The sequence below is a fragment of the Chionomys nivalis genome, chromosome 18 (genome assembly GCF_950005125.1).
Source record: "Chionomys nivalis chromosome 18, mChiNiv1.1, whole genome shotgun sequence".
In the NCBI taxonomy this organism is placed as follows: domain Eukaryota; kingdom Metazoa; phylum Chordata; class Mammalia; order Rodentia; family Cricetidae; genus Chionomys; species Chionomys nivalis.
The window spans coordinates 4,003,027-4,063,974 of NC_080103.1; the positions used below are offsets into that span (position 1 = coordinate 4,003,027).

Sequence of the window (60,948 nt, forward strand, 5' to 3'; positions counted from 1 at the left end):
GAGAACAGGTGGAGAAGTGACTCAAGGGAGCTAGCACCATCTAACCCAGCTGGGGAACCAAGCTCCAGGGCACTAGCATCATCTAACCCAGCTGGGGAGCCAAGCTCAAAGGGTCTACAATCGTCTAACCCAGCTGGGGAGCCAAGCTCAAAGGGTCTACAATCATCTAACCCAGCTGGGGAGCCAAGTTCAAGGGGGCTAGCATCATCTAATCCAGCTGGGGAGCCAAGCTCCAGGGGGCTAGCACCATCTAACCCAGCTGGGGAGCCAAGCTCCAGGGGGCTAGCACCATCTAACCCAGCTGGGGAGCCAAGTTCCAGGGGGCTAGTTCCTAACCCAACCGGGGAGCCAAGCTTGAAAGTGTCCCCCACATGGTTCTTACTTTGGAGTCATGAAAGATACACCAGTTAAAAAAAAAAAAAATACATAGTCAATGGTAATCTTCCTCCATTGTTAAAGAGATGTGCTGAGGTAGGACATGTGGCAGGAGAGGCCCGGCATGGTGACCCCGAGTGGCCATTGCAGGAATCAAAAGTGAAGCCAAGATTGTATTGGAGACTCTGAGGTGTTGGAGATGTCAGAGCCATGGATATCTGTCAAGGAGAGTGAGAGAACTAATGTTCTAAGTTTAAATTACTATGCTTAAGAAATCTATCAAACAAAAATGCCTTTAATCTGTAAGCCTCACATGCCCACGGACAAATAACTTCACAGAACGCTGGGGGCTGTTGTTCCTGTAAGACTTGTGTAAATAAGGCTGCTGCCCACCTGCACAGGGTGTATGCCATACACATAGGCAGGTGTGTAGACAGGAAGTACGTCAGGATGTGTGCTTGCCCCCAGCTAATGCCTTTCTGAGCACCTGACTAACGTAATCTGTAGTAGCCCCGAAGAGCTCCACAACAGCCTGGAATGGAGGATAACAAAGTTCATTTATTTGGGGATAAACTCACAGTAAGGGCAGCAAACTGTAGTCCTCTGTGTGCACTGGGACCTGGAACCGAATCCAGCAGAAAAGAGACCACGCATGCTTTTCATCTGCACATATAGTACCTGAGACCATGCCCAAGCGTCATTGGCTGAAGGAATTTCCACAACACCTCCCCCTTTTGTCTAAATAGGAGAGTTCTAATCCTAATATAAAGCTATATACATTAAGAACAAATATCAAGTATTTTACAGGGAAAAAAGACAAAAACATACATAAAAATTAGAATTATGGGGCTGGAGAGATGGCTCAGCAGTTAAGAGCATTGCCTGCTCTTCCAGAGGTCCTGAGTTCAATTCCCAGCAACTGCATGGTGGCTCACAACCATCTGTAATGAGATCTGGTGCCCTCTTCTGGCCTGCAGGCATAGATGCAGACAGAATACTGAGAATACTATATACATAATAAATAAATAAATCTTTTTTAAAAAAATAGAATTACAACCAGCATGAACAACATCAAATAAGAAATATATGCTAAGTGTTTCCGTGGTTATCCTGTCCTAAGGAGTCTAAGTCTTATATTAGAAATGGCTTGGCTAAGTCATGAGAGGAAAGTAACTATGACTATCTAGTCTTCAACCCCATCAAAGACTGAGAAGGGAAATAATATTACTTGAGTAAACAAGAAATGCAATCAGGCAACTTCCAAAAGGTGCAATAAATGACAGAGACAGGCAGCTGCCTGAGCAGTGACCCAGTCTCATTTGTAACACTGGGGCCACCAACTTTGGCTGAGGCCGAGAGTAACTGACAGACCATTTTCAGCGACAGGAATTTTGAAAAACTGTCTTACCCTGTCTTGGATGGTTTGGAAAGGCTTTTTGCTTGTATCCTGCTTATCCAGTCTGGACACTGTGCATTTTGTCAGTGGTCAAGGCATGAGCAGTTCCTTGCCCAAAGGAGTTCTGCCAAGAAGAAAAGAAGCTCCAAGTGGAGTGTCTTCAGTGAGCAACCTTCTCTCGGGAATAGACGGTGCTGTCAGGAACAATCGTGTCTCAGGTCAACAGAACCCTAAGTTATTTAAATGTTATATTATACAGCTCTTTGAAGTATCTGAAGATTATCTATCTATGTGGAAAACCATCTCTATGCATCTAAAGAACTTGACTAGTCTAACTATGACAAATATGGATGACTATTGATCTGTAATTCTTAATGCCTATACACCTTAAAGACTAAGGCTTCTTATTAATAAATTAAACAGTTTAAACAACTGTGCAGCAAATAAGGACAATGACCTCAAAATATAAACAATATATGTGTGTATGTATCTTGGTCAGAGGTAGAAATGTATATTGTAATATGACAAATATATCCTAAAATTGCATCAATATATAAAATATCTTAAGCAGAGGTAGGAACATACATGCATGCAATATGCACAAATATTGTAAACAGAAGTAGGAGCATATTCAATATAAGAAATATAATTTGAGCTGGGCGGTGGTGGCACATGCCTTTAATCCCAGCACTTTGGAGGCAGAGGCAGGCGGATCTCTGTGAGTTCGAGACCAGCCTGGTCTACAAGAGCTAGTTCCAGGACAGGCTCCAAAGCCACAGAGAAACCCTGTCTCGAAAAACCAAAAAAAAAAAAAAAAAAAAAGAAATATAATTTGAGTTTGTATCAATATACAAGAATCTACAGCAATGAAAATTGTCTAAAAATAATATTTCACAAATAATAATCTACCTGTTATCTCATCCCATCCATTCCTTTCTATTTTTTCAAGAGATCCCTCAGCCTACCTCATTTCCACTCCCAACCCTATACCACTTATAACCAACCCCTATATAGATGTCCCTAACCCTGAGGAAAAACTTTGTTGGGAGAGGGGACATTGCCTTCTAGAATTTCTTTCAGCTGTCATGGGGGCAATGATATTTCTATGGCATTCTGTAAAAACTAAAATAATGGTTAAATTTCAAGATTATTGTCTGGCACAATTGCAAATAGTCTCCGAGTAGTCGGTAGGGTTTTTTCTGAAGTTCTGATTTGAGGTTCTGGGCAGAATATTGTAAGAAGGTGCACCATCTCAGCTAGCCAAGTTGGAATCATTTTGAGCAGTTTGTAACCCAAAACCAATTTTAAGTGGTGCTATCACCTCAATGGCAACCAGGTGGAATCGTTGTTGTGGAGCCCCATCTTCTTTCTGGAGACTTCAAAGATAGCTGCATGAAAAATTATTGTTCACTGTAAAAAGCTTAAACATTATTGGCATAGACATATATTCAATGAAAAGTACCATAGAGACAAAAACAGGTTTGGGGAGAAGTAAAACTTTGTGAAAGCATAGTGTTTTATAATAGCACTCCCTAGATTTTATCTTCCTTCTGTCCCACACCAGGTGGCTCCTGATATGAGACAGAAACTCTGAATTTTCCTTTTAACAACATGCTTGGATTTAGAGAAGGACAGCCACCATCCAACTCCAAAGCCAGCTGTGATTTTTAATAACTGACGACTACCATTATATGTCTGTCAGTAAGATCTTATTCTGCAGAGGATATGGTATACCATTATATGTCTGTCAGTAAGATCTTACTCTGCAGAGGATATTGGTACCTTTATATGTCTGTCAATAAGACCTTACTCTGCAGAGGATATTGGTACCATTTTATGTCTGTCAATAAGACCTTACCCTGCAGAGGATATTGGTACCTTTATATGTCTGTCAGTAAGATCTTACTCTGCAGAGGATATTGGTACCATTATATGTCTGTCAATAAGACCTTACCCTGCAGAGGATATTGGTACCTTTATATGTCTGTCAATAAGACCTTACCCTGCAGAGGATATTGGTACCTTTATATGTCTGTCAGTAAGATCTTACCCTGCAGAGAATATTGCTACCATAAGTCAGACTTCTCTTTACTTGGTGATTCTTTCTGGATAGCTATCTTTTCTTCTTTAAGCATCTAGATGTCTCTTGACTTTTCAAAGATGGTATTTTCCTGTAAAGACAAGAAGAGAACCCTGCCGCAACACTTATGAAGTTTCCTTACAATCTATGGACCTCTGTGGATGAGCTGTCATTTCTCTTTATCATCAAGGGATTCTCCTTTCCAAACCGAATCTTTATTAATTTTTATAGTATCCATAAATTTTCTTCTCCTGTAGAAACAAGAGTGAACCCCCTTCACCACTGTAGCACATCTGCTGGTTTCCATTGTGAGGTCAACACATCCTTCAAATAAACCAGCTGATTTAATTCTATTATCCAATGTCTCTCTGCAGCCACTGTTCCTTTCTCATTAGCGTTAAGAAAATTCAAGGCTAATAAAGCATTATGCAATCTAGTTCTGGGGGTCTTTTTCATCCCATTCTATTTGTTTAACATATCCTTTATAGTTCAGTTTGATCTTTCTATAACTGCTTGACCTGTAGGATTGTGTGGTATACCTGTAATATGGTTTATATTATAATAATCAAAAAACTGTTTCGTTTTCTTAGAGATTATGCTGAGGCATTGTCCATCTTTATTTGTGCAGGTATACCCATGATGGCCATAACTTCTAGTAAATGTGTGATTATCAAATCAACCTTTTCTAAACTCAAAGCAGTTGCCTACTATTCATGAAAACCCGAATAGGTATCAATGGTGTGGTGTACATGTTTTAATTTTCCAAATTCTACAAAGTGGAACACATTCATCTGCCAGATTTTATTCCTTTGAGTACCCTTTGGGTTACCCTCTGCAGGTAGTGGTGTCTGGTTATATAAAGAGTAAGTAGTACATCTCCTTATCATCTCCTTGGCTTATTGCCATGTAATAGAAAAGTCCTTTTTAAAACCTTTGCTATTGTCTTTTATGAAGTTCTGAGGTCTTCAGCACATTTCCAATCAATAATGTATCAATTTCTGCATTACCTTGTACTAGAGGACCTGGCATACCAGTATGGGACTGGATATGGGACAAAGCCTATTCCTGATTATGTCTTGAACCTGAATGAATAATGAAGTCAATTCTGTATCATCTGGTATAAATTCGGCGGTTTCGATATGCAAGACAACTCCTTCTGTGTATTGAGAATCAGTAGCTATGTTGAGAGGGCCTTTAAAGTCTAAGTACCATGATAATAGCACAGAATTCTGACTTCTGGATGGAATCATGAGGACTCTGCTCCGTCTTACTCAAATTTTCTGATTTGTAACCTGCCTTTCCTAATTTATTTGCATCAGTATAGGATGTAGGGCTCCAGTTATCATTGTGCTCCGTACAGCGTGAGGAAGGATCCAGCTAGTTCTCTTTACATGCTGAATTCTCTCGCTTTGGGGGTAGTTGTTAAACGCTCCCAAAAATTTACTACAAGCTCTTTGCCAGGGTTTATTTTCTTCCCGTAATTTTTTAATTTCATCAGTAGGCACTATAATCTCTGCTGGGTCTATTCCTACTAGTTGACAAAATCTCAATTTACCTTTTATAATTAATTCAGAGACTTCTTCCACATAAGTTTTTAATTTTTTTACTCGGATCATGTGGTAAAAAGATCCAATCTAGAAAATTCCGGAAGGTTCTCAAGTTCAATTAGGACAGTGGCTTCGGAATTCCTGGTCTCTGGCCTGAAGTTCCCCACTGGCTGAGCAGAGGCATCGTGGGCGCTGCCATGTTTGGCTGCCTGGTGGCGGGGAAGCTGGCGAAGGAAGCCAGTACCCATTTGGAGCCATGAATATTGTGCAGACCCCATCTGTGGCTCAGAGTGGCATTTCGGAGGAGGTGTTGGACAGTCTGGCTCAGCAGACTCCTGTGTGCAGTGCTGCTGTCCTCAGCTGACTCCTTCACACGGTTCACACGGAAGACGCTGGACAACTTCTACAATTGTGCTTCATCATTTTCTCTCTCAGGCCCAGATGACACCAAATCCATCTGAAATGTCCATCCCAGCACCTGTGGTCCTGAAACGGTATGAAAGTTCTCAGAGACAACTGGCACAGAACCCTCTCTTTTGGAAAACATAATTTGAATAAAATAATTTGTCGTGTCATTTAAAAGCATGAAGTCAAAGGGGTCATGAAGCCTACCTTTCAAAACTGCTCAGTGACTATGAAATGCATCCCAAACTCCTATACACATTAGAAGCACCAAACGAGGAAAATGTTCAATATTGCTTACCTTTCCCTTAGAAGTGTGAAATACTTCTTGGAGCAAACGTTTTGTATCAACTGTTGTTCATTTCTTAAAATAAAACCTACTCACAGTAGTAGTATTGAAAAAAATCCATTCTAAGATAATATCTTCCCTCTGCATTAAATTTCTTGTAGGAGACTATGGGTGGTAATGTGACCAGAATGTAGTTCAAATTCAGACCCACACGATCCACATGTGCCTACTGTAGTTTTTCTTCAATCAAAGTCAATTATTTCTCAGTTTCAGCTGATAATTCCCTGCGACTGTATAAGTCTTTGTCACCATCTAAGGTTTTGTTTAAATGAATTATTTGATCAGGTTTTATCCTAGAAGTGGGCCATAGACTGGAAATGTCTCTTAGCAATCTTTGGAAGTCATTAAGAGTCTGCAACTGGTCTCCTTTTTGTGTTCTAATTTTCTGTAAACCTATTTTATAACCTAGGAAATTGACAGAATCTTCTCTTTGTATTTTTTTCATGAGCAATTTATAATTCCCAATGAGGTAAAAATTTCTTTACTTCTTCAAGCATTCTTTCTAGAGTATCTAAATTTGAATCAGATAGCAAAATGTCATTTATATAATGGTAAACTTATAGATTTAGGAAATTCTTACATATTATTACCAATGACTGACTTACAAAATATTGACACAGGGTGGGGCTATTGAGCATTCCCTTTGGGAGGGTCCTCCATTGATATCTTTCAGTAGGCTGAGACTTATTTTAAGTAGGCACTGTGAAGGCAAATTTTTCTCTGTCTTTTTCTTGCAAAGATAAGTGAAGAAACAATCTTTTTAAGTCAATAACTATAAGAGTCCATCCTTCAGGCAGTAGGGAAGGCAAAGGAATTCCAGATTTTGGAAGGCCCATAGGTTGAATTACCTTGTTGACAGCTCTTACATCTATCACCATTCTCCATTTTCTAGATTTTGTTTTAACAACAAATACAGGAGAATTCAACAAGTACTGGTAGATTCTTCAATATGTTCAGCATCTAGTTGCTCCTATACCAGCTGCTCTAAAGCTTTGAGTTTCTCTATTGTTAAAGGCCATTGTTTAACCCATATAGGTTTCTTAGTTAATCATTTTATTTTATTTTTTTTTGTTAAAGATTTATTTATTAAGCATACAATGTACTGCTGGCAAGGAAGGCACCAGATCTCATTACAGATGGTTGTGAGCCACCATGTGGTTGCTGGGAATCGAACTCGGGACCTCTGGAAGAGCAACCAGTGCTCTTACCCTCTGAGCCATCTCTCCAGCCCCCAGTTAATCATTTTAAAAGTAGGGCCATTGGTACCTCTGAAGATTTTCTAGTTGTTCTATGTACATCCTGACTGGTCAGTGTCTGTTTTTTATAGTACCTTTTAATATTCTTCCTAGAAACATGAGTTTCTGGGACTGCAGGAATATTAATCTGGGTATTCCATTGCTGCAATGAATCACAGTCCCATAGATTCACTGCTATATTTGCCACATATGACCTCAGCCTTCCAATCTCATGCTTTGTTTTACTTGAGATAGGGTTCCAATTCCTAAGAATTGAACGCCTGCCTCTTGAAGAGGTCAATTCAGATGCCAAGATTCTGGAGTAATGATACTCACACCTGCACCTGTGTCTAATAATCCTTCCATTATAATGTTATTTATTTGCCCTCTCAGCTTTAGTCTTTGTTCATTTATAGAAGTCAGCAAAATATATGTCTCCTATTTTCTATTGGAATTTATTTATTTATTATGTATACAATATTCTGTTTATGTGTATGCCTGCAGACCAGAAGAGGGCACCAGACCTCATTACAGATGGTTGTGAGCCACCATGTGGTTGTTGGGAATTGAACTCGGGACCTTTGGAAGAGCAGGCAATGCTCTTAACCACTGAACCATCTCTTCAGACCATCTATTGGAATTTTTGATTCATTATTCATGATTATTCCATCAGCCAGAGCAGTATGGTTTTTTTACAACAGACACTGGATTTTCTAATTTTCCTAGGGAGGTGTGTCCTCCAAAGTGACTGGGAGTGACTGGATCACCTTTGACTTGGGAGCCTGTGAGAGGCCCCCCAAGGAGTTTTTTCATGGTAATGGGTTGCCTTGTTTGTCTCTTGTTGATCTACATTCATTGGTCCAATGTCAGCCTTTGCAGCATCTTTTACATAATCCAGAAGATTGAGACCTCCTATTTTTTTCATTCCCAGAAGAAATATTATTTCTAGAAATTCCTTGTCTTCAATCTCTTCTCAGATGGTCTATTCTATCACAATTAAAACATTTGCTATTTTGATGTCTCTTCATTCCTTTGGAAATTGCTTCTCCTACCCAAGCTACAGTATTATGGTCAAATGACTCAACATTGGCTGTGTGCAGAATCCATTCACCCATTGGTGTTGATCTGACCTTTAAAGGCCCAAGTATGTTTTCACATTCTAAATTGGCATTTTCAAAGCCAGAGATTCAATAAGTACTCATCTAGCTTCTGGGTCTGTTATCCCTAGTTGTACAACTTTTTTTTTTTTTTTGAATTTTCGAGATAGGGTTTCTCCGTTACTTTTGGTTCCTGTCCTGGAACTAGCTCTTGTAGACCAGGCTGGCCTCGAACTCACAGAGATCCGCCTGCCTCTGCCTCCCGAGTGCCTAGTTGTACAACTTTAGTTAATCTTTGTAAAAAGTCACTAAAGTGTTCTCTTTGGCCTTGTATGACCTTAGTATATTATTCAATTCTTCTTCCTAGTTCTTGAATCTTGTCCCAAGCATTCAAGGCTGCTGTATGACATAGGGACAAGATGTATTCACTGTATGTAGCTTGACTATCTAGGTCAGCATAATGGCCCTCACCAAGAATTTGATCTTTTTTTTTTTTTTTTTTTTTTTTTTTTCTTTTTTTTTTTCTAGAGACGGGGTCTCGCTATGTTGCCCAGGCTGGAGTGCAGTGGCTATTCACAGGCGCGATCCCACTACTGATCAGCACGGGAGTTTTGACCTGCTCCGTTTCCGACCTGGGCCGGTTCACCCCTCCTTAGGCAACCTGGTGGTCCCCCGCTCCCGGGAGGTCACCATATTGATGCCGAACTTAGTGCGGACACCCGATCGGCATAGCGTACTACAGCCCAGAACTCCTGGACTCAAGCGATCCTCCTGTCTCAGCCTCCCGAGTAGCTGGGACTACAGGCGTGCGCCACCGCGCCCGGCAAGAATTTGATCTTGAGAGGCCCCAAATCCTCTGGTTCTGCCTTGATGTTCCAGGACTTTAGCCTCCTCTCTCCAATAGCATTTCCTCTGTAACTGTGGCCCATCTTCTAGCACAGTAGAGACTAACTGAAGCCAATCATGTGGAGTATTTATTTTTTTAAGATGTATTTGTTTGTTTGTTTGTTTATTATGTATTCAGTGTTCGGCCTGCATGTATGCCTACAGACCAGAAGAGGGCACCAGATTTCATTACAGATGGTTGTGAGTCACCATGTGGTTGCTGGGAATTGAACTCAGGACCTCTAGAAGAATAGTCAGTGCTCTTAACCTCTGAGCCACCTCTCCAGCTCATAACCTTATTTCTTGAAGTCCATGTCTTTACTAACTCCCTAACATATAGTGAACGTATGTCAGAAGATTCTATTGCTTGCTTAATATCTTTTAGATCTTTCATACTTGTAGGCTCCCATTTACATTCTGTATGTCCTTTTGGGTGTTATTTGCTGGCTTTACAAAGGTAGTGACAGGATAAGTAACCTAAACTCTTGGTAAGTCATCTCTGACTCTGAGAGGTACTGGTGATGTTAGATCCCTTGCCTGTACCTCCTCGCCTTGCTTATCAGTTCTGATAAGTTCCTCAATCAATTCAAATCTTTTTTATCACTGTCTTGTGTGAAGCCTGAATCTCTTGACCTGTGAATATATCTAATCATTTCATCCAATCAATTAATTTCTTGTTCTCATTCTGCACATGTAATTCCAAGGTTTTAAATTTTCCCATTAATGATATCTTCTCATCCCTAGAGATTATTTGGATGGCTTGTAGATTGCCTTCCTGGAGGGATGTTCTATCTGCTAGCTTCTCATAACTTTTTAACAGATTTTGATTGTCAATTTCAACAGTATGAATCCTTTCAGTCTGTAAAGTCTGTATCATTTCTAAGAGTTTCTCATTCTTGACTCTGTTAGCAAACCAGTTCTTTAAGGATATAATATGAATAACAAAACTAATAGCCACTATGGCCACAAAAACATATGTACCAGATAGGTCATATAGCTCTTGCAGAAATCCATCCATAGTAGAAACAAAAAGGTTGTTAAATTCCTGGATGGTGCTGGGCAGTGGTGGCGCATGCCTTTAATCCTAGCACTTGGGAGGCAGAGGCAGGTGGATCTCTGTGAGTTCAAGGCCTATAAGAACTAGTTCCAGGCCGGGCGATGGTGGCGCACGCCTTTAATCCCAGCACTCGGGAGGCAGAGGCAGGCGGATATCTGTGAGTTCGAGACCAGCCTGGTCTATAGCGCTAGTTCCAAGACAGGCTCCAAAGCCACAGAGAAACCCTGTCTCAAAAAACCAAAAAAAAAAAAAAAAAAAAAAAAAAAAGGAGGGGCGGGAGAGATGGCTCAGCGGTTAAGAGCACTGACTGTTCTTCCAGAGGACCTGAGTTCAATTCCCAGCAACCACATGGTGGCCATGGTGGCTCATAACCATCTGTAATGAGATCTGGCGACCTCTTCTGGCCTGCAGGCATACATAGAGGCTGACTGTTGGATACATAATAAATAAATAAATCATTTTTAAAAAAAGAAAAACCAAAAAAAAAAAAAATCCTAGATGGTAATATTATCTAAAATTATCTTAGGGTTGGGTTACAATTTTCAAATTTATTTATTTATTAATCAAATTAACTTACCTCTGTTATAATTTTCAGAAAATTGTTGTAGGCCAATTTTGATTGGCCAGCAAGTGTCGCAGTTGCGGCTGTAGGCGGGTCCTAGTGAAACACCCTACAGACCCCTCCTCAGAAGCCGAAGATAAGAGCAGGATGTCTGCTGCCAGACATCCATGCTGGGAGAGGAAAACCATTCATGCCCCCCCATTCCGATAACCACGCTTCTGCTTCTGTAAAACTTGCTTTTGCTGCCCTCTTTCCTATAAAAAGACCTCCTCCCAGTCTACAGGCGTGCAAGTCCTCCGAAAGATTTTGCCGCCCGCAGGTACCTGTGTCTACCTAATAAACCTCTTGCAGTTTGCATCCTACCCGAGGTCCTGGCCTGGTCTTTGGGTCTGGGTTTCTCCACCTGAGGGAAGGTCCCTACCGCGGTCTTTCACTAGATCAGTACTTGAATTACCTGAGACTTGGCAGAATTACTAACAAATTTAGCAGCACGCCGGCATAGGGAAGGTCAAGAAACTCAGAGCTTGCAAGCCGCAAGGTTACTGGCCAAAGATTAGGCCAGAGAAGCCACGGTGGAGTTGCGGCAGAAAGTCACAAGTAGGGCTGTGCAGTTAAACCGGTGGTGGGGGCGACGGGGGAGGGGGGCTAGAGCGACTGCTAAATTGCACAATGGGCCAACCTAGCCAAGCCATTCGCAGATGTGCCAGAGGGGTAGCTCAGCTGCGTGGGGTGGGAGGAGGCCGCAGCAGGTCTGCCCAGACCCGGGCAATGGCGTGGGCTCAGGCCGCATGGGCGCCAATTTGTAGTAGTACCAAAGAGATCCACAATAGCCTAGAATGGAGTATGACAAAGGTTTATTTATTTGGAGATAAACTCACATCACAGTAAGGGTAGTGAGCCCTAGTCCTCTGCGTGTGCTGGGAACTAGAAACGAATCCAGCGGAAAAGAAGCCACGCAGGCTTTTCGGCTGCAATTGTAGTACCTGAGACCACGCCCAAAGAGGGCCGGTATCAAAAAGGCTATTGGCTGAAGGAGTGCCCAGAACAGTAATCTGTAGCCATTCTCTGGGAATCTCAGGTATATCCTGGCAAGCATTTAATAAAGCTTGCCTCAAATTAGGCTCAAAACTGTGGTAGTGGTCTTACTCTTAGCTGGTGAAATTAACCGAGAACCAAATACAGGAGCAGACGCAGCCTGTAGCTATGGCTACCACTGCTGTGATAAAACATTCCACCAAAGGCAAACTGGGAAGAAAAGGATTTATTTGGCTTACACTTCTCCACCACTGTTGTCATCCGAGGAGGTCAGGACAGGAACTCAAGCAGGGCCGGAACCTGGAGACAGCGGACGGAGCTGCTTTTTGGCTTGCGGCACAGGCCTTGCTCAGCCTGATTTCTTCGGGAACCCAGGACCACCGGCCCACAATGGTCTGCATCCTCCCCATCAGTCACTAAGGAAGAAAATGCCCTACAGACTTGCCAATTTTATGCAGGTATTTTCTCAGTTGAGGTTCCCTCCTTTCCAATAACTTTATCCTGTGTCAAGCTGGCATAAAACTAGTTAGCACACAGGCCCAGAGAAGTGTGTTGCAGTCCAAAAAAAATTTGGAAGGTTGGGGCTGGAGAGATGGCTCAGTGATTAAGAGCATTGCCTGCTCTCCCAAAGGTCCTGAGTTCAATTCCCAGCAACCACATGGTGGCTCACAACCATCTGTAATGAGATCTGATGCCCTCTTCTGGCCTGCAGGCATACACAGAGACAGAACATTGTATCCATAATAAATAAATAAATATTTTTTTTAAAAAAAATTGGAAGGTTGTAGCCATTTAAGCCCGTTGATATCAGGCATGTAACTCCTGGATTTAGAGTTCTCCCTTCTGGGTTTCAGTCTTTGGTCCAATCCCTCCCTTTGGAATAGTAATGAATATTCTGTGCTCTTGTGTGTTAGAAGTACATAGTTTGCTTTTTGATTTTACAGGGGGTTACAGGTAAGAGATTGCTTTGAGTCTCAGAAAAGATTTTGAACTTTGGGATTTTAAACCAGTGTTGAGACTCTGAAAGACTATGGGAATTTTTTTTTTAAATATTTATTTATTTATTGTGTATGCGATATTCTGTCTGTGTGTATGCCTGCAGGCCAGAAGAGGGCACCAGACCTCATTACAGATGGTTGTGAGCCACCATGTGGTTGCTGGGAATTGAACTCAGGACCTTTGGAAGAGCAGGCAATGCTCTTAACCTCTGAGCCATCTCTCCAGCCCCTGGGAATTTTTTGTTTTGTTTTGTTTTTCAAGACAAGGTTTCTCTGTGTAGCCCTGGCTGTCCTGGAACTCACTGAGATCAGCCTCCAAAGTGCTGGGATTAAAGGTGCTTACTACCACCACACTGTTAACTATGGGGATTTTTGAAGTTGGACTAAATTCATTTTTTCTTAAAATTTATCTTATGTATATGAGTGTTCGGTTTGCATATACGCCTTTTTGGCAAAGAAGACATCAGATCCCGCTATAGATGGTTTTGAACCACCATGTGGTTGCTGGGAATTGAACTTAGGACCTCTAGAAGAACAGCCAGTGCTCTTAACCACTGAGCCATCTCTCCAGCCCCCAGACTAAATTCATTTTGTTTTGATATGGTTACAGGCCTATGGGGGCCAGGGAGTGGAATGTGGTTTGGATGAGAATGGCCCCTGTAGGTTCATATGCTTGAACACCTTGTCCCCAGGAGAACAGCCCCTATGGGTTCATATGCTTGAACACCTTGTCCCCAGGAGAACAGCCCCTGTAGGTTCATATGCTTGAACACCTTGTCCCCAGGTTGTGGAAACTTTGGGAAGGATGGGAGATGTAGCCTTGCTGGATGGGTTTTAAGGTCTCAACATACTCCTGCCATCCCTAGTTATCTCTCTGTCTCCTGCTTGTGGTTTGAGATTTGAGTGCTCAGTGTTTCCTGCCACAATGCCTTTACTCTGTGTCCTGATCTCTGACCCTCTGGAACCACAATCCCAATTAAACACTTTTTAAAAATAAGTTGCCTTGGTTATTTGTGTCGTTTTTATTTTGTTTTTATAGGAGGTTTATGCAATATATTTTGATTGTTTCTTTCAACCTCTTTTCCCTTTGGCCCCCTCTTCCCTTTTGTTAGCACGGTTTTGTCCCGTAGCCTTTTTGTTTTTTGGGTTTTTTTTTTTTTTTTTTTTTTGGTTTTTCGAGACAGGGTTTCTCTGTAGCTTTGCCTGTCCCGGAACTAGCTCTTGTAGACCAGGCTGGCCTCGAACTCCCAGAGATCTGCCTGCCTCTGCCTCTGAGTGCTGGGATTAAAGGCGTGTGCCACCACCGCCCGGCTCCCATAGCCTTTTTGACTTTGAGTTCACCTGGGCAGTGATGGAGGAAGGTCATTGGTTAAAATAAAGAAACTGCTTAGCCCTCATAGGTTAGAACATAGGTGGGTGGAGTAAACAGAACAGAATGTTGGGAGGAAGAGGAAGTGAGCTTAGATTCAGGGCAGCTCCTCTGAGAGACAGACGCCATTTCCTCTCCTCTCTGGGGCAGATGCCATGCCGGTGTGCTCCCAGGCAGATGCGATGAAGCAAGCCGCCAGGTCAGACATGCTGAATCTTTCCTGGTAAGACTGATGCTACAGAGATTATTAGAGATGGGTTGATTGGGATATGAGAATTAGCCAGTAAGGGCTAGAGCTAATGGGCCAAGCAGTGTTTAAAAGAATACAGTTTGTGTGTTGTTATTTCTGGTGTAAAGCTAGCCGTGCAGGAGCCGGGCAGGACGAAAAGCAGGCCCACAGCTCCTACTACAGGGCAGGAGTGGATATGAGGCATTTTCTTGATTGTTAATTGATAGAAGATGGCCCAGCCCACTGTGGGCAATGCTATCCCTGGGCAGGTCCTGGGCTGTGTAAGAAAGGAAGCTGAGTAAGCCAGTAAGAGCAGAGTAAGCCAGTAAGAGCAGCGTTCTTCCATGGCCTCTGCTTCCATTCCTACCTTGGTGAAATACTAACCTGTAAGTCAAATAAACCTTCTTCTCCTCCAACTTGCATCTTGTTTATAGTTTACTGCCACAGAAAGCAAACTAGAATAATGAGTGTCTGTTGTATGCATGAGCACCAAGTGGGTGTAGTAACCACACAGGCCAGAAGAGGGCATAAGATCCTCTGGAACTGAAGTCACAGACTATGTGAGAAGCTATGTTGGTGCCAGGGAAAGGAATCCAGGTCCCCTGTGAGAGTATGCAGTGCTCTCAACTGCTGAGCCACCTTCTCAGATTTTTTAAAAACAATTTTCTTAAACTAGCTATTGACCAATTTGTTTGCTTCTTTCTTTTTGGAAAGAGGGTTCTCTGTGTAATAGGGCTGTCCTGAAACTCACTTTGTAGACCAGGCTGGCCTCAAACACTCAGACATCCACCTGTCTCTGCCTCTCAAGTGCTGGCATGCCCTACCAACACCCTTTTTAAGGGTGGGAGATTTAATTTGTCACAGTTACGGAAAATACATCTCAGAGGAAATAAATATGAATCAAAAGGGAATATGGATTGACCACCTGAGATTCGGTATTGCTTTATCTGGCAGGCTTAGGGCTCCTGATCCTTGCAAATGAGGACCCACAGTTGCCTGGGAAAACTTTCAATTCCAGCCCCTTCAGTTGGTTAGACCAAGACCCAAAATCTTACTGGGAATTGGAGTAACTGACATGTTCCTCCAGTTCAGGGGATACATATTTGGCAGGGATTGTTTCCTAGCCAGCAAGGAACATGCCTGTGGGAGACCATACTGACCCAAGGTTTTGTCAGAGGCCTCATGAAAGGACAATTCTGTGTCTTGGTCCAGGACTGACTTGGCAAGGCTGATCTGACCCTGGAGCTAGTGCCTTGCAGAGTCAAGGTTGTGGCTTCTGGGGACCTGAATCTTTCCCCTAGGCAGTGTGTCTGATGTATTCCGTGTTCTCTTTGCCAACATCGTCTGACTTAGCTCTCTGCTGACCTTGGCTTTCCTCCCTGCAAATCGTATATATGATGCTGTACTTCCTAATAACCCTGCTCGGCACAGCCACCAGCCGTGGGAGAGTCCCTGCTCGGCACAGCCACCAGCCGTGGGAGAGTCCCTGCTCGGCACAGCCACCAGCCGTGGGAGAGTTCCTGGTCCCAGCTATTGCTTTTGCCTTATTTCTCATCTTTTCTATTTTTCATCCCCAATCCTTCTACTTTAACATCTCACCATTCAAGTCCCTTACTCCTGCTGGTTTGGGGCATATGCCTTACCTTTTTTTTATATTTTTAAGATAGTAAAGGGATGGTTGTCTTTGAATATGGCATTAATTCTTTTTCCTATAAGAATCTGGAGTTGAGCCAGGAATGATGGCACACATCTTTTATCACAGAACTTAGAAGGCAGAGGCAGTCAGATCTCTGTGATTTTGAGGCCAGTCTAGTCTACATAACAAATTCCAGTCCAGCCAGAGCTACATAGAGAGAAACTCTGTCTCAAAAACAAAACAAAAACAAAATGCTGGGAGGTAGTGGCCCATACCTTTAATCCCAACACTCAGGAGGCAGAAGCAAATGGCTCTCTGTGAGTTTGACATCACCCTGGTCTACAGAGTGAGTTCAAGGTCAGGCTCCAAAGCTACAACAGAGAACCCTATCTAGAGAAATCAAAACCAAATCAAAACAAAACAAAAACAAAAGCAAAAGAATAAATGAATCTGGACTAGAGGCTGAAAAGATTGCTCTGTTGAGAGATGGCTGAATGGTTAAGAGCACTGGCTGTTCTTCCAGAGGATCCGGGTTCAATTCCCAACACCCACATGGCAGCTCACAACTGCCTGTAGCTTCAGCTCCCTGGAAGCTGACACCTTTACACCAATGCACATAAAATAAAGTTAAAATAAATTATATATATAAAAAAGAACAGAGGCCGAAGAGATGACTCAGTGGTTAAGAGCATTGCCTGCCCTTCCAAAGGTCCTGAGTTCAATTCCCGGCAACCACATGGTGGCTCACAACCATCTGTAATGAGGTCTGGTGCCCTCTTCTAGCCTGCAGACATACACACAGACAAAATATCGATACATAATAAATAAATAAATAAATAAATAAATAAATAACACCTGCTGCTTTTCCTGGGGCTTAGGAATCAGTTCTCAGCACCCACACTGGGTAGCTCACAAATGTCTGTAACTTTTGCTCCAGGGAATCTGGTACACCTGGCCTCCTTGCACACCTGCCCTGATATGTATAAGCATGTACACATGTGTGCATAAAAAATTTTAAAAAGCTTGGGGCTGGAGAGATGGCTCAAGAGGTTAAGAGCACTGGCTGCTCTTCCAAAGGTCCTGAGTTCAATTCCCAGCAACGACATGGTGGCTCACAACCATCTGTAATGAGGTCTGGTGCCCTCTTCTGGCCTGCAGGCATACACACAGACAGAATATTGTATACATAATAAGTAAATAAATATTTAAAAAATTTTAAAAATCTTAAAAATAATTATCTGGAGTGATAAGGAAGAAATCCAAAGAGTCATTTACTCTGGTCACAATGTATTAGAGGCACAGGACCAAACTGGTACATTATATATAAAAAAAAATACTGCCTCAAAATCAGAAAATTGGACTGGAGAGATGGCTCAGAGGTTAAGAGCACTGGCTGCTCTTCCAGAGGACCTGAGTTCAATTCCCAGCAACCACATGGTGGCTCACAACCATCTATAATGAAATCTGGTGCCATCTTCTGGTGTGTTGGGATACATGCAGGCAGAACACTGTATATATTTTATATATCTTAAAATCAGAAAGCCCACTGTGAAGGTCTGGTATTACCTCCTTAGTCTGATAGAAGAAGTGTATTGAGGGGATGGATAGAAACAGAGGCAGGTGGATCTCTGAGTTCCAGGCCAGCCTAGAGTGAGTTCCAGTAAAGCTAGGACTACACAGATACTAGATACTAGATAAAAATAAAATTTTGTTATAGAAAAAAAACTTAATGTTTAAGAAATAGAAAGAATACACTGGGCAGTGGTGTCACATATCTTTAATCCCAGGACTTGGCGGGGCAGAGGCAGGTAAATCTCTCTAAGTTTGAGGTCAGCCTGGTCTACAAAATGAGTTCTGGGACAGCCAGAGCTGTTACACAGAGAAACCCTGTCTTGAAAAACAAAATGAAATGAAAAAGAGATGCAGGCAGAGTGTCTCTGTGTCCTGGCAGTCACTCCAATATAACCACACAGAGACTTATTATGGTTGTAAATGATGGGTCACTAGCTTAGGCTTGTTTTTAGGTAGCTCTAAGAACTTAAATTAACCCATTCCTATTATCTGAGTGCTGCCCCAGACTTGTTTACCTCAGCTATGAATGTAAATTAACCCATTCCTATTATCCATGTGCCGCCCCAGGCTTGTTTACCTCAGCTATGAACTTCCCATTTTGCTCCAGACTCCTCAGACTCCACCCTTCTTCGTAGCAGTCTCTCTGCCCCAAAAATCCTGCCTAGCTATCAACCAATCAGCTTTTTATTAACAATGAGAGCAACACATTTTCACAATGTGCAGAAAGGTTATTCTACAGCACAGAGAATAGTGTATGTAATCTAATATGGCTACCACTCACAATAACTAACCATATATGGTTAATTTATTTCATCTACTTCCTAATCCCCTCTACCTGGACTAGAGAAGACCAAGACTTCTATGATCAGTCTTGGCCCAGCGGTGGTGGCACACACCTATAATCCCAGCACTTGGGAGGCAGAGGCAGGTGGATCTCTATGAGTTCAAGGTCAACCTGGTCTACAAGAGCTAGTTCCAGGACAGGCACCAAAGCTACAGAGAAACCCTGTCTTGAAAAACCAAAATATAAGTAAATAAATAAATAAATAATAAAATAACCCTTCTTATATGGCAGTATAAAATTATCAAAATCTCAATCATTCAATTTTACCAATAAAAACTCTGAAGCCAGACACTGGGGTGAAAGCCTGCTAGCTCAGAGAGCCAGAGAAAACATCAGTTGACATTCTTCCTCAGCCCACATCCCAGCCCCTCCCTCCTCCTTCACAGTCTCAAAAAACTCCTCACCTTCAAATGCCCCCCCCACTTCTACTTCCTGTGCATCTTTCTCTCCATCCTCCTGCCTCCCTCTTACTCTCTGTGGGTTTTTTTTCTTAATAATCCTGTTCTCCTGTTCACTCCCTGTCAACTGGTTGCTTGCTCCACCTCTTAACCTATGGTTGACTTTATTTAATCCTGTTTACAGCATGCAAGCAGGCTTTTCCAGTAAACAATGCAGTCTTGCAGTTAACAGTGTGAGCAAATGTCTGTCCTGCAGAGGCATCAGCTCAGCCCTTCCGTCTTCCTCTGCTCCTTCTGCACACACTCTTCACTTGTGCACTCTCAGCTAACTGTGCTTTTGTATTTTAATCTTTATTCCGGGCTGTGGAGATGACTCAGAGAGTAAAAGCCTGGTTACTGGAGCTGGCTCCCTGGAATCCACACCAAGATGGAATGAACTCCATGAAGTTGAAGTGAAGATGCCCTGTGGCCCCCACACATGTGCCCTGGCACAGACACAGAAATACATATATTTACAAAATCATTGGGGGCAGGGCTGGAAGGATGGCTCACCAGATGGTGGCTCACAACTGTCTATAACTCCAGTTCCAGGGGATCCAATGACTGCTCCTGGACTCTTCGAGAACCTGGCACATGTGGTGCACAGATATGGATGCAGGCAAAATACCAATACACATAAAATTTTAAATAGTCCTTTTTTGAGATAGAGGCTCATTTGGTGGTGCGGGAAAATTGTCTGTATTCTGTCAGTCATGTTATAAATAAACGCTGATTGGCCAAGTAGGAAATATAGGCGGAAAAACCAGACAGGAAGAAGAAATGATGTAATGAGAACAAGAGAATTCTGGGAAGGAGGAAGTTGATTCCTCCCACTCCTGCCCAGACCACCGAAGTAGCAGGATGTGAGCTGCCAGCTAAAAGAAGGTACTGAGCCACATGGCTAACATAGATCAGAAAAATGGGTTAATCAAGATGTGAGAGTTAGCCGGGCGGTGGTGGCGCACGCCTTTAATCCCAGCACTTGGGAGGCAGAGGCAGGCGGATCTCTGTGAGTTCGAGACCAGCCTGGTCTACAAGAGCTAGTTCCAGGACAGGCTCCAAAACCACAGAGAAACCCTGTCTGGGAAAAAAAAAAAAAAAAAAAAAAAAAGAGATGTGAGAGTTAGCCAGTGAGAGGCTAGAGCTAATGGGCCAATCAGCTTATAATTTATGGAGACCTATGTGTGATTTTCTTTGGGACTAAACAGTTGTGGGGACCTGGTGGGAGGACAGAAAACCCCAACAAACAAACAAGCCACCCCCTCATGTTACAATGTAGGACAAACTCACTTTGAACTTGCTATGTAACTAAAGCTGGCCTTGATCGAAGTGTTTACTTAATTCTTTATCAATAAAAAATCAGGAGTCGGATATTGGGGTAAGAATCTAAATGATTAAAGAAACAGAGAAGCCACCTCTTCTCTCTGCCGTTTCTCTATCCTAAAGGATCCTCTCTCAGCCCCATCTTACTACTTCCTGACTCTGTAGGCAGAGGCTGCTTGTTTATTCCCTGGCAACCCAGACCAGAAATAATCACACAGAAACTGTATTAATTGCAACACTGCTTGTTTGACCTATAAGCTCAGGCTTCTTAACTAATTCTTACATCTTAAATTAACCCATGTCTACTATTCTGTGTATTGCATCTCTCTCCTTTGGCAGCTACATAGCGTCTCTTTGACTCTGCCTTCTTTTCTCCTCTATCTCTGCTTGGAATTCCTGTCTTGCTCAATTCTGCCCTGCCATAGCTTTATTCATTAACCAATAAAAGCAACACATAGACAGAAGGACCTCCCACACCACCTATCTGTCCTCAGTCTTTCAAGATCTCCATGGTTAATTTTGGTCAGCTAGTGGCTAGCTCTGCCCTCTGACTCAAATCAAACTATTATCAGAATGTGATCAAAATATCATACAACACTTGATCCCTGAATCTCTTGCCTTCACCACCTAAAACCTCATTCTTTTTTTTGTTTAGATTTATTTCGTGTGTGTGAGTGCTTTGCCTACATACATGTATGTGTACCACATATGTGCCTGGTACCTGTGGAGAGCAGAAGAAGATGTCAGATTCCCCTGGACCTAGAGTTAGAGATGGTTATGAGCTAGGATGAGCAATGAGAATCAATCCTGGGTTCTCTGTAAGAGCAATAAATGTTGCAAATGGTTAAGTCATTCCTCTGACACATTCCAACAAGGTTTCAGCAGCTCCTTTCTGTCTAGTGAAAGAAGATGCTCCAGGCTCATCTCATATTTACCTACAACCTGAGAACAGTCATTTCTTTAAGATCCCAGCTTCCTGACTCTTGGAATTCTAGGGGTATTTGATGCTGCTAAGCTAAGGACTGTGTTAAGGTCCTTTCAAGGTCTAAGATCAGCACTCCCACTGTGTGACGCTCAGTTGTTACAGAACTATTTGTTGAGATGACTATTATTTTTCCATTGGATTGTCTTTGATTTCATAAATGATTTATTAGCACATATTAATCATATATATAATAATAGGTTTCACTATGACATCTTCACACATGCAGATAACTTTTTTATTATATTCACCCCACTGCCCTCTTTTGTTCCCCTCACTCCTGCTTTCTACTTCCCAATCAGTCCCCTTCTACTTTTGTGTGTATGACCAAGTGAGTTAGTGCTACTTACAGGAGCATGGGTACTTACCATTGAATAGGTGTCTCCCTTCCCCAGGGTGGGGCCTCCTGAGCCAACTCTTCATTTACCTTTTGACAAGGTCTCTCATAAAGCCTAGGCTGGTCTTGAATCTGCTAGGTAGCCAAGGATGACCTTGAACTTTTGGAGCCACTTGCGACCTTCTGAGTGCTGGTATTACAGGCCTGCACACCAAGTCAGTTTAGGCATTTATGTGATGCCAAGAATCAAACCTAGGGCCTTGTTTATTCTAGGCACGTGCTCTGTCAACTGAGTTATACCCCCCACAGTCTTGTGATTTTGTAAAGATTAGATATCTTAAAACCCAAGATGGCCTTGATCTCTAGATCTTCCTGTGGCCACCTTCCAGATGCTGTGCTTATAGGGTTGTGTCACCATACTTGGCTGCCACCGTCCCCTGTCACAGATTGGTTAACTGCATTTGTATGAGTCTGTCTCTGACTTTGTTTCTGCTTCTTTGATCTATATCTACTGTTATTTTTTTCTGGTCTATATTCTATCACCAATACCACACTGTCTTTATTTGTAGAGCTGGGGTTATTAATTATTAATATTAATAAAGTCCCCTGACTTTATGCTTCTCCTTTAATGAGTTATTGCTCCATTGTTCCCATGTTCTGAACATTCTGACTTTTCTGCATGATGCAGTTAGGGACTTTCTGCCTGACCATGGTTAGGTTGCCTAGTTACCCATATACACAAGGAGAATTTCCTCTTTCCCTCACCCTGTATTTACTTGGATTATTCCCTTGCATAAACGAGACTTGATAAGAAGCCTGTCTCGTCTCCATCTCTCGTGTCTCTTGTGCCATCCCATTCTCACTCCCCCTCTAGGGTCTCCGTTGACTTACCTGTGGGCGAGGGCAACCAGAGTTTCTTTGTAGTTTTAGAGTCTGTCCTGGAACTAGCTCTGGTAGCTGGCCTCGAACTCACAGAGATCCACCTGCCCCTGCCTCCCGAGTGCTAGGATTAAAGGCGTGCGCCACCACCGCCCGGCCTTTCCTAGGTTTTTCAACTCCTGTTCTCCCTCTACCCCTGTGGTCTCTGTTGTCTCCTGCATGCCTTACTGCTCCCAAAGTCAGCAACAGTTGTCTGGTTTTAATAATTGTTACCAGAATAATCCTGCAAGGAAAGCGGTTTGTCTGCCCTCAGTTCTTCTGCCTTCTACTCTGTACCATGTATTTGATGAGAGGGAGGGGAAGGGGGAGAACAAGAGCTGGGGGTTTCTTTTCTCTCTTTTTTCTTTCTCTTTCCTTTCTTTCTTTCTTTCTTTCTTTCTTTCTTTCTTTCTTTCTTTTCTTCCTTCATTCTTTCTTTCTTTTTCTTTCCATCTTCCTTCGAGACAGGGTTTCTCTGTGCAGCTTTGGAGCCTGTCCTGGAACTTGCTCTGTAGACCAGTCTGGCCTCAAACTCACAGAGATCTGCCTGCTCTGCCTCCTGAGTACTGGGATTAAAGGTGTGCGCCACCACCACTCGGCTGGTTGTTTTTCTTAGCACACAAGTAAGGGTCATATAGGAAGGGGAAGTACTGGGATTAAAGGTGTGCGCCACTACCACTGGCTCGTTGTTTTTCTTAACACACAAGTGAGAGTCATATAGGAAGAGGAAACCTCAGCTGAGAAGGTGCCACCATCAGACTGGCCTGTGGTGAGTCCCGATGCAGGAACCAGCTGAGTGAGGCAGCTGTCCTGGGTTAGTGTCCTGAGTTGTCCAGGAAAGCAGGATGAACAAGCCGTGGGGAGCAGACCAGTAAACAGCACTCATCCATGGCCTCAGCTACAGTTCCTGCCCTTGCTTCCCTCCTTGAGATACTGCAACTGTAAGCTGAAACAAACCCTTTCTTCTCAAGTTCCTTCTGGTCATGGTGTCTGTCTCAGGAGCGGAGAGCAAACTAGAACAGACTTGGCCCAGGCTCATGGGGTAGTGCTGTGGCAGACATGACTATATTGTTTAGGAGTGGTCCAGGAGGGCTAACGCTGCTTCTCAAGCTGGTAGCCAAATTTGGTGAATGTGTAAAAGTCATCCAGGGAGCTAGCAGTGGATTTTGAAGCATGAAGGGGTCATAGAAAGCACTAAGGCGTGGTGCTATGTGACAGGGCCAGAGCCCCAGAGGAGGTACCAGGAGAGGCTACTGGTGAAGGGGCAGCCTCAGCTACAGTAGAAAACCCCAGCATACTGCAGATACCAGGACCTGGGATGGCCCAGGAAAGCGGCTGCTGTGGGGTGGGGAACTGGCCTGAGCCTACGAGACAAGCTGTGTAGGCTGTGAAAGGCAGAGAAGGCAGCTGACCAAGTTCTTTGGATCCCAGAAGATTGTGACTCCCACACACTGGCCACCGAGCCACTGTTGGGTTTTTTGGTTTTTCTTTGATTGTAACTGTGGCCTGGCTCTTTCCTCTTGAAATAGAAAGTATGTAATTTACTTTAATTTTACAGGAGCCCACAGCTAAGAGAGAAATTTAAATTTAAAGACTGATATTTTACAGTTATATCAAGTTTTACATTTTGATATTAGTATGAGCCCTTGGGGACAGATAAGAAAGGAAAGGTTATGGTTGAATAGTGACATGTTTGTCTGGCATGCATTGCCTAGCTTTCTTGTCTTAGAGTCATCTGGGAAGCATGAATCTCAACTGAGAAAACGCCCCCCTCAATCGCAGTGGCCTGTGGGCAGGCAAGTCTGTGGGGCATTTTCTCGGTTAATGATTTGCCATGGCTCCAAGAAATGGACCTGACTGGGTTGGGTGAGGGACTAGAGAAAAGACAAGTGCAGACAGACACAAAGGCTGAAAGTTGGGCTCCCTGTTGTAGGAACTGCAGCACCCCAGAAGCTCAGTCTGAGAACAGAGAGGCAGGGTTACTGCATACCGGTCAAGGAGATGGAATTGTTACATACAGATAAACAGGAAGCGGGGGTTATGGTACACAGCTGGATCAAGGAGATGGGTTTAACTAATCTTGATAGGTGCAGTCTCTGTAGGGAAACAGTCTTCAGGCTATAAACATCCAGTGGGGAGAAGCCATGGTGGACATTTTCTGCATTTGCAGCAACTTCCACTCATGGACCAGAAGAGAAGGCTTTGCTATTTCTTTCTGAGTTCCTGACATGGCAATGCCTAAGTCAACAGAACACACTCACTCACACTCCACTCACTCGGTGCCTCCTCTCCTCCCTACGATGACTGGTTTGGGAGGGTACAACCCCTTGTGGGCGGTGCCACCCTAGAATGGGTGGTGCTGGATTCTGTGAGAAAACAGACTGCACAGGTACTCCTCACAGTCTCTGCCCTTCACATGACTACAGCTGTAAGCTCAAACAAAACCTTTCTTTTTTTAAAAAAATATTTATTTATTTATTTATTTATTTATTTATTTATTATGTACACAATATTCTGTTTGTGTGTATGTAGTAGGGGCTGTGGGCTGTGTTCCTGCCGCCCCAGCTCATGGTCGCCTGGCTAGCTTATGCCCCAAAATAATGACACACAAACGGTATTTTTTTAAACACTGCCTGGCCCATTTCTATTCATGTGTGTAGCACCCCAAGGTGCGCTTACCAGGAAGATTCTAGCCTACGTCCATCCTGGGTCGGAGCTTCATCGCGTCTGCTCTGGAGAGGAGAGCATAGCGTCTGTCTCTCAGAGGAGCTGCCCTGCATCTGAGCTCACTTCCTCTTCCTCCCAGCATTCTATTCTGTTTACTCCACCCACCTAAAGGCTGGCCAATCAAATGGGCCAAGGCAGTTTCTTTATTAGCCAATGACCTTCCTCCATCATGTGTATGCCTGCAGGCCAGAAGAGGGCACCAAACCCCATTACAGATGGTTGTGAGCCACCATGTGGTTGCTGGGAATTGAACTCAGGATCTTTGGAAGAGCAGGCAATGCTCTTAACCTCTGAGCCATCTCTTCAGCCCAACAAAATGGTTTTTTTTTTTTTTTTTTTGGTTTTTCGAGACAGGGTTTCTCTGTAGCTCTGGTGCCTGTCCCGAAACTAGCTCTTGTAGACCAGGCTGGCCTCGAAAAAACTTTCTTTTTCTTTTCTTTTTTTTTTTAAATATTTATTTATTATATATACAATATTCTGTCTGTGTGTATGTATGCAGGCCAGAAGAGGGCACCAGACCTCATTACAGATGGTTGTGAGCCACCATGTGGTTGCCAGGAATTGAACTCAGGACCTTTGGAAGAGCAGGCAATGCTCTTAACCACTGAGCCGTCTCTCCAGCCCCCGAAAAAACTTACTTATAGGAAGCAATGAACCACAGCAATAGAGAGCAAACTGACACATACAAACCACATATCACGTGTGTGCCTGTGCATGTTTGCATTTATGAGCACGTGTGCAGCTATGCACGCATGTGATGCCAGAGACTGACACTGGACGTCTTCCTTGATGACTATGTTTCTAGTGATTTATTTCTAACTTCTCGGGCTTTATCTAAACTTCCTACCAAGGAAGTTTAAACTTCCCTGTCTGTCTCCCCGTCACTCCCTGTCTTCACACAGTACCATAAAGTCAGTCTCTCTGCTGAGGTCAAGACTGATCTAGCTTACTCTGGTACTGACCTCCATGCCCCCCTCAGAACTCCTCTCAGTTTGGGCGATTGTCTTACGGCTTTTTCCATTGCTGTGAAGAGTCACCAGACCAGGGCTACCTTTTTTTGTTTTGTTTTGTTTTTGTTTTTTGAGACAGGGTTTCTCTGTGTAACAGCCCTGGCTGTTCTAGAACTCACTTTGTAAACCAGGCTGGCCTTAAATTCACAAAGATCTTCTAACCTCTGCCTCCCAAGTGCTGGGATTAAAGGTATGGGCCACCACCGCCTGGCAGGACTATTCTTCTAAAGAAAACATTTAATTGGGATGGCTTGCTTAAAAGGTTCAGTCCATGATCATCATGACAGGGAGCACGGCAGCACGCAGGCAGACGTGGTGCTGGGGTGGTAGTAGCTGAGAGTCCTACATCTTGCAGGCAACAGGAAATCGACTGAGATACTGGTAAGTATCCTGAGCATAGGAAACCTCAAAGCCTGCATCCACAGTGACACACCCACTCCAACAGAGCCACACCTCCTAAAAGTGCCAATTCCTATGGGACTATGGGGTCGATTACACCCAAACTACCACAGCATCTCACATATCTTAATAAATGACAGAAACCCTGAGCTGTCTCTTCTATCTGGAATGGTTGATTTTAATATCCACTTGCCACTAACTAGAATCACTTGAGTAGGGAACCTCAACTGAAGAATTGCCTTTGTTATCTTAATAGATGTGGGGAGCCCTACCCAAAGTGTGGGTGGCAACTTTAAGTAGCTGCTCAGATTTAAAAAGGTAATGACAAGAGAAGATTATTCAACCTTTGGTAGCTTGGCTTCATGGAGTTGATTTCTTTCGCTGCTGCTGCTGCTGATTCCTTCACAGATTCCTTCACAGACATCAAAACCAGCACCTCCAGATTGCCATGGGTGACCAAGACCAGTAGCTCCCCCAAAACCCTCCAGACTGGGACAGCCAAGGCACTCAGCCTCCAGGCGTGAGCAGCTACTGGGTTTCAGCCTCTCAGGTGTGAAGCAGCCAGTGTTACCATTTCAGTGTAAAGTGGCTTAGCAAATTCTTTACATCTGTGTCTCCACCATGTCGGCTCCGTTCCTCTCGAGAACACTAATAAGCACGACACGTACCCCAAGTGCCTTGTGCGATGATTTACACTCGTGGGTGCCTATGAGAAACATGTAGACTAATCATATGCTTCGGGGCTAGGAGTGTTCCTTGGGGGCACAGCATATGTTTAGCATGCAGAAGGCCCTTGGTTCAATCCCTGAGCACACAAAGAATGTACTGAGCAGGTTCCACCTCCAGCCTATGAAAGGAGAGAAAAGAAAGCAAACGTAGTATCTTTGTTCCACAGTTCATTTATCGAGTTGGGGCAGGTGATTTAACAACAGACTGCAATATAAGACTGGGAGAGAACCCTTGTTGCTTTCCTGCCCAGGACCCAGTTGTGATAGGGAAGCTTGCAAGTTTTCTAAAATAGCCATCTGTTGTTGGGCAAGCTGGGTCTGAAGCTGGAGGTTGGCACACACACTCTCTAGGAGTCCTAGGCATTCCTTGGGCTTCTGGCCAGCTCCTGAAGGAAGAGTGATGGAGGAACAAAGGGGCAAAGGAAAGAGGCTTTGTAATTGCAGTGAGGTTGGAAGGACACCATGAGAGAACTAATCCTCCCAGGTACAACCCAAACCAGACGCACTTCTGCTCAGCAGTCACCTCCAGAGGCTTACCTGTCAATTTTGTTTTAATTTGAAATCAATTATTACAACTCGCCCCTCCCCTTCCTACTTTTCTTGTAGTGTTTATGGTCATCTGGTATACTCAGTAATAGCTCGTTTGCCTAAGTTCCCTGCTTGGGTGTATGCTTCCGGAAGGCAAGGACTTTATCTCGTCTACTTTAGGATCTCCAGCATCTAAAGAAGTCACTGGATGGGGCTGGAGAGATGGCTCAGAGGTTAAGAGCACTGGCTGCTCTTCCAGAGGTCCTGAGTTCAATTCCCAGCAACCATCTGTACTGAGATCTGGCATCTTCCTCTGGCGTGCGGGCATACATCGAGGCAGAATGTTGTATACATAATAAATAAATAAATCTTAAAAAAAAAAGAAGTCACTGGACACCAGGCAGTGGTGGCGCACGCCTTTAATCCCAGCACTCGGGAGGCAGAGACAGGTGGATCTCTGTGAGTTCGAGGTCAGCCTGATCTACAAGAGCTAGTTCCAGGACAGCCAGGGCTACACAAAGAAACCCTGTCTCACAAAAAAAAAAAAAAGTCACTGGACATAAGTATTCAAAACACATTTTAAAAACCGGGTGGTGGTGCATGCCTTTAGTTCCAGCACTCAGGAGGCAGAGGCAGGTGGATCTCTGTGAGAAGCCAACCTGTCTACAGAGTGAGTTACAGAACAGCTAAGGTTGCACAGATAAACCCTGCCTCGAAAAAAGAAGGGAAAAGAAAAGAAAAAAAAAGAAACTAAAAATTTGGGCATGACAGCACATGCCTCTCAGCCAAGGCAGAGGCAGGTGAATCTCTATGCATTCAAGGCCACCTGATCCACACAGAGAAGTTCCAGGACAGGCAAAGCTACATAGTGAGACTCAGTCTTAAAAAGAAAACAACAATAAACTTTGGGAACTGAAAAGATGATCCCATGGCATGGCTACGGACTTATGGATTCCAAAAGCAAGGCTGCTAACAGTTGCCTGCAATCCCTCTTGCAGGGGACCCACTGCCGTCCTCTGGCCTCCACAGGTATTAACATGTATGCAGTGCACAGACGTGCATGTGGGCAAAACACTCATACATTAAAATATATTTTTAAAGCTATTACAAAAAAGGGATTGGTTAAGCCAGGTGATGGTGGCACGCGTCTTTAACCCCAGAACTCAGGAGGCAGAGGCAGGTGATCTGTGAGTCTGAGGCCATCATGGTCTATAGAGAGTTCTAGGACAGCCAGGGCTGTTACACAGAGAACCCTATCTTGAAAAACAAACTAAATAGATAAAATTTAAAGATGTCTGTTTGTAGAGGGTTTTTTTAGATTTATTTATTTATTTTATGGGTACGCGTGTTCTGACTTCATATGTCTATGCGCCATGTGCATACAGTGCCCATGGAGGCTAAAAGAGGGTGTTAGATTTGGAACCAGAATTATAAAATAGTTGTTAGCTGCCATGAAGGTCCTGGGAATTTAATCCTGTCTTCTCACAGTAGCCAGTGCTTTTAACCACCAAGGCATCTCTCTAGCCCCGAGGATGCACCACCACCACCTGGCAGAATGGCCTTCTTGAGTCTACTCTCTCCACTTTCCAAGGTCTAGCCCAACAGATATGGATTACATCTGGCTCCTAGACTCTATTAAAAATGGAATTTGTGATGGTGGTGCACGCCTTTAATCCCAGCACTTGGGAGGCAGAGGCAGGCGGATCTCTGTGAGTTTGAGGACAGCCTGGTCTACAGAGAGAGTTCCAGGACAGGTTCCAAAGCTACAGAGAAACCCTGTCTCGAAAAACCAAAAAAAAAAAAAAAAAAAAAAAGAGGGTCTTACTGTGTAGCCTTGGCTGGCCTGGAACTGAATATGTAAACCAGGCTGGCCTTTTAGACCTCCACTTAAACCTTTGAAAATTTGACTTGAGCTGGCATGGTGTAGCGCATCAGCAATCCTAGTGCTTGGGATGATGAATCAGGACGCAAGTATGAGCGCTACACAGTGAGTTCCAGGCTACAGAAGAACTCAAAACAACAACCAAAGAAGAAAAAATGCTGAGCTGGGGTCTCAAACAGCCCATGCTGACCTTGAGCACTCCGCGTAGCTGAGGGTAAACTTGAACTTCTAATCCTCCTGCCTTCACATCCCAGTGCTGGGATTACAGGCACATGCCACTCTGCACAGTTTGTGTGGTTCTGGGCCTTGTGCACACCAGGGAAGAACTCTACCAATTGAACTATATTCCCACCCTGAAAAAAGGGTTTTGTTGTTGTTGTTTCGTGGTTGGTTTTTGTTTGTTTCTTTGTTTGTTTTGCTGAGTGGGTGAAACCTAAGTCCCTTTTAAGGACCTGAAGCTCCTTCATTGTCTCATTCCAACCATTCTTTGTGATCAGTTTAATTTCTTTGTTTGTTTGTTTTCGAGACAGGGTTTCTCAGTTATGGAGCCAGTCCTGGAACTTGTTCTGTAGACCAGGCTGGTCTCGAACTCACGGAGATCCGCCTGCCTCTGCCTCCCGCGTGCTGGGATTAAAGGCGTGCACCAGCCCCGCCGGGTTGCCAGTTTACTTTTTAAATGTTTTCAACTGCGTTGTCCGTAGGTGGCTTAGTTAACAATAATTACACTACCTGCTTTTGGGGCTATGGCTACTTAGAGTTGAGCTTCCCATAAGTATTCAAGTATCCACTGACTTCCCCAGGAGAAGATGAATGAGTCCAAGCTAAAGTTCCCACCTCCTTCCCTGGTCCCTTTTAACTATCAGGAGTAGCAAGCAGAAAGACTGTGGTCTCACCCCTGCCTAGTTGAGCCAAGGAGCTAATAAATGAGAAAAGAACAGGATCAGCAAAACTGGGAGGAAGATGAAAGCAACAGAGCTAAACAATCAACATGTTACACAGTGAAAGCAGGCAACGGGGTTGCTTTGATGAGGAGCTAGCACTGCCCATGGGAAGCTCAAGATACTTTGCACCTTCTGCCCCTGCTGGGTCTGCTTGGGAAGCTTTCCCCCACCAAGCCTTACCTGAAGGCAGCTCTGTTGTCTGGATGTTCAAGAAAGTGGCTGGCAAGGAATTTGCTTGAAGATTAATATAACTGGGGGAGGGTTTTGCTGGACAGAGACACACAGCATTATCTTCCTCTTTGGCTGAAAATCAGTGACTAAATCAAAACTCATTCTAACAGGGATTAGCTCGCCTTCCCCTGCCCCCTCTCCTCTCTTTTAATTGTGAGAGGATAACCCAGGCTGGCCTTGAACCCAAGACCCTCCTGCCCTGGCCTCTCAAAGGTGGGACTGCAAGTGTAAGACCGCCTTTCTTATTAAATCCCTGCACCTGGTTACAAAAGCAGACACCAGGTCCTACCCGTGGACCAGGAAGACACACAAAGAGATGATACAGAAACCAATGAGAGTTAACTGAAACCAGGCATGGCAGGAGGAAAAGTCTAATTTATTTCCTTGATCACTACTGTTATAGTTTTGGCCCTTTAAGGGGAAAGCCACGCCCACTCCCTGCGTATTCCCCCCCTCCCCCGTGCGTCTCTCCCTCTCCCTCCCCCTCCCTCTCTCTCTCCCCCCTCCCTTGGAGCACACGTTTTCCCCCTTCTGTCTCTTTCTCCTCACTCTGCCCCCCACTTCTCCCTTTCCCCTCCATAACCCTCTGAATAAATATTCAAAATGTTATGTCTGTCCATGTCTCTGTCTCTTGTCCGTCTCCCCCTCCCCCCGACTCAGCCGCGAGCCGCTCTGGGGTTCGGCACCGGGACCGCTCGCATTTCCCTCCGCTAGCTGCTCCAACCCGCCCGCCTCACGGCTGCTCTAGAGGAGACCCACTAGCATTTTTAAAAAATCATAAAAACTACTCTACTAGACACTGAGAAATACACAAAAGACATGTACAGCATAGTTTCTTAGCTGCTCATTATCAGCTTAGGGAGACAACTGAATCAGGTGAAACATCTTCAGGTTCATGGTGCAAGTAATTCCAGGACCTAGGAGGTGGAGGCCAGTGGATCAGAAGTTCAAGGTCAACCTCTGCTACACAGGAAGCTCAGACCAGCCTGGGTTATACAAGACTCTCTGTGGACAACACAAGGATATAGTGAGTCTTAAAACCTGGGTAAACTTGTGAGGCAGAGGCGGGCAATCTACAAAGCAAGTTCCAGGACAGCTAGGGCTACACAGAGAAACCTGTCTTGAAATTAAATAAATAAATATCCACAAAAAAATACCCTGGGTAAAAGCAAGGTTTCTATTGGGGTTGTGGGTGTGCATGGCCAGCTAAGGCCACATGTAAACAAGTCTAAAGAGGCGAGGGGAGAATACAATGCAGGCATATTACAGGAGGCCGAGCCTCTAACAGACCCCGCATGACAAACACGCTGCCGAGAGGTTTAGCCTTTTACCCTTCTCTCTTGCTTGCTAAACCATTAGATTACATTCCTAGAGCTAACACCCAAGGTCTGTTCCCTTGTTTGACCACTAACTCATCCTGAGACTAAACTCCAAGATTCAGCAATCAAAATTCATTATTTGGCTACACTGGTTAACCTGTCCAACTAGGACTCACTAACTCACCCTATAAGATTTTTTTTTCTCTTTAAAAAAAAATCTGCTGGTTGCTGTTTGCTTTTGCCCAATCCAGAGGCAGTGTCCCCTCCCTCCCCAACTTGCTTGTCCCTCTATGGTAATAAATCTCCTTTATAGTAAGAAGAATGTGGAGTCCTGGTGTGTTCTGATCCAACTGTGAGGGGCCCCCAACCCTTACAGAGGCTCCCTGTGGGGACATTTAAGCTTTTAAGGAGCAGAATAGGAAAAAAGATAACATAAAAGGCAAAAATAAGACTGGAGGGTGAGAAGCCCCAGGAAACTGCCAGTCAAGCAAGGAGGAGGAGGAGGCAGAGAGAGAAGGGGGCAGTCACCACTGACATTTGGATGGGCCAGAGAAGCCTCTCTGTGGAACCAAATCTGAGATGTTTAAGTTTCTCTTAACATAATAAATAGCCCCTCAACCTTTAAGGTAAGAAAGTATAAGGGGGGCTGGAGAGATGGCTCAGAGGTTAAGATCACTGACTGCTCTTCCAGAGGTTCTGAGTTCAATTCCCAGCAACCACATGGTGGCTTACAGCCATCTGTAATGAGATCTGGTGCCCTCTTCTGGCCTGCAGGCATACATGTAGACAGAACACTGTATACAGAAGGAAGGAAGGAAGGGAGGGAGGGAGGGAGGGAGGGAGGGAGGGAGGGAGGGAGAGAGAGAAAAGAAAAGAAAGTATGAGGAAGTAGAGCTGGTGGCTCACGCCTTTACTCCTAACATCCAGGAGGCAGAGGCCAGCAGGGATTTCTGTGAGCACTAAGAATAGCCACATGTCCGTCCCATCCTGGTCTACAGAGCGAGTTCTAGGCCAGCCAGGACCACATAGTAGGACCCTATCTTAAAAAGAATAGGAATTGGTCGTTAACACTTAAAAATCATATTTCAAGTCTGGAAACATGGCTCAGCAGCTAAGAGTGTGGTGCTCTTCCAGAGCCCACTGCAGGCAGCTCATAACCACCAGGAATGCCATCTCTAGGGATCTACATAGCAAGTTCCAGGTCAGCCAAGGCTACATGGTGAGACCCTGACTCAAAAAAAAAAAAAAAAAAAAAAAAAGGCCAGGTGGTGGTTGCACACCTTTAATCCTAGCACTCCAGAGGCAGAGGCAGGTGGATCTCTGAGCTCAAGACCAGCCTGGTCTACAGAGAGTTCTAGGACAGGCTCCAAAGCTACACAGAAACCCTGACTGAGGAAAAAAAAAAGATCAAATTGTCTTTTAATTAGACATATTAAATATAATGAGTTGCACATGTTAAAGTTTTTTGTTTTTCTGAGACAGTCTTGCTATGCAACCAAGGCTGGGTTGGTACTCTTTATGTATCCCATGGTCCCTTTGAACTCACGACAATCCTCCTGCCTCAGCTTGACAAGTGCTGGAATTCTAAGAGTGATCCACATCTGGCTCTAGAAAAGATTCTAAAAATGGTAACTATGTTACCTTTGGCAAAAACAGTCCAACCAGAAGGAAAAACTGACTCTGAGGGCCGCTGAGTTCCATTGCAGATATTCACCCTTCTCATCTACGGAGTAACTGTCACTCTGGCAAATTATTCTTCCCCCAGACACCTTCCCTTTTTTTTTTCTTTTTAAGATTTATTTATTTATTATGCATACAATGTGCTGTTGGCATGTATGCCTACATGACAGAAGAGGGTGCCAGGTCTCATTACAGATGGTTGTGAGCCACCATGTGGTTGCTGGGAATTGAACTCAGGACCTCTGGAAGAGCGCCAGTGCTCTTAACCTCTGACCCATCTCTCCAGCCCCCACACTCCAGCTTCTCAACACTGAAAATAGTCCAGTGGCCCAGCACAGGGAATCCTGGCGCCTCACTCTCAGCACCTGTGACGACAAGCTGTTGAGCCACTCGTGCCACAGGACCAACCAACGGACAATGACGTGTGTCACCACAATCACAACACTTGGGAGGCAGACTGGAGGACTGCAAGTTCTGGGCTAACCTGGGCTACCCAGAAGACTGTCTCAAAAAAAACAAAAACAAAAACAAAAACAAGTAAACGCATGGAAGGAAGGAAAGAAGCTGCTTTTTTTAGTTGCTGTGCTGGGAGGACATAAAGTTGTGCCTAATGAGGGTACTGAATGTGGTCAGTACACCATCAGAAGTGGATACAAGCAAGACTAGCAGCAAGAAAGGACGAGGACAGAAGGAAGAAAGATGGTTCCAGTCCCAGATTGCTGGCTTCTGAAGCTCTTGAGCACCTGAAACTTTACACAAATCCCTAAATTACCTTTTGTACTCAAGGCAGCTTGAGTTGGGGTTCTATCATCTAATTATAATCACATTTTCAAGGTGAAAGTAGGAAATCAAACAGAAATGCCTATAACAACAAGGGGTGGTACTAAGTTTGGGCAGAAGGTCAAATTGCTAGTTAGCCACAAAAAGGGAATAAAGAAGCTACAGAAATAAGAACCAGTGGTGGTGGCACATGCCTTTAATTCCCAGCACTCCAGAGGCAGAAGCAGGTGGTTCTCTGAGTTCAAGAGTTTGAGGCCAGTCTGGTCTACAGAGTAACTTCCAGGACAACCAGGCTACACAGAGAAACCCTGTCTTGAAACACCCTTCCTCCCCACCAAAAAGAAAGAAAAGAAAAAAGAAGGTAGCTCCCTATAGCAAAGAAAGAAAGAAAGAAAGAAAGAAAGAAAGAAAGAAAGAAAGAAAGAAAGAAAGAAAGAGAGAGAAGAAAGAAAATTCCTCAAGTATCTGAAGGATGAAACAGAAGTGGCAGAGTGTAGAGAACAGCAGTGAATGGCAATGGCGCGCGGGAAAGCCAGGCCCAGGAGAGACCTTAGGAGGTGTGGACCAGAGTGGGGCTCAGTCCACTGTTCGATCCCCAGGACCACATAAAATAGGTATAAAGTGGTGGAAGCAGGAGGATCAGGAGTTCTAGAATCCTCGGCTACACACTGAGTTCAAGTCTATGAGACTGTGGACAGACGAGGGAGGAACTAACAGCAGCAGCATGTTTAATAATGGGGTTGCCAAAGCCAAGGCTACTGCTGAGTAAGGAAAAAAAGAAGGGAATGGCAAGATGGCTCTGGGGTAAAAGCAATGGGAACCAAGCCTGAGAATTTGAGTTCAATCCCCAGAACTCACATTGTAGAAGGAGAAAACTGACTTTGGCCAATTGGCCTCTGACATGCATATACACACAGTGGCATGCACTTACAAGCTCTGGAATGTACCTATGAATAAATATGCGTATAATTTTAAAAGATCAAGAAAGGATAGGGCTGGCGGTTTAGCGCAATTTTAGAGTATTTACCTAACCTGGGTAAGAGCCTGGGTTTGATCCCCAGCACTGATAGGGAAAAGACAGGAAAATTAACTAATTCGTTTATTTCCACAGGTCTAAGACAGCTAAGTGCCTCCAGTATGTCAGTGGAGCTGGAGGAAATGCCCTGAGGAATAACCTCAGACAGGGTAAAAACAAAGAAGGCTGGGGTCAGGGGTGTGTCCAGTGTTGTTAGGAAAGATGGTTTTTTCTTTCCCCCTTTTTGAGGCAGGGTCTCATTGTACTCTGACCTTCTTACCTCCACTTCCCCAAGTGCTGGGATTACAGGTGTGGGACACACATCTGCCAAGAAAAATGTCTTATTCTTGTCCATTGTTCAAAGTACCAGAGAAGAAATTGCCTATAATGCCCATTTCACATACGCATGCCAAGCTTGGCAATGTCTAAATGTCACTGATCCTACAAATTCGGAAGTCTCCTTTGCTCTATCAGCCGCTCGTTTTTGTTTGTTTTTAAATCAAATCTTTGATCATTTTTTTTTATGTCTCTGAGTGTTTCGCCTGAAGGTATGCATATGTAATACAGTGTGCCTGGTTCCTTTGGAGGCCAGAAAGAGAGGGTCAGATCACCTGGAACTGGAGTTACAGACCACTGTGAGCTGCCATGTGGGTGTTGGGCACTCAATACCAGTCCTCTGGAAGAAATGCCAGTGCTCTTCAGCTGAACCATCTCTCTGACACAGGGTATGGAGATACAGTCCTGGTTGACCTGGAACTCACTGTATGTCCCAGGCAGGCTTTTTTTTGGGGGGGGGGGGATTTTTCGAGACAGGGTTTCTTCGTAGCTTTTTGTAGACCAGGCTGGCCTCGAACTCATAGAGATCCACCTGCCTCTGCCTCCCGAGTGCTGGGATTAAAGGCGTGCACCACCACCGCCTGGCTCCAGGCAGGCTTTGAACCTGTGACGATCCTCTTGCCTCTGCTTCTCATGTATGCAATATCACACACGCATAAACAATGCTTTTTTGAGACAGGGCAATGCAACTCAGGCTACCCTGGAATTTGCAGCTATCCTCAGACTTATGAGGGATGGGTTTATAGGATAAGGTCCTCATGTGCAGCCTCTAATACATGTGTATGCACCACATATATACATACATGCATATTTCTTTTGTGTTTGTGTATGTGCATGTGTGTGGCAGCCAGAGGTCTACCTCACTTATCTTCTTCAGTTACTCTCCACTTGTCTAATTTTATGTGTATGGGTACTTTGCATGCATACCTGGTGACCTTGGAGGCCAGGTGAGGGCATCTGGAATCGGAATTATAGACAGTTGTGAGCTGTCATGTGAGTGCTGGTAATTTAACCTGTGTTTTCTGGAAGAGCAGTCAGTGCTCTTAACTGATGTGGGATTCAATCTATGGCAGGGCAGAATAAACCAGGCAAGAAATCAGAACAGAGATATACAGAGAAAGTAGTCAGGGAGACGCCATGTAGCTGCCGAAGGAGAAGGACCCAGAACCTTTCTGATAACCACAGCTTCGTGGCAATACATAGATTAATAGAAAGAGAATCCCACACCACTTAACTGCTGAGCCATGTTTCCAGTTCACTCAACTTTATTTTTCAATATCCTTTTTTTGGGGGGAAAGGGGTAGGAGCAGGGTCTTTCTATGTAGCCCTGGCTGTCCTGGAACTCACCATGTAGAGCAGCTTGGCCACAAAGTCACAGGGATGTACCTATATCTGCTTCTTGAGTGCTGGGATTAAGGTTCTCTGGCCACCACAGCCAGGCTCATTTTATTTCTCTGAGACAGAGTCCCTCATCAAATTTGGAGCTTATCAATTCAGCTAGACTGTTTGGCCAGTGGACTTTATCCACTGAGCCATTTCCCCAGGCCCTCGGATATCTTTTACAATGATCCTAAGAAGTAGGTAGTATTAGCAGCACTATACTTGAGGAATCCCATGTTTGGGAAATGTGGTCAGGATTCTATAACTGTCACATAACAGTGCCAGAATTAAACCTGGGTCTTCAGACTGCACAGCTGTGTTATACTTACTGAGAAACTCTATAAAAAGAACGTATCAAAGCCAGGCATGGTAGTACATGCCTACTATCTCAGCAGCTGGGAGCCTGTGGCAGGTCTATTGCAAATTGGAGGCCAGGATGGACTATAATAGCAAGAATCTCAATAAAAAAAAAAAAGAATGCAGGGCAGTGACAGTGCACATCTCTAACCCCAGCACTAGGGAGGCAGAGGCTGGTGGATCTCTGTGAGTTCAAGGCCAACCTGGTCTACAGAGTCACGTACAGGACAGCCAGGAGAAACCCTGTCTCAAACAACAACAACAACAAAAGCTGGATGCAGCAGGTCATGCCTATAATCCCAATATTGGGATGTGGGGTGCTTTGGCAAAAGAGTTGTCTCCAATTTGAGGCCACTTAGGCTACAAGATGAATTACAGGACAACTATGGCAATGAAGTGAGAGCTATCTCCTCCTTCACCCAAAAAATCCCCACGTCCTTTCCAAATAAGTAAGTTACCAGGCCAAACAAACACAAAACCAGAGTCATTTCTGCAAATGCTGAGTAAACCAGACAGTGGTGGCGCAGGCCTTTAATCCCAGCACTCAGGAGGCAGAGGCAGGCGGATCTCTTTGAGTTCGAGGTCAGCCTGGTCTACAAGAGCAAGTTCCAGGACTGGCTCCAAAGCTACACTGAGAAACCTTGTCTTGAAAACAAACAAGCAAACAAAAATAAAAATAAACCCAAATGCTGGTAAATAAAGAGGGCTGGCTTTTGAGGAAGGGGAGGGGCCGTGACACACCTTTTTGGTCAGTAGGTTTACTAGTCTGCTGCTCCATCTCAACAGCAACAGGTGCAGTGCCTGGGAAAGAATCAGGAGACCACAGTCAAACAAGTCTTGTGTTTCCCAAGCTCGCCCCAGCAGATCCAAACTGGCTACAGCTGCTCTAATGTTGGGAGGCAGAAGTATGATAGTGTATACTGTCTCATAGTTAATACAGGTATCTGCTTTTTAAAAAGTTTAGTTATGTGTATATGTGCATATGGAGCTGGAGTTACAGGTGGCTGTGAATCCTGGGAACTGAACTGAGGTTCTCTGCAAGAGCTGTATGCCCTCTTAATCACTCCCAGATGTATGTAGTCCAGGCTAACAAGTCATCAAAATCGCTCTCCTCTTGTTTTTTTGTTTTTTGAATATTTTATTTATTTATTACAAATACAATGTTTTGTCTGTGTGTATGCCTGCAAGCCAGAAGAGGGCACCAGACCTCATTACAGATGGTTGTGAGCCACCATGTGGTTGCTGGGAATTGAACTCAGGACCTTTGGAAGAACAGGCAATGCTTTTAACCACTGAGCCATCTCTCCAACCCCTCTCCTCCTGACTCAGGCTCAGGAGTTCATTATAGGAGTGTGCCACCACACAAGGCAAATGATTGTTCTTAACTGGATCATTTTCTTTTCTTTGTTTTTCGAGACAAGGTTTCTCTGTAACTTTGGAGGCTTTCCAAAGCCTAGCTCTTGTAGACAAGGCTGGCCTCGAACTCACAGAGATCTGTCTGCCTCTGCCTCCCGAGTGCTGGGATTAAAGGCGTGCGCCACCACCGCCCAGGCTGGATCATTTTCAGTTCTTTTCAGAGGTGTTATTTGTTTCATTGTCTTTTCACTGGAGAAGACAGACCATACCAAATCCAAATTTTAAATCCATCACAAACATGTCATGAATCTTCGTGTCTTCTAAGTGTTTAACTTCTAGAGTCTTTTTTTTTTTTCCTATGTGGGGTACTCTGGCAAGAAGGTAATCTCCAATTTGAGGCCAGCCTGGACTCCATGGGGAGTTCCGGGGCAATTGTGGAGCTCTCACATGGTAATAGAGTTATTTAAAAACTCTAGCTCCCTCTCCTTTGTCTGAAGATTGGTGGTCGGGGTGAGCGGTGAATGATACAGCTGAGATAAAACAGGTTATTGCAGGAAGGTGAGTAGTCCTCGTTCATTATGTCTTACTGCCGTAAATGTATTTTCCCAAGAGGTAAAAAAACTTAGAATTTAGCAGGGCGGAGGTGGCACACGCCTTTAGTCCCAGCACTCGGGAGGCAGAGGCAGGTGGATCTCTGAGTTCGAGCCAGCCTGATCTACAAGAGCTAGTTCCAGGACAGGCTCCAAAGCCACAGAGAAATCCTGTCTCGAAAAACAAAACAAACAAAAAAAACCCTACAACTGGGGTTGGAGAGATGGCTCAGCGGTTAAGAGCCCTGGCTGTCCTCCTAGAGGTCCTGAGTTCAACTCCCAGCAACTGAGATGTGGTGCCCTCTTATGTCATGCAGGCATACATGCATGTAGAATCATGTAGGTAAATAAATAAATCTCTTTTAAAACAATAGGACAACAGTTAAGAGCACTAGCTGACGCTGCAGAGGACGCGGGTTCAGTTCCCAGCACCTACATGGCGTATCACAACTATCCTAAACTCTAGTTCCAGGGGATCGGACTTCCTCTTCTTACCTCCTCGTGCACCAGGCATGCCATGTGGCGCACACACACACAAAAAAAAGTGAGTACATCTAAAAAACAGGATTTTGGTTTGTTTAAAGAAAAACAGAGTCTAGAAGAGGTAAACCACAACTCCCAGCATGCTCGGGGGCAGAAAAGGGCCGTACCCGCCACACCCTGTGAGCAAACAACTTCCACTGCCTCAACCCTTCCGGCCACGGCCGCTATCCCCGTACCACTATTCCTCCCGGTTGCAAAAGCTGCAATAAAAAGTGGAAAACTGTCGTGCCTTTCTTGACTTTCACGGTCGGACGAGAACCGATGGACAAAACAAGAGTTTCATGACCTCACCCGCAGCATTAATTCAAAGCCTCAACCCCAGCACCCGCCCTTGTAGTTGGTACGCATGCGCTGTAGCGAACCAGCCAACCGGCCGAGCCTCGGCGCTTGCGCAGACATTCCGTCTGCACGCGGCCGGGAGCGGCCACGCTAGTGCGCAGGCGCTCGCGTCTCCCAGACCCCCCCTCATCGTGCCCTCTCCATCTAACTTGCCTAACCTTTCTTACGTAAGGGCGGGGCTAATACCGGCTATTGGTCTATGTTCCTGCCAATCAATAAAGTAAGGTTAGTGATTGGCGGCCCTTCAGAGAGTAGCAGTTTTCTGTGTCAATCCCGAGGAGGCAGCGTTTTCTCCGCTGCTCTTCTCTCCAGAAGGTTCTGCCGGTTCCCCCAGCTCTGGGTCCTCGGCTCCGCATCGTGCCGCCATGATGGGCCACCGTCCAGTGCTCGTGCTCAGTGAGTTCAGGGAGGCGGTGGTTTCCTCCGCCCCTCTCTCCCCACGCTGGCCAGGGTTGCCCAGCTCCGTCCCGCCATGACTCGGCCCCCCGTACCTTCCAACCGCCTTTTCGTTTTGGAAGCGCCTTCTCTGGCTTTTCTCTCCTATCAGCTCCCGTCGCCCTCCTTTGACAAAATGCCTTTACGCTCTCGGAGTCGCTCATCTTTACGTGTGCTCCATCCCACTCGCGTTCCATTCTTTAGCCGCCACCCTCCACGCCCCCGTGTCCTTTCCAGCATGATTTCCGGCATGTAGTTTGGGAATAATGATTCTTAACGTTAGGCCTTGCCTCATCCTGGGTCCATCCATTTGCGGCTTGACCTAGAAAAAAAATCGCTTAATCCGTGCTTTAACGTCAGTATTAGTAGCCTGTAGTAGTTCTTTAAAGAATTGGGAGTTAAGTTGGTAAAGTAAAGCTGCCTTTACTGGGAGATCGCAAGTAGCATCTTGGCGGTAGCGGCCATTCAGCGACCCTTGTTCGGAAGTGGCACGCCTTGCCTCAACTAGTTAAGTTCCTCCAGATTCCTATTGGTTTTCTTTCCCCTTTAGGAAATGCCATTCATTGCTTGAGTAAAGAGCACCAGTGCCTTTTCTGTTAGGGGAGCTGTTAAGCCCGGTTCGACTAGTTATACATAGTAAATAGAAAAACAGAAAAAGATTATTATTCGATATGGTCAGAAAGGGGTTCGGTGATACCACCCCTCCCACCCACCCACAGACAAGTCCTTGGGCTTAAACTCAAGTAGCAGACGAGGGGCATAAGGGTCACTGCTCTCCTCATGCGAGACAAGTTTCCAGTCTGGCTCGCAGGCTTTAGTCTTATTCTAGCGTGAGATTCCTTGGGAATTAAATTTTCTTTGGGTACATCGTGAGTGTCGGGTTTTCTTTTTTCTGTCTTTATGTGTATGGGTGTTTTGTTTGCACGTGTGTGTGCGTACCACGTAAGTGTCTTGTGCCTGTGGGGACCAGAAGAAGGCATCACATCCCCTGGAACTGAAGTTAGAGGCAGTTGTGAGCCACGATGGGTGCCTGGGAATCGAACCTGGATCCTGGCAGAGCAGCCAGTTTTCTTAAACACTGAACCGTGTTTCCAGCCTCGCAACCAGGCTTTCTTGGTCACTAATCTTTGAGACTGTGGCTTCTCTTCCCAGGAGTTTGTGAGGGATATGCACTTGCCTCACTTTTCTCCCCATCCTCAGGCATGAATCCCCTCTGGAAATATGTGAGCCTACAGGAGAGTATTGATCAGAATTCTGAAATTGAAGTATTCCAGGTTATATCTTTATGTACCAGGGGCTAAAATTGAGAAGTAAAGAGCTAAGGGTAGTTTCTGGGTTTTTAATTTTATTCATTTTATGTGTATTTTGCCTGCATATATATGTGTGTGCCTGCAGACACTATAAGAGGGCATCACATCCCCTGGCACTGGTTGTGAGCTGCCATGTTAGTGCAGGAAATTGACGCAGGGTCCTCTGCAAGAGCCTCTAGTGCTTTTATCTACTGAGCCATCTCCAGAACATAAGCATGTTTTTATAGATCAGGCTGACCTTGGATTCTGTCTCTCCTGTCCTGGGGTTAAAGGCATGTGCTACTATGCCTAGCCCTAAACAGTTTTCTGGTCATCAAACTTGAAAATCTTTGTATTTATTTTTATTTTTAAAAGTTGTTAAATAGGTTTGGTGGGATAACCCAGTAGGTAAAAAAGGCACCTGCCACCAAGCCTAATAGCCAGAGATGTGTTTTGTTGCTTTTGTTTCATTTGAGACAAATTCTCTCTAGGGAGACCAGACTGACCTCCAACTCACAGAGATCCTCCTGATTCTGCCTTCTTAGCACTGAAATTAAAGGCATGCTTCACCACACCTGGCTTTGATAACAAAGATTAACCCTGGCACACATGTGATAGTCAACGCCTGAACCCTGTCATGTGACCTCCACACTGACGAGTGTTTGTGCACCTGACATACACATACATACATACACAGATTTAAAAATGTAAACATTTTCTGTTAAGGTGGGAAATGAATTGCTTGTGTATAATGGGCCATTGACATGTGTTTATCTCTGTTCTAGGTCAGAATACAAAGCGTGAATCTGGAAGAAAAGTTCAGTCTGGAAATATCAATGCTGCCAAGGTAGCACACATTTTCAGTGTTTGTATGAGTTTGTTCTGGGTTTGTGATAGTAAGCTTTCTGTGGATCTGCCTTCAGAGGATACAATTAAGCAAAGGCAAAGTTGCTTTGCCAAGGTATTTCCTTGGTGGTGGTATGGGGAGGGAGGTTTTATAAGCTGCGTGCATGCATGTATGTGTATCATGTGCATTCCTGGTGTACAAGAAGGCTAGAAGAGGTGGCGGATCCCCTGAAACTGGAGTTACAGATTGTTGTGAGAGTGAGCCATGTGAGAGTGATCTGGATCCTCCAGAAGAGCAACCAGTGATCTTAACCACTGAGTCCTCTCTCCAGACCCGCCCCTGCCCCCTTTGTCAGGCTGGCCGTCCTTGAACTCAGAGATCTGATTGCCTTTGTCTCCCAAGTAAATATCTCTTGAGTGAGTACAAGACTTGATTTTAGGTGGCCTGGAGGCCGCTGTCAGTGAAAATATTAAGGCTGAACTCTAAGGACATTGAAACTGTAGTAGGCCTTGCACGCGCTGTGTGTGAAAGAGAAGTCATTTATTGCTGTGTGAAAATAGTTGCCATCCTTATTGTCTAGTGTCATTGTTAAAACTGACTCTGACTGGAGAGTTGGCTCAGCAGTTCAGAGCATTTGCTCTTGTAGAAGACAAATTTCGTCTTAAAATCTGTGACTCCAGTTCTAGTTTGATGGGGTCCAGCGTGCTCTTCAGGCCTCTGTGGCCACCAGGCTTGCATCTGGCACACAAACATGTATGCAGGCAAAATACTAGTCTGAACTGGGCATGGTGGAGCACGCCTATAATCCCATCACTTGAGAAGTGAAAGTGTCTCTAAATTCAAGATCAGCCAGACGGGAGGCAGAGGCAGGCGGATCTCTGTGAGTTCGAGACCAGCCTGGTCTACAAGAGCTAGTTCCAGGACAGGCTCCAAAACCAGAGAAACCCTGTCTCGAAAAAAAAAAAAAAGACCAGCCAGAGATACTACTGAGACCCTGTTTAAAACAAAATACTGGTTTTGTCTGTTATTCTCCAAATCACAGTGTTTTATGATTTGTACTTTTTGTTTTGTGTTTTCTTATCAACAGACAATTGCAGACATCATCCGGACATGTTTGGGACCTAAATCTATGATGAAGGTTGGACTATCTTTTATTGGAATTCAAACTCCAGGTCCTCCTTTTTTGTTATGTCTGAGACTTTTGCGTTTTCTTCCTTTCTTTTAATTGATTTGTATTGAGCTCTACATTTTCTCTGCTCCCCTCCTTGCCTCTCCCCTCCCTTTCTACCCTCTCCCAAGATCCCCATGCTCCCAATTTACTCAGAAGATCTTGTCTTTTTCTAGTTCCCCACTTTTGCTTTTCCTTAGATGCTTTTGGACCCAATGGGAGGCATCGTGATGACCAACGACGGCAATGCCATTCTTCGAGAGGTGTGTGCTTTTTGTTTATGTTGTTGTCTTCCTTTTTTCTCACCAAGAGCCTGTTCAGACACGTGTAAACCTTGGCATGGTGTTGTACGCTCCTAATCCCAGCACCGGTAGAAGTAGGATCGTGAGTTCAGGGTCACCGTAGGCTGTAGAGGCTGTATAACTCTGAAATCCAAGGGCTATCAAGTATGATGACGGTGTACATGCAACCTCCACATTTAGGGGATAAAGGTAGGAGGATTGGGAATTTGAGATCAACCTTGGGATTGTAAATGCTGGGATTATAGATATGAGCCATTATGCCTCGCTAGTCTAGTATAGCTGGCTTAAAAATGGAAACTCCAGGTGTGGTGTATACATGTTATCCCAGTGTTCAGGAACTGAGGCAGAAGAATTGAGAGTTTGAGAACAGCCTGGGCTGTGTTTCAATAACTTACAAACAAAACCTGGGGGCTAGAATATGAGCCTCTGTATTGGAGTACATCTCTTTTCATGTGGAAGGTTTTAGATTCAATTTCCAGCACCAAAAAAAGAAGGGGGACTAGGGGAAGCACCAGAAACTTAACTTCCTGTGGACCAAGGCTGCAACTACGAAATCAAGGTAGCGGTGGCGCCTGGTTCTGAAGACTAAGGAAGAATCCTTTATTGTTTCTAGCTTTTAATAGTATTTATTGTTCCTTTGCTTTGTAAACCCAGGATCTCTGTTTCATCATATAATTCTGGTGTGTCCTGTATGTGTCACAACACCAGTGGGACTCCCCTTAAACCAGTATGGCATCGTTTTAACTTGAATACTTCTACAAAGACCTACTTTGTAAAGTAAAGCCACAATCCCATGTCTAAGCGTTTAGGATCTCCAGGGGACACAGTTCAGCCACTATGGTGCTTGCAGTACTGAGCTGAAGAAACTGCTCTGTCCTCAAGAAGTGTTAATGCTTGAGTTCTCAGGGATGCTTTTTCTACAAAAGGAGAACTTGGGGGGGGGGGGCACTGTGTGTCTGTGTGCCTGCCCATGGACCAGAATAGGGTATAGAATCTTACAGAACAATGATTCTGTTCTCAACTTTCCTAATGCTGTGACCCTTCTAATAGAATTCCTCATGTTGAGGTGACCCCAACCATAAAATTATTTTTATTGCTACTTTGTAACTGTCACTTTGCCACTGTTAGGAATCATGTGGTATGTGACCCCCCCCCAGTGGGAATGAGTTCTTGAGGTAGAGCCTCACTTGGCTGTTCCCTAACACTGGTGCTAGGGACTGAACTTGGGTGGGTTCTCTGGAAGGCCAGTGAGCACCTTTCACCATTGAGCAACTCTTTAGCACCTGGAGAGGTTTTTGTATTTGGAGTCAGGGTCTCAACTATGTAGCCTTGGCTGACCTGGAGCTTGCTATATACAGGTGTCCTTGATCTAGAATTTAGAGAGATCCACTAACCTTTGCCTATCACTTCTGGGATTAAAAACATGAGCTAACACACCTGGCCTGTAAAACAAAGGGGAAGGCAGTGTGTATGGAAGTAGAAGCTCAAGAGTTAAGGCCAAACTAAGTGGTCTTTAAGATGTGGCAAGATGGGTCAGCTTGCTGCCGTGCCTGACAACCTGAGTTCAGTCCCCAGCATCCACATGGTAGAAGGAGATAACGGGGGATGGGGGAGAACAGGACTGGGATTGGTATGTAAAATGAAAAAAGATAGTTTTTTTTTTTTTTTTTTTAAATAAATTTTAAAAAAGAGAGACAGTTACCACAAGTTGTCCCTGTCCTCTACAGGCTAACTGTGGTCTACATGTAACCACATACAAACAAAATAAGTAAGTTTTGGGGTTTTCTTGTTGTTATCTTTTTTTTCAATCTTCTGAGTAGTCTTGGTTCATTTTTCTTTCAGATTCAAGTCCAACACCCAGCAGCCAAGTCTATGATTGAAATTAGCAGGACCCAGGATGAAGAGGTTGGAGATGGGACCACATCAGTAATTATTCTCGGTGAGAGGAAAGTGGAGGGTTGGAGGAGGAAATTAGAAACAATGTGTGGGGGTGGGGACTCAGCAGTTAAGAGCACTGACTGCTCTTGCAGAGCGAGGTCCAGGGTTCAATTCCCAGCACACACATAGGAGCTCGGTGCTGTCTAGAAGTCCAGTCCCAGGGGATCTGATCTCTTCTAGCATCCTCAGGCACTGGACATACTTATGGTACCTATATATACGTGCAGACAAAATATCCATGCATGCATATGGAGAAGATGTGCTGTAGAGATCCTTGCCAATTGTTTATGTATTTTCTTTTTATTTATTTATTTATTTGGTTTTTCGAGACAGGGTTTCTCTGTGGTTTTGGAGCCTGTCCTGGAACTAGCTCTGTAGACCAGGCTGGTCTCGAACTCACAGAGATCCTCCTGCCTCTGCCTCCCAAGTGCTGGGATTAAAGGCGTGCGCCACCACCGCCCAGCTTGTTTATGTATTTTCTTTTTTTTTTTTTTTTTTTGGTTTTTTGAGACAGGGTTTCTCTGTAGCTTTGGTGCCTGTCCCGAAACTAGCTCTTGTAGACCAGGCTGGCCTTGAACTCCCAGAGATCCGCCTGCCTCTGCCTCCCGAGTGCTGGGATTAAAGGCGTGCGCCACCACCGCCCGGCTTGTTTATGTATTTTCTGCAGTAGAGTGTAAAACACTCTGAATAGGGTGAGCTTTCTTATGTTTAAGATGCAAGTTGTGTTATATTCTGTGAAGTTATCACAAAGTGCGAATTCCAGACTGTTATTGGTATGGGCAATACAAGTTAATAAGTTCCTGTGATCACATTTTCATCAACTAAAACATATTTTATTGTGTATGAATTGATTTGCTTAGAACGTTTTGTTTTTCAAGCCAGGCTCTTGTTATATAGAAGTGATATGACTGATGAAATTACATGAGTTGTTTTTGTCTTTGTATACATGTGGAGAGTTTTATCTTTGGGGAGTGGTGGGTTTTATTTTAAATTATGTACATGAATATGTGTGTCTGTTTTGAGGATACATTCTCAGGGGTACAGATGCTCACAGAAGTCAGAGAAGGTATTGGGTCTCCCAAAGCTGGAGTTAACATGTGGTTTTGAGCCACCTAACTCGGATACTGGGAATTGAGTTCAGGTGATCTGTAAGAGCAGTTAAGTCTCTTGACCTCTGGGTTCAGTTCCTAGTGCCCATGAATTGGTTCACGGCCATCCATGAAATAAGTTATAGTCTGTTAGGAACAGCCAAAGGGTAACTCAAGGTTGGTCTTGAGTTCCTGGTCCTTCTGTCTCCACCTCCTGGTGCTGGGGTTAGCCCAGCTTGTCTTTGTTTTTAGTGCCAGCAGTTTGGCTGTATGCTAAGGTATTGAGTTAGTAAATGCTTCCCGGGTGTATTTTTCTTTCTTGGGGAAAAATATTTTCATTTTCCATAGGAAATTATAGCATATATTTAATTAGAAAGATTAAAAAGAGACCCCGTGGTGGCTTATGCCTTTAATCCCAGCACTCGGGAGGTAGAGGCAGGTGAATCTTTTGAGTTTAAGGCCTGCCTCGTCTACAAAGCGAGTTCTAGGATTGGCTTCATAGCTACTAAGAAACCCTGTCTTGAAAAACCATAAAAAAAGAGAGAGAAATAGTTCATAAGATCAGTGTTTGATAATTTAAAATGTGTCTAATAAATGTATTTTTTTATGAATTGGTATCTAGAGAATGTAAATTTTGAAACAGTAGTAACTGCTTAATGAGGGTCTCTTTATGAGAATCTGTTTTAAGAAAATATCTATTAGAAGCATAAGGAAATTAATTGCCTTCATCTTCTGGTACTTTGAAATACACTGCCATGATGGTTGTGTCCTTGTTTACAGCGGGAGAAATGCTGTCTGTGGCTGAGCACTTTCTAGAGCAGCAGATGCACCCAACAGTGGTGATCAGTGCTTACCGCATGGCACTGGAGGATATGATCAACACCCTGAAGAAAATCAGGTATGGAGCAGGACTGGAAATGAATAGTGTGGGAGGCTTAGGTTGAGTGTTCTGTTCTTAAGACAGCTAAGCATACAGCACGCATGCACGTGCTCACACACATACACAGTGACCTTCATTCTGGCTTTATATAGTAAGAAGTGGAGTCAAAGTGGAGGAGAAGTTTGTGTTTTAAAAAAATAATTCAAAGTATATTAATATTAAAAGGAATATCAATTACCCAGGTTTCTTACTTGGAACCCATGTAAAGAAAGGAAGGACTCCACAAAGTTGTGCTCTGACCTCACACATAAGTGCTCTATGCACACACATATCACACACACAGCTTTATAGAAAAAAATGAGTGTTGGGAAGGTGGAAACATGAGGGTTCCTGGGGTTAGTCTGTTGGAACTGGCAAACTCTAGGTTCGGTGAAATACCAAAATCTTCAAATAATAATGTGGAGAATGGTTGAGGATGACACGTGATGTTCAGATTTCTGTTCTTTACACACACCATGTGCACATACCAAGAGAAAAATGTTATAGCTGCCATGCAAAGTGTATTTTAAGATAGGCCTGTCTTCCTAGATACTAGAGTCCACTAAGGAGCATAAGGAGTGAGTTGTTAGAGTTAATTCAAGACTTAGTATTAAAATGTCCTACTATCATGTATGCATGCAGCTAATTCAGTCCTCTGTGCTGTGAAGATAGCAGCCAGCAGCTTTCCATTAAAATGAGGGCCACACCTGAAAATGATGCTTGAATCTAGAGAATTAATAGTTTATATTTGCTTGGTGCTAATAGTACAATATAGGAAGTATAAAAGTACATGATACACGCCTTTAATCCCAGCACTTGGGAGGCAGAGGTAGGCGGATCTCTGTGAGTTTGAGACCAGCCTGGTCTACAAGAGCTAGTTCCAGGACAGGCTCCAAAACCACGGAGAAACCAAAAAAAAAAAAAAAAGTGCATGATACAGAGTAAGTTCTAGGACAGCCAGGGCTGTTACACAGGGAGACCCTGTCTCAAAAAACCCCAAAATAATGGGAAGTAGAGGAAGGTGGATCGCTGTTAGTTTAAGACCAGTCTGGTTTGAGAACAACCAGAGAGCTACAGAGAGAGACCCTGTCTCAAAGAAACAGGGAGTGGTGGTGCTTGCCTTTAGTTCGCTCACTGGAGAGGCAGAGGAACCTGGTGTATCTCAAAGTGAATTCCAGGACAGCCAGGGCTACACAGAGAAACTCCAAAACACTCACACACAAAACCAAAACCTTGTAAACAAAATGTATGACTGTTAACCTTCACTTAATTTGGGAATTTTAGTTACAAAATGGTAGGCATCGTAAAACACAGGTACTCTCTGAGGTACTGTGTTAAACATTTTATGGTTACTGCTGAACATGTTACCTGTGTTTCTTTTTCCAGTACCCCTGTTGATGTTAATAACCGTGACATGATGCTGAACATCATCAATAGCTCTATTACTACAAAAGTCATCAGTCGGTGGTCCTCTTTGGCATGCAATATTGCCCTGGATGCTGTCAAGACTGTGCAGTTTGAAGAGAATGGCCGAAAGGAAATTGACATCAAAAAGTATGCAAGGGTGGAGAAGGTGAGCTGTCCAGTGTGTGCCTGAGAGTGAACTATCTGGCATGGTCACTCCACTTCAGAGGAGGGGTCTTTCTTTAGTTAGAACCAGAAAGGAGAACTGGACAGACTGAGAGCCTGGGAAATAAAAAACCTAAGAGTATCAAGGAAGAATTCCTAAAATAATTTTTGCTGCCTTCACTGCCTCCCATACACAAGGTTTACCAAGGGTAAGGAAATACATTGGTATGTCCATATTGATGCATGTGAATATTAGTTATCAGTGAGGATATAAATTTTGTAAGTGCTGGAGCTGTAGAAATGACTCAGCAGTTAAGAGCCCTTACTGCTCATGCAGAGGACCCATGGGTGAATTCCAGCACCCACATGGTGTCTCACAGCCATCCCTAACTCCAGTTCCAGAGAACCCGATTTCCTCTTTTGACCTCTGAGGGCACCACACACAGATAATATACATATATGCAGGCAAACCACTAATCAGGGTTCTCTAGAGAGCAGCACTTAGCAAAATATTACAGGGGCTTTATTGAGCGACCGTTCCAACAGTGACTGTTTCCTGACAGAGAAGCCACGAGTCCTGTATTTTAGTCCACTAGGATGATTGTCTCAGCTGGTCTTCAGTCTCCTTGGACTCCAAAGGAGTCTCTTAATGCCTCAGCAGTGGGGCCGATGTCCGTGGGAATGAGCAAGCAAACAGCAAAGGCTTTTATGTTGCCTGCCACCAAAGGTGTGGCCCAGATTTAGGGTGGGTCTTTTCTGCCTAATAATCCAATCAAGAAAAGTCCTTCACAGATGTGCCAACTCCTTGGGTTTTAGTTGATTCCACATGTCAAGTTTACAGCCAAGGGGCTGGAGAGATGGCTCAGAGGTTAAGAGCATTGCCTGCTCTTCCAAAGGTCCTGAGTTCAATTCCCAGCAACCACATGGTGGCTCACAACCATCTGTAATGAGGTCTGGTGCCCTCTTCTGGCCAGCAGGCATACGCACAGACAGAATATCGCATACACAATAAAGAAAGAAAGAAAGAAAGAAAGAAAGAAAGAAAGAAAGAAAGAAAGAAAGAAAGAAAGAAAGAAAGAACGTTTACAGCCAAGATTGGCTCTCATACACTCAAAAATAAAATTTGCCAAAAAGTAAACCTAACAATTGCAAATAAAACACAAAGTTTTTCTGTTTTGACAAAATTTAAGCAAGCCTGTCACTGCCTACCCACTTGATATTTTGTTTTTGAGCTTCATGGAAGAAAGATATCCTGGAATCTTGAAACAGTTATTTAGGAAAGAAGCAATTATGGAGATGGGTTTGAGGTTTGTGTGTGTTGCTGAGGCTTAGACCCAGGAAAACAAGTGCTGTATGATGTACCCTAGTCCCAGCTACTGCCTCTTGATTATGTAGTGACGTAAATATTCCTTGGCTCAGATTCCTGGGGGCATCATTGAAGACTCGTGTGTCTTACGTGGAGTAATGATCAACAAGGATGTGACTCATCCACGAATGCGCCGCTATATCAAGAACCCTCGAATTGTGCTGCTGGATTCCTCTCTGGAGTACAAGAAAGGAGAAAGCCAGGTAAGATCCCCAGCTTGTGGAGCCTTTTGTTTTTCTGAAACAGGTTCTCTTTACATAGTTCTGGTTATCCTGAAATCCACATTTGTAGACCAGGTTGGCTTCGAACTAACAGATCCAGTCCACCTGCCTCTGTCTCCCCGATACTGGAATTAAACTGTGCATGTGTTTCAAGTGGGCTCCTGACTTAATAGGGAAGTGACAATGAAGTTGTGTGTTGTGTGCTAGCTGCCATTTACTGCTCTGTATTCTTGTTGCCGCTGATTTTTCACAGTAGTTCTTGAAAATAGTTTGATATTGCTTTATTTTCCCCAAAAAATCACTCCTGCATTCATTAAAACTGCATCAGACATGTGGATACAGACGTGTGCCTGCAGTCCGTCTACTTAGGAAAGTGAGTGAGGCAGGAGGATCACTTGGTTCAGGACCAGCCTCACAGCACATTTACTCACTTTTTTCCTTTGACTTTGGCACATTTTAAACCTGGCTCTGTAGGACTTTAGTTTGGGGATTGATTGCTTGATTGAATGTAAGAAAGGGTTTCTTGGTAGCTTTGGAACCTGTCCTGGGACTCGCTCTGTAGACCAGGCTGGCCTTGAACTCACAGAGATCCGCCTGTCACTGCCTCTTGTGCTGGGATTAAAGACGTGCACCGCTACCACCCAAAGGGATTTTTTTAAAAATATTTATTTATTATGTACACAATATTCTGTATGTATGTATGTATGCCTGCCGGCCAGAAGAGGGCACCAGACCTCGTTACAGATGGTTGTAAGCCACCATGTGGTTGCTGGGAATTGAACTCAGGACCTTTGGAAGAGCAGGCAATGCTCTTAACCTCTGAGCCATCTCTCCAGCCCCCAAAGGGATTTTTTTTTTTTTTTTTTTTTGGTTTTTTGAGACAGGGTTTCTCTGTGGCTTTGGAGCCTGTCCTGGAACTAGCTCCGTAGACCAGGCTGGTCTCGAACTCACAGAGATCCGCCTGCCTCTGCCTCCCAAGTGCTGGGATTAAAGGCGTGCGCCACCATCGCCCGGCCCAAAGGGATTTTTTTAAGGGTTGGGTTTGGAAGGTTTAGATAGTATTACCCTGTAGCCTGGGTGGTCTAAAACTGGCTATGTGGCTGGGTTAGCAATCTGTCTACTTGCCTCAACCTCCTAAATGCTGGGGTTACAGGTGTAACTTACTTTTTTTTGTTGTTTATTGTTTGGTTTTGTTCTTTTGGTTTCCAAAACGGGTTTCTCTGTGTAGCCCTGATTGTCCTGGAACTCAGACTGTAGACCCCACTGGCCTCAAACTCATAGAGATCTGCCTGCGTTTGCCTCTCGATTAAAGTGTGCCGTGCACGCACCCTCCCCATCTGTGTCCCATGTCTTCTAATGTATAAGGAGCATCTATGGCCTGAGTTCTTTAATTTTTACTGCTAAAGGGAATTTGTGAAGTATAGAGACTTACAGGTTTTAAGCCAGTGAATCTTTTTTTTTTTTTTTTGAGACAGGGTTTCTCTGTGTAGCCTTGGCTATCCTGGAACTCGCTTTGTAGACCAGGCTGGCCTTGAACTCACAGAGATTCACCTGCCTTTGCCTCTCAAGTGCTGGGATTAAAGACATGCATCGCCACCACCCAGTGTCAGTGGATCTTACTAATGATTGGAAACAAGAATCAAGTTAATTCAGGGACGTGGTTTCTTACACCTGTAATCCCAGCATTTAGACTGGGAATGAGATTAGCGGGTTGAGAAAGTTAAGACTGTGTCCCAAAAATTCACAAGTGGGGGAGATGAATCAACCTAAAATATTCATGCACACTAACTAGTAAATAAAGTTACACCTTGGGGCTGGAGAGATGGCTCAGAGGTTAAGAGCATTATCTGCTCTTCCAAAGGTCCTGAGTTCAGTTCCCGGCAACCACATGGTGGCTCACAACCATCTATAATGGAGTCTCGTGCCCTCTTCTGGCCTGCAGGCATACACACAGACAGAATATTGTATATATAATAAGTATTTTTTTAAAAAAATAATAAAAGTTACACCTGGTTACATGGGTGTGAAGTTTCAACATTCAGATTCATAATTTCTGGGCTGGGTGGAGGGCGGACAGTAATTGAGATAACACTTGAATAGCTTCGTCAGCCTGGAAATTTTGTGTGTGTGCCTGGATGTGCACATGGAGGTCTGGGGAACATTGCGTCTGAGTGCAATCCAGAAGAGGGTGTCGGATCCCCTAGGGCTGGGATTAACAGGCAGCTGTGAGCAGTACTTGCTCTTGAGTTCTGAGTCATCTCTCCAACTTTATCACCTTGTCTTCACTCACAGACTGACATCGAGATTACACGAGAGGAGGATTTCACCCGCATCCTGCAGATGGAAGAAGAGTACATCCAGCAGTTGTGTGAGGACATCATCCAGCTGAAGCCTGATGTGGTCATCACAGAGAAGGGCATTTCAGGTAAGCCTTCATCTGCCTTTTGAAGTAGAAGAGAGTGGGTGGCTTTGGTTTGGTTTTATCCCTCAAATTGGTAAAGACACATCACGTGCTTTTGCCAAGCAGTGGTAGTGCACACCTTTAAGGTCAGCCTGGTCTATAAGAGCTAGTTCCAGGACAGCCAGGGCTACACAGAGAAGCCCTATCTCGAGAAAATAAAAACAAAACCCGTCGTGTGCTATTTAGAATGCTACTTTAGGGAAAAAAACTATTTTGGAGTCGAGTTCGGGGATCTGGCTGATGCTTTCCTCAACTTTCAGATTTAGCTCAGCACTACCTCATGCGGGCCAATGTCACGGCCATTCGCAGAGTCCGGAAGACAGACAATAATCGCATTGCTAGGTAAGTAAACCAGCTAAAGGTAGGCATAGAGGATATAACTGCTTATCAAAAAGTTTTCTCAGCCGGGCGGTGGTGGCGCACACCTTTAATGCCAGTACTCGGGAGGCAGAGGCAAGGCTGATCTCGAGTTTGAGGCCAGTGCTAGTTCCAGGACAGGCTCCAAAGCTACAAGAGAAACCATGTCTCGAAAAACCGAGAGGGAGGAAGGCAGGCTTTAGAAGATAAGAGTTTGGGAGAGATACCATGCACAGGCACATTAGCATAAATCCAGGTTGACTTTGCTTGTTCCAAAATGGTTCGAAACATAATATATGTATATTTAGTTGTCTTTGCTTGCCCATAAGTTTAGAGAAAGGATGGCGATTAAGAAGTGTCATCAAGGGACTGGAGAGATGGCTCAGCGGTTAAGAGCACTGACTCGATCCAGATTCAAATCCCAGTACCTACATGGCTGCTCACGACTGTCTATAACTCCAAGATCTGAAATCCTCAACAATCTATACATGCAGACAAAACACTAATGCCCATAAGTTTTGTTTTTTTTTTTTTGTTTTTGTTTTTGTTTTTTTTTTAAAAAGAAGAGTTGTCCATATAAATTGGGAGTTGGTGACTTGAGTTTGAGGCCAGCCTGGTCTGTAGAGCAAGTTCCAGGACAGCCAGAGTTAAATAGAGAAACTGTCTCGTAAAAACAAAAAAGAAAAAGAAAAGTCCTAAGCTGGGTTTAGTGCTATAGTCACTTGAGAGGCAGAGGCGGATGAAATGTCTGAGCTCCAGGACAGACCTTCTCTCATACAGATTAGAGGAACCAATGTGGTCCTGCTGGGCACTGCTACAAACCTATAACCTTACACTTGTGAGTTGAGTTGACCAGGCTAGACATTAGAGGCCAGCCTGGATTAAAAGAGACTATTTCAAAAGCAAAATTTGTTTACATTTATTAAAATTGGCCATGTTTATAATCTATGCTAGTCTTGGATTCCAAGATGGACTTGAACCCACAATCCTCCTGCTTCAACTTCCTGTTCTAGAATTGTAGATGTGTGTTTTAGGATTTCTCTTGCTCTCAGCACCATGACCACAGCAACTCTTAAAAAGAAAGCATTTAATTGGGGTGGCTTGCTTACAGTTTCCGAGGTTCAGTCCTTTATCATCATAATGAGGAGCATGGCGGTATATTGACAGATGTGTCAGGTAGCAGGAAATGGACTGAACACTGGGAGGTATCCTGAGCATAGGAAACCTCCAAGGCCACGCCTCAGTCACACCCACTCCAGCAAAACCCCTCCCTATGAGGTTATGAGGGCCAATGACATTCAAACTGGCACAGTGTGTATCATAACTTTTTCTCAGATTGTTGCTTGCTTGACTTTGGAGTCTTTCTAGTACAGTCTTTTTCATTCCTGTGTATTTGTGTGATATGCAGTGGTACATGAGTATGCCACAGTGCGCATGTGGAGGTTAGAGGACAGCTTTGTGAGTCTGTTGGCTCCAGGTATTGAACTCAGGATGTAAGGCTTGTGTGGGAAGTGTGCTACCTGCTGAGCCATTTCATGGCCCTCTTTTTCCTTTTTTTTTTTTTTTTTTTTTTTTTTTTACTTTATTATGTATACACTATTCTGTCTGTGTGTATGCCTGCAGGCCGGCCAAAAGAGGGCACCAGACCTCATTACAGATGGTTGTGAGCCACCATGTGGTTGTCAGGAATTGAACTCAGGGCCTTTGGAAGAACAGGCGATGCTCTTAACCGCTGAGCCATCTCTCCACCTTCATGGCCCTCTTTGAATCAACATTATTTATAGGCATTAAGGCTCAGCTGATTTATACCGAGAACTCACCATTGCTATATATATATGTGTGTATATACGTACATGTTACATATGTACATATATACTTTATCAAAAAAATTATACTTGGATCCAGCTACGCCTGGTTTTACTAGCGAATTGTTGCCGTGTGTGTATAATTTTATTACTAAAGCCTTATTTTGAGAAACTTGGCTGGATGGTGGTGGCACTCACCTTTAATCCCAGCACTTGGGAGGCAGAGGCAAGTACGTCTCTGTGAGTTCGAGGCCAGCCTGGTTTACAGAGCGAGTGCCAGGACAGGCTCCAAAGCTACAGAGAAACCCTGCCTTGAAAAACTTGGCCTGTGTGCACTTAAAACCTTTTCCATTTGTCAGTCTAGACCACTTGAGTAGTTGTAATAATTTACTTGATTCTAATCACAGACTGTAGACTAGAGGTGGATAAAAGCATCTGAAACCCTGTCCTCTCCATCTTCTCCATCCACTAGAGCCTGTGGGGCACGGATAGTCAGCCGACCAGAGGAACTGAGGGAAGAAGATGTTGGTACAGGTGCGGGCCTATTGGAAATCAAGAAGATTGGGGATGAGTACTTCACATTCATCACTGAGTGCAAAGACCCCAAGGCCTGCACCATTCTTCTTAGAGGAGCCAGCAAGGAGATACTCTCGGTGAGTGAGCCTTGGTGTAAGCAAGGAAAGGATATTGTTCCATCCTGAGCTTTTCACCACAGTAGCAAACTTAATATGTCAACTTGAAAAGAAAAAAAATATTTATTTTAGCAGTTTTTAATTTCAGTCAGTGATCCTTTGGCCTGTGGCTGCATGTCTGCATAAATGTGTAAAGGATCGGAACCACTCACTTGATGGTGAGGAGGTTAAAAGAAGATTAAGTGCTGGGTTCTGACTCTAGCACCACATGAACCAGGCATGGTGGTAGATTGGAAGTATGGCTTACTCCTGTGTACAGACTATGAGGCCAACCTCATCTTAAAGGCAAGAAGAAGACAGGGAGAGATAGGCATAGTTTGGAAACAAACTAGTGATCTTGTTACGTACTTAGCTGCTGTGATTTGGAAGCCTAGTGTAGTAGCTCATACCTGTGCTGAGGCTGAGGCAGAAGGATCAGTGGAAATTTGTCTTTTTTAAATGGAAAAAAAAAAAGTGGCCCTTAATCCCAGCACTTCGGAGGCAGAGACAGATGGATCTCTGAATTCGAGGCCAGCCTTGTGTACAGAGTGAGTTTCAGGACAGACAGAGCTGTCTTGAAAAAACAATAACAAAACCCATACAACAGTAAATAAGAACAGACCAAATGTGAACACCTTTAATTCCAGCACTCCAGAGGCAAAGGCCGGTGGATCTCTGGGTTTGTTCAAGACCAGCCTGGTCAACTTACTGAATTCTAGGACAGTAAGGGCGACATGGGCCCTGTTTGCAAACAAAAACTTTCTTCTTAATGGGTTGGTGACTATAAATCCTACCCTTACCACCCTGGGTGGGGTTCTTGAAACTCCTCTGTAGTTGAGGATGACTGACATCTGGACCTCCAGCCTTCCTCGATTTGGTAAAAAGATTTAGGCATTTTCAACCTCATTGTTTGTGTGATACTAAGGGTGCTTTACACCTGCTAGGCTAGCATTCTGCCACCTGAGCTACAGTCCTGGTACGAGAGGAAGGGAGGATCTCACTTTGTAGCTCCGTGTGGACTCCTACTCTGTCTCCACTGTGCTGTTAATAGCATTGAGACAGACTCTGCACTACTGCTGTTCCCGCCCTTTCTTCTATCTTATGTTTGTTTCTCATGGATGTCATTGGGCACATTCCGTGGTGCTGGTACAGAAGTAGAGGACAGTTGTGAAGTTAGTTCCCTCTCGTGGGTTCCAGGAATCAAGCTTGGTCAGGCCTGTTGGCAAGAGCCTTGAACCACTAAGCCGTCTATCTATCTCTGCAGGCCCTCCTCCATCCCCACTTCAGGGGAAGTACCTTTTCCAAGCTACATTACTGGTAAGCAGACAGTTTGCAGTGCACCATGCCGTCTCCTGAAGGACGTAACTAGTGAGGGTGAGATGAGATACATAAAAACTTAACCTCATAGTTGAGGTGTACCATCCCCTAATCCTCTTGCAGGCCTCCTCCTGTCCTCACTTAATATTTCTGAATTACGCCTCCTTTTTTCCCCCGAGGCAGGGTTTATCTGTAACAGCTCTGGCTGTCCTAGAACTAGCTCTTTGTAGACCAGGCTGGCCTTGAACTCCCAAAGATCTGCCTTCCTCTGCCTTCTGATTATAGGTATACTCCACCACCTCCAGAGTTCTGCGTCTTAAGGACGTAACTTCCGCCCTTCACCAGTGGAGTCACAAGGGTTGTCTTAGTTATCCTCTGTGCTTTGCTAAAACCTTGTCAGGTAGGAAATCATTTGATGCTCTTGATTTTTCTGAGTCATTGAGCTGACTATACCATTTCTCTGCTTCCCCAAGGAAGTAGAACGCAACCTCCAGGATGCCATGCAAGTGTGCCGAAACGTCCTCCTGGACCCTCAGTTGGTGCCTGGTGGTGGAGCCTCGGAGATGGCTGTGGCCCATGCCTTGACAGAAAAATCTAAGGCCATGACTGGTGTGGAACAGTGGCCATATAGAGCTGTGGCCCAAGCTTTAGAGGTCATCCCTCGTACCTTGATCCAGAACTGTGGAGCTAGTACCATTCGTCTGCTTACCTCCCTACGAGTGAGTTCTTTTCTATGCTCATACCTTGCCCCAAGGTAAGGCAAGCTATGTTTGGCCTAAGGAGATGTTTTGTTGTTTTGTTTTTTTCCTGTCAGTCTGCGTGTATGCTCATAAGCACACATATGCTTGTACTTGTGCACACATTGATGTGGGTGTGGGGTGTGTGTATGCTAGAGTCAACCTTGGTGTTCTCAGCAGCCATCAGCCTTGCCTTTGCCCCCTTAGCTTTTCTTACAGTACATTCCTTTAAAATTTTTCCATCTTTGCCTTGTTTGCTGGTCTGTTTCCTAACGCTAGCTAGTTTGCTTCATTGTATTCTCCCTCCATGGGTTTGTTCCACCTGCAGGCCAAGCACACACAGGAGAATTGTGAGACGTGGGGTGTGAACGGTGAGACTGGTACCTTGGTGGACATGAAAGAGCTAGGTATATGGGAACCGTTGGCTGTGAAGCTGCAAACATACAAAACAGCAGTGGAGGTAAGACACCCTAAGGTGTGCATATGCTGTTTCTGTCCTGACAACCAACTACTGTGCTTTGGAAGGGAGGGGCCACAAAAGGCAGAGTATTCCCTAAAGATCTCCCAAGGAATTCCATTTCCCTACTTACCTTTAGCTTATATGAAAACATCGTGTATCAGGGCACAAGCTACATCCCTTGCTTAGGGAGGACTGCATTGTTTATTCAAGACTCTGAAAAGGGGAGATTCCAGATAAAATGGTAATTCGGTGGGAGGAGATACATTTAAAAGAAAACAGTGTCTTTCCCTTCTCAGCTGACCTCTTTGGACTGTTTTACTCTTAGACTGCAGTTCTGCTTCTGCGGATTGATGACATTGTCTCTGGGCATAAGAAGAAGGGTGATGACCAGACCCGGCAAAGCAGTGCTCCAGATGCTGGCCAGGAGTGAGTGGTGAGCAAGGTGACTTCAACGCACAGAACCAGCAGTCTCCTGTTTCCTGAGCCAGAGTTCCAGGAACACTGTGGACACCTTTGTTTGCAAAGGATCAAGTTGAGGGGCAGCCCCCAGTCTGTCCCATCTCGGTTTGCAAAAAGCACTGACATGTATCTCTTCTCTATTGTAAGCTTTCCATTTAGTTTGCTTCCAGTGATTAAATCTAAGTCATTTGAGACAGTTGTCATGTGTTTTCTTCAATCTCCAGGCTCATCTCTACATCCTAGCAATACAAGAGGAGGCTGAAAACCTTAGGGGCAAAGGAGACGAATTGAGATCACTAACCAATTTTTGGTGGGGGGATGCCGGTTGGTTGGTTTTTTTGAGACTGGTTCTCTGTATAACAGCTCTTGAACTCTGTAGACCTGGCTGGCCTCGAACTCACAAATCTGACTGGTTGGGTTTCCTTCAGCATGTGTGCCTTGAGGCTTACTAGCCTCATTCCAAATGCTGTAAAATTGGCTCACACTAAGAGTCACAGCTATATAGCAAGTAGGAGACCATTCTGTGCTCCTCTTGTCTCTGAAAGAAAACAAAATGTACTGAGACAGTAAGATTGTTCAGTAGGCAGAAATGCTTGCCACTAAAGCCAATGACATTTGTTCAGTCCCCAAATACCATAGTGGGTGGAAGGAGAGAGGTGGCTGTCTGACCTCCGTGTACACCTGCATTCACAGACATTACACTCATTCAAAGGCCAGGTGTGGTAACCTGGCA

At 44.3% G+C, this 60,948-nt stretch overlaps 2 protein-coding genes and 1 pseudogene across 2 annotated transcripts; 2 read left to right on the forward strand and 1 right to left on the reverse strand.

Annotated features, from left to right (window-relative positions):
- The first annotated feature begins 5,654 nt into the window (after nt 1–5,654).
- On the forward strand, nt 5,655–5,947 carry LOC130889976 (protein Hikeshi-like; annotated as a pseudogene).
- A 21,750-nt stretch (nt 5,948–27,697) lies between these two features.
- Tsacc (TSSK6 activating cochaperone) lies at nt 27,698–38,775 on the reverse strand. The gene is made up of 3 exons (XM_057793875.1): nt 38,720–38,775; nt 31,061–31,183; nt 27,698–27,915 (listed from the first exon to the last, which is right to left on the reverse strand). Exons 1-3 carry the CDS (start codon nt 38,754–38,756, stop codon nt 27,698–27,700), a joined length of 378 nt encoding a protein of 125 aa, XP_057649858.1. The 5' UTR covers nt 38,757–38,775.
- A 2,292-nt stretch (nt 38,776–41,067) lies between these two features.
- Cct3 (chaperonin containing TCP1 subunit 3) lies at nt 41,068–60,407 on the forward strand. Its single transcript, XM_057793873.1, has 14 exons — nt 41,068–41,202; nt 43,316–43,377; nt 44,465–44,515; nt 44,746–44,808; nt 46,690–46,786; nt 48,654–48,771; nt 50,179–50,365; nt 51,781–51,930; nt 54,241–54,373; nt 54,670–54,751; nt 57,044–57,224; nt 59,033–59,278; nt 59,625–59,756; nt 60,082–60,407. The coding sequence occupies exons 1-14, from the start codon at nt 41,172–41,174 to the stop codon at nt 60,184–60,186; spliced, it is 1,638 nt and encodes a 545-aa protein (XP_057649856.1). The 5' UTR covers nt 41,068–41,171; the 3' UTR covers nt 60,187–60,407.
- The last annotated feature ends 541 nt before the right edge of the window (nt 60,408–60,948 follow it).

Excerpts from the sequence above, each read along its gene's own strand:
- Tsacc (XM_057793875.1), bottom strand. The coding sequence starts at position 38,756 with ATGGAGCAGCAGACTAGTAAACCTACTGACCAAAAAG. Across the intron at positions 31,184-38,719 it reads TAAACCTACTGACCAAAAAG|CCAAAGAGGAAGATAATGCT; the intron begins GTGTGTCACGGC and ends ACTGATTTTCAG. Across the intron at positions 27,916-31,060 it reads GACAACAGAGCTGCCTTCAG|GAGCTGGCCAGAAGCCCAAG; the intron begins GTAAGGCTTGGT and ends CTCTTCCTTCAG.
- Cct3 (XM_057793873.1), top strand. The coding sequence starts at position 41,172 with ATGATGGGCCACCGTCCAGTGCTCGTGCTCA. Across the intron at positions 44,809-46,689 it reads GCAATGCCATTCTTCGAGAG|ATTCAAGTCCAACACCCAGC; the intron begins GTGTGTGCTTTT and ends TTTTTCTTTCAG. Across the intron at positions 57,225-59,032 it reads CCAGCAAGGAGATACTCTCG|GAAGTAGAACGCAACCTCCA; the intron begins GTGAGTGAGCCT and ends TGCTTCCCCAAG.